Below are 58050 nucleotides of genomic sequence, written 5' to 3'. Positions count from 1 at the left end.
ATGATTTCAGGCACAGGATGGGATTTCTGGAGCTGTCCTGTCCAGTTGCACTTGATCATCCTTTTGGGTTTGCATGGCCAGGTTTTGGTAGCTGGGTGGCCACAGGGATGGCTTCTGTGAGGAGCTGCCAGAAGTTTCTTCCATGTCCAGCAGAGCCAACACCAGCTGGCTCCAGGGTGGGACCTGTCCCTGTGCAGTGCCAGCCAGTCAGTGATGGCAGTAACATCTCTGTGATGACATATTTAAGAAGGAATAAAAAGTTATTGCACAGAGATAATTGCACTCAGAGAAGAGAGGAGTCAGAACATGTGAGATAAACAAGCCTGCAGACAGCAGGGTCAGCGGGGAAGGAGGGGGAGGATGCACTCCAGGCATCAGGGTGGGGTTCCCCTGCAGCCTGTGGTGCAGAGCAGGGTGAAGCAGCTGTGTCCCTGCAGCCCATGGAGGCTCCTGTGGGTGCACATCCACATGCAGGAGGTTCCTGTGGGTGCAGATCCACCAGCCCATGGAGGCTCCTGTGGGTGCAGATCCACCTGCAGGAGGTTCATGTGAGTGCACATCCACCTGCAGGAGGTTCCTGTGGGTGCACATCCACATGCAGGAGGTTCCTGTGGGTGCAGATCCACCAGCCCATGGAGGCTCCTGTGGGTGCAGATCCACCTGCAGGAGGTTCATGTGGGTGCACATCCACCTGCAGGAGGTTCCTGTGGGTGCAGATCCACCAGCCCATGGAGGTTCCTGTGGGTGCACATCCACCTGCAGGAGGTTCCTGTGGGTGCAGATCCACCAGCCCATGGAGGTTCCTGTGGGTGCACATCCACATGCAGGAGTTTCCTGTGGGTGCAGATCTACCTGCAGGAGGTTCCTGTGGGTGCAGATCCACCTGCAGGAGGTTCCTGTGGGTGCAGATCCACCTGCAGCTCCTGCAGGAGCCCACGCTGGAGCAGGGGATGCCTGAAAGAGGCTGTGGACTTGTGGGAAGGCTGAGCTGGAGCAGGGTCCTGGCAGGAGAGGAGCCCCTGGGGTGACCTTGCGGGGGATCCACTCTAGAGCAGCCTGTTTGTAAAATGTTTGAGTGCCCAGGCAGAGATGCTGGACCTGCATCCAGTGCCTGTATTCTTTCTGTAGGTGTCCAGCAGCAGTGCTGTCTTGGATGGCCCCTCCATTCTCAGGCTGTTCCATAACAAAAGTCTGTCCTTGCCAGCCAGCCAGCTCCTCCTGTGGCCTTTTGTGGCAAATGGTTTCTTCCAGAGGGTGGATTATCCTTGTTTGTACATGGATATACTGCACCCAGGAGTGATCTCCATCGTGCATGACAGTTTGGTGATATTTGTACTGCCAAGCCTGTGATGATGTCCCTGCTCACCTTTCTGCAACAAGAAATGAGGCAGAGAGCCTCAGAATGGTGTGAGCTTTATCCTGCTCTCTGCACTCACAGGGGCTCACTCAGCTGAGGAAAAGTGGTTGTTGCAATGTCTTTGGGGACACAGACATGCAGACCCTTGGGGTTGGGATCTAGGGGTCCAGAACTCAACCACCATGTTGAGTTTGAGGCGAGGTAGTGTGAGAAATGGATTTGAAAAGAATTCTCAAAATCTGACAGAAAGCTCACACAGTCTTGTACATCTGTATGCAGACACTGAGATAAGGTGTTCTGACTTAGGAGGGCCATGGAATAGAGATTGTTGAGGGAGAGATTGAACTAGAAATAAGTTTTAATAAGTTTCAAAATATGGCTTTGCAAAAAGACCAGGTATTTTAGAGGATTAGAACTGTGAAAGATGCACTGTAGCAGGACCATGTGGGGGAAAAATAGAGGTGATTGGTGTTAGAAGTAACAGCAGCATTGTGGGGCAAAAGCTAATGGGATGAAAAACATTTCTAAGGTATTGTAAGCAGGAAATAGGTTGGCTTCTGATGGAATGACACTGAGTTTTACATCTCTTATGTCTCAGCCTTCATTAAGACTGACAATGGAATAAAATCATTTAAAACACCTTTCAGTTGCCCCATCTCTGTAAAAGCTGGGAAAACCAACAAGGAAGGAGAGCATGTGATGATGGGAATGGCAGGGCTCTGTCCCAGCAACCTTGGGGTCATCAGCAGGTGGAGTTATCCAAGAGCCCTTGTACAAACCCTCTACCAGAGGAGAGGAGATCTTTTTCTTTCTTTGTGAGCACAAAACAGAACAAAATTATCCATTATGTACCTACTTGTGGAGAAAAAGTTGGCTGGGGTGCTGAGTGTCCACAGTCACTTACCACGGTTATTTACAGTCACATTTAGGTGCAGGTAGGAAGGGATGGTGTAAGGGTGATCTCTTCTCTTCTCTCTTCTCTTCTCTTCTCTTCTCTTCTCTTCTCTTCTCTTCTCTTCTCTTCTCTTCTCTTCTCTTCTCTCCTCCAGGTATAAATTCCAGCTGCAGCGTTGAAACAAAATTTGATCACCTTGGCTCTGTTCTGAGTCAAACCAGGTTAATAAAACTGGTGACCAAGTGTCTGCAGGCATGGGTGTGTCTCAGTTTGGCCTGCAGGCAGCCCTGGCAGTGTTGGTGCATGGATAAATGGATCCATGGATCCATTTATAATAAATGGATAAATGGAACTGCAGGCTTCTGGTTTACTTGAATCTGTAAGGCCAGATCTAATCAAATTCTGATATTAACAGAAGCACAAAGCTGGCTTGAATACAGTATTGTACAGGCAACAGTAAACAACTCAAGAAAGTGGCCTTCTAGGAAAACTGACCTTCAATTCAGCTGCAATCCCCAGACAAGGAATTGTTTCACAGGATAACACAAAACCCAAAGACTCACCACGTGACAGGACAGGAAGTTTTTATTCCTGGTTAGATGAGATAGCAAACCACGTGAAATTTCACAAATAAGATGCCACCTATTTATCCTCAAAGAGGAAGAGGCAAATGTGCATTTTGTAGATGTCAGGTAAAACCAATTCTGAAATCAAATTGTATATGAATTTCTATCCTTCAAACAGGGCAGTTATTTTAATGTGTTTGTGGGGTACTTGACATGTCAACGTGTTTTTAATAGATTGGTCTCCTGAACAGTGATAAAATGTTTTGACTGTGGCAAAATAAATAATCAAACTTTGACTTGTGGGGTTCTGAAGCCTGGGGGCTTCAGCCATCAGGGCTCCAAGGATGTTGTGGTGGAGCCATGGAAGATAAAAGCTGACAGAGAAAGCTGAAAGCAAAAATATACTTGTGTAGTTTTGGGCAGAAGTGTTGGCACCATCCTGATTAAATTCTGATGTGATTAACTGCCTTTACTGCTCTGTCTCCTTTCTATTTATTTCAGAGATCTTCAGTCTGGAGAAGTGTGGGGTGCTGTAGGATGGCTCCTCATCTTCCTGGCAGCCAAGAGTGCTTGGGGTACTTGACATATCAACGTGTTATTAATAGATTGGTCTCCTGAACAATGGTGAGATGTTTTGACTGTGGCAAAATAAATAACCAACTTTGACTTGCAGGCTGCTGGAGCCTGGAGGCTTCAGCCATCAGGGCTCCAAGGATGTTGTGGTGGGGCCATGGAAGATAAAAGCTGACAGATAAAGCTGAAAGCGAAAAGATATTCGTGTAGTTTTGGGCAGAACTGTTGACACCATCCTGGTTAAATTCTGATGTGATTAACTGCCTCTACTGCTCTGTCTCCTTTCTATTTATTTCAGAGATCTTCTGTCTGGGGTGCTGTAGGGTGGCTCCTCATCCTCCTGCTAGCCAGCATTGACTTTGAACATCAGCTGAAGGACCCACAGTAAGGTAATTTGCAAATGCTTTAGGGTAGATTACACAAAGTTTGTCAACCCAAGGGCTTGTTATTTCTCAGTGATTCTCAGAGCACTTTACCATATGGTTTCACAGACAGCACACACAGTTAAACAACCAGCAAAATAACTTTTCATAGTTCTCATGTTAATACAGAGCAATGTGTCTTCTTGCTCTTGGTTGTTTTATGCATTTAAGATGTTATTTTAGTTAACTGATCTTGTTTTTACTTATGGTTACAATACCAGGGGGTGAATATGAACTTAGATACTGAGCAAGCTTCCATGTGGGGTGGAGCAAAGGGGATCAGCAGAGTCTGATGCAGTGGTGGAGATTGCTTAGGGAGAGGGAGGGAACTGAAGGATAGACAGGACCCAGCTGACCTCTGCTTGGAAGCATGGGGTTGGTAATTTTGGAGATTAACACAAGGGCTGGACAGCACTCACATTTGCCACGGTGTGTAAACAGCACAGTTTCTGTTGTAGGCCTGATCATTCTCAGTTGGTAACTGCAAATGGAGACCCAAGGCTTGAGGTGCAAGCTGCAGAGCTGGGCAAAGCCCCACTCACTGTGTCCTGCAGACTTCTCTGTGGCAGGTTTTGGAAGCACAGCTCATGGAGGAGATGATGAATGTCACTGCACATCATCAGTGAAACAGGCTGGCTCATCCTCTTGGCTGGGACTGCCACAGAAGTGTCCTTCCTGGAATCTCTGAGACAAACCTGGATGGAACAGATACTAAAGAGCTCCAAGGAATCAGGAGAGAATGTGTGGCCCTTCCATAGTGCTGCTCTCCTGCCCAGCAATTCCTTTGCCTGGGCATTTCCAAGGAGGACGTTGGTAGGTGCTGTGTATCTGCCATGGCAAAGGTTTCCCTTTTCTCCATGGCTAACAAAAGGCTCTGTCAAGTTAACAGGAGAAGGATGGAGAGAAGCAGCACCAGGTATGTATCTAAATAAAGCAGGAGAAGAGCTGTTACAGAGGAGACAATACACAAAAAGGAGAGAAGGGAAGAGAAGCATCTGATTTTCAGCAGCTCCTCACAGGACCCTGTGGTTGTCCCACTCCTGCAGCTAAAAATGGGACTGCACTTCTCTGATCTTCTCTGATTTCACTCTCCAGTCAGTCAGGAGCAGAGAGGAAAGCACTATGAGGCCACATTTTCCCAAGTGTAAGACAGGAACAGGATGATTTATACCACTCAAGAAGCAGGCTTATGTCTTGCATTCCCTGCAGCACTTTTCACCCCAAAGGATGCCAAATGGCACATTTGTCCTGCCAGAGATGTCAAGAGCAATGGTTTCTGATGTTAAGGCAGTGGGAAGAGTATGGGAAAGACCTTTACCAAGAAATATTTCACTTCTGGCCCTAAAATTAGTGGATCCCCACAGAGATGTGATTCTGTAATTCATTTCTCTGCAGGGCCTGAGTTTTGCTGCCAGATGTGACGTGCTGAGATAATATGCCTGCAATTTTTTTTTGCCAGGGGTATGGAGAGGAATTTGGGCTTTGTGATTCTTGTGTTTCTTTCTCTGGAGCAGTGGAGAGTCCTTGAATGCTCCTATTCCTGGCAGCTGTCAGGGACAGGAGCTGGAGAAGCTGCTTTTCTGATGGGAGGCCAACCAGCCATGAGTTTCATAAATTACCTCTTCACCTGTCTGCAGTGCTGCCCTGCTCCTTGGAGGACCAGCTCTCTGAGAGATTCCCAGTCAAGGAACAGAATTTTTTTCTTCATTTCCATCAAATTTTAAAAGGGGGGGGGGGGGAAATTCCACATCTTAGCCCAGAAATGGTGTCAGTCTGTCTCTCTGTCTGTCAGCTCTGGGGTGATGTTCTAGGCTTCCTGCTGGGGTGGTACAGACAAAAGGCTGCTGAGGGAGGCATTTGGATAAAGGATCCCTGGTTCTTTCCAGCCTGTGTAACTCCAGATGATGTTTCCAGCCATTGTTGCTGGGAGTGTATTTGTCTGTGTTTTTTGAAAATTCTCACAAATGAAGAGGCTCATCAGTGTTCTCAGCATTGTGTGAGGAAGGAATGCTGGGAGCAGAGCATTTCAGTGGGATGGGATGAATGTGAAGAGCTTGAGGAGCAGAAAAGGCAGTGTGATGGCAGACTTGGTCTGCTCCTCTCTGTTCAGGGAGGTTAATTATCACCCAGAGCTGTGGCCAGAGGGAACAACTCAAAGCCAAGTCCTCACTATGCTTACAGGAAGAACTAAACCAGGTTCCAGCATCCAGAGCCTGTAACAGGGCCAGATTCAGAGCACCTTGCCCTCACCTCCCAGTGATTGCTCCAGTCAAGGATGTTCCATGGGGTGTGGGCACTGCTGGAGGAACCTGCCCATGGTCCCATTACCAACTGGGAAAGGGGGAAATAATCTGGTTTGGACCCATGTCATCTACTGGCCCTGCACAGATCCAAGGCAGTTTCTTTATAGGGGCCTGAGCTGGCTGGCCTGGACACCAAGCACACAAATCAGCACTAATGGAAAGCTGACAGGGTTTGCAATCTCTGTGGGCACTGAGCAGCCACTTGCTCATTCCACCATCAAAACCACTGTGTCTTTCCCTCCTGGAGCATTTCACCCCATGGAGAGAATAGACCAGTTGGCTCACAAAGCTGCTCCCTCACTCCTGGCACACTTCACTGGGGCTTTGCTCTGTGACAGAACTCTGGGCATTCTTGAAAGTGCCATTGTATCAGATGTGGGGGCTTTGCTTCAACAAACACTGTTGTCTCTGGCTGCTTGTTTAGTTTTTGAGAGAAGGTTTGGTGCAGAAGGGAAGGAACTGGCTGGAAAATGGCCAGTGAGTGTGGAATTATGGCAAGCTTGGGAGTTTCTGGGCCATCAGTTTCATTTGGTAAAAACAAGACAAACAGCTGTTCAAAGTTTTCCCTTGTAATTTCTTCCCCTCCAGATTCCCAGCCTGAATGCATTTGTTTCTGAAGATGACTGCTGAACAGGGAGGGAAAAACAAGAACCTAAGGTTGCCAAGCCTTTGCTAGCCCCAAGGCATGACCACTGAGCAGCTGCATGCTGCAATGTCATTCTTTTTCTCCCCCACTTATAACTCAGTTCTTACATCATCAAATAATACTGTGAACGTATCCAAACACCCCCAGCTTCTTTAGCAGCTTTATTCCATTGATTTCCAATCAAACATTGGTTTTGGTAGGTTGTAGGCATCACTGAAAGACAAGTTTATCCTGCAGCTAAGATTCATTGATCTGTAGAACAGTTCTGTTCCTGAGCACATCCTGTGATGTTCTGTTCTGTGGAGCAGAGACATGGGAGAGTGGAAAGCACACAAGGCACAGGCAAGCAAACAAGATTTGGTGCACAGCCCGGTGAAGAACGTGCACACAGAAAAGTTTATGGCACAGTTCAAATGCCAACTTGCCAGCTACCACCCTCAACACACATAGTATAGGATTTAATGACAATCAAATTTGTTTATGAATTTAAAAAAAAAACAGCAAAAAAACTCCAAACACCACTCTAGACAAATCTGCCTTTTATATGTCCAGGATGTAATTAAGGATGAGTGAAGTGCCTTTTATATGTCCAGGATGTAATTAAGGATGAGTGAAGTGCACGTGGAATTAAATGGATGTTGGAGATCAAAAGGGCTGGCAGAAAACCATCTTCACTCAATGATCCCAGGTGGAGTTTGTTTAAATAAAAGAGTCATCTTGTTTTTACAGTACTGAAGGATGGAAGAACTTCTGCTGTGGGCATTGATGCTGAGACTGGACACACCAGCAGTGCTGGGCTTGGAGTCTCCACACCATAAATGAAGCAGCATCTCCTGAGATTGCAGGTGGGACTGCAGAGAAACAAGCATTTGGAAAAGGATGCTGTGGCCCTTGAGAGGCCAGGCCCTCTGCATTTGCACTCTTTGCTTTGTACCTTCCTGCCCATGGGCTGGGAGCCCTGTGATCCCAAGAATCTCATTTCTTACAGAGCTGTTGAAGAGACCAGCTCTGCTCTTGACCTCAGTTTTCACCAGGTCATCCCTGGAGAGTTCCTGTACATCCCCATTTCCCACTCTGACCTCATGTTTGAGCAAACCAGCCTGGTGCCTCAGTTCTGACACTGATGTCAGCAGTGGGGTGAGGAAATGATGCTCCAAGGAAGTGAAACTCTGTACTCTGACAAGGGGGGGCTTAGGTTTCCTTTTCTCACACCAAGAAGGTGAAAAGCCCTATTTTGCAAATAGCAAGGCTGCTTTTGGCTAATGTGCTTGTCAGAGATTTGGATATTCCCCCAAGTACAATCACAATCCCTCCTGAACAGACAGTGCTACAGACAAATTCTCCACAATCACCAGTGCAGATCCTTAAAAGCAAAGAAATCTGTATTTTTCTGCTTGTTGGAATTTTTCTATCCCTTGTGGCTCTTGCTTTTGCAGTAATGTTACATGGAGGAGATTGAAGGAAAATGATTCCTGCCTCCAGAATTTCCCTTTGGGACCCCTGTTAACAAAAAAAGTCTTGTAGTTGTGAACCCTGTTGACTGGCTTTGCTGTGATATAAAACAGGCACCTTCAGTTCTCTGGGTATTCAGTAACACTGTGAGTGCTTCTAAGATTTGAGATACTGTCAGCAAAAGCTTTTTTTATATCTGAGCTTCATTTTTTATAAGAGCTTGCAAAAGCAGCCTATGCATAAGAAGCAATATGGCTATCGCCCCTTGAAATTTCAGGGTTAATGTTTAACAACTTAAAAAAGTTAAAATAGTTGTAAACCTACATCCCTGGTAGAAGTAAACATTTATCTGGGTGTGGTGTTCATCTTTCCAAATCTTTCCCTCTGCTGGTGGGGTGATGTACCCTGGACTGCCAAAGATTGATTTCACACTGACTGGAGATTTTCATAACACAAACTCCTCTTTTCTGTGGTGGATTTGCACCAAGTCTTACTTTGATTTGTTGAGTTGCCTCCCAACCACAAGGTAAAATGGATGTGTATCTAGCCATCAGCATTTGTGGGGCAAGGATTGCTCCTGGATTGGGGCTGCAAGCAATTACTGCATGAAGAATATTTGTTTATGGTCATGTGTAAAACCTTGGGCATATGGTGCTCTGAAAGCTTCCTGGATTGTAACAATGGTCACTTCCACACTTTGCATGCATTCCCAGTGATGCCTTTTCCAGGTTAGAGATAAAAGGTTTCTTTTTTAGGGCAGAACAATGTCATTAAGAAAAACACAAGAAACTTCCACTGTTTGCAGTAAAAGGCTTTCCTTTCCCCGCTCTTTGTAAATAAGCTTCTGGTGATAAATAGGAACAGCACAAAACTGATGCCTTCCTGAGAAACTGGATCTGTGTGCAGTGACTGGGAATGCTGGGAGACAGGGTGTGCACTTTATTGTGGGAAATCCAGATGGAAAACCAGTCCAGTCCTTCCACACCCCTTGGTGAGGCAGTGCCTGCGAGCCCTCTGCCGCTCACGGGTTCCTCACCATGCACTGCTCCAGGGTAAAGCTCCCAAAAATTGCCAAAGCCCTGATTTGCCTCGTTGTTGTATTACAGTTCTGCCTCTTCCTTGGCAATTCCAGCTCCTTGTTTGACTTGGCAAAGACAAAGATTGTCAGGTAAGGGACCTGTTCCTTTGTGGCGTGCACTGCCTGGTGTGGGTGCTTGTGCTCCCTTTCTGTCTGTCTGTCTTTTTCACCCTGAAATTTGTACTTCTGATCTGAGTTAGGTGACCATGTTACTTTAGCAGAGCATGGTGTTGGAAGATCCACAGTCAAAAACCTGCCTCTGTTGGCTCACTATTTTCCAGGGCTTCCTTTTGTAGCTGTCTAAAGCAGCTTTTGCTTCACTAGTGCTACGTGTTTTCATACTTTGGCACTACATAGTATTTGCTTTTCCTGTTGGCTCCCAGAAGGGCTTTATTCAGCCCTAATCCAGATTACATTGGTGGACAGTGAATTTGGTGGGATGGCTTTGAATGTATGGCAAATTCAGCAGCTGATTCCTAACACAAAATATGCTGCATACTGGCACACCAATGTCATGTGGACATGATATCTTGATATCTATTTTATATAATTTTATATAATAATGTATATAATATAATTTTATCTCTTTTACATAAATGGTCAAGTAAATCCTACAGGGATAGGTGTGGAGGGAATTGCAGTGAAATGTCTCCAGCATCACTGGCAGGGAGCACTGCTCCTTGCATGAGCCCTTGCAGGCGCCTGAGCCTTTCCCAGTACAGCTATGGCTTGTGGATGTGTTGAGCCTCCCCAGCCTCCCCACCACCCTCAGCTGGTCCCAGCTCTCCCAGTAAGCTCAAATGGCTTGGCTGGGCTGGGCTGGTTCTCAGCTGAATGTCTGGGCTGCTGCTATGGGGGCAGGCAGGAGGAGTGAAGCTGGGAACATCTGCAGCTCTTCTGGAGGTGACTTGAGTTCAGCTCAGCTCTAGCAGCTCGAGACCCCGCTTTGAGGACAGCTGTCAGATTTGGAGAGGTTGGAACCTGCACAAAGGAGGTGGGAGGGAAAGGAGAGAAGGAGGAGGCGTAGAGAAGTGACTTCTCCTTGATCCCAGAGCCCATCAGTGGCAGAGCTGGAACAAGAAGTGGCTCTCCATATTTAGCTGCTTGAAGCCATTTCCTTCTGCTGTAGTTTCAGAGAATGGAAATGCCTGTATTTATACAACTTAAGTAAAACACAACAAGATATGAGCTGTGTGTGGTTGTCTGTGTGGCAGTTCTATTTCTGTACCCTGCATGTCACGCAGAATACACAAAGCAGCATTTTCATGGCTTTATCCTCTATTTGTCCTTGGGCTTTGTAAAAGGGAAGGAAAATGACAGCAAATGTCATTGAGCTTCTGCAGTTGTTTGCCAGCTGGACTCTAGAGCCTGAAATCCACCGTGCTGCTTTGACAATTTGTCTGGGTTTAAAATGCTGGTCAGGAGAGCAGGGTCCTGTGTGAGCACCAGTGCCTGGCCATGTGGGCCTGGCTGCAGGGAGCAAGCTTTGGGATGGGAAGAGTCCTTGATTTTACATTTTGGTCTCTGGCACAGGATTTGAAGTGTAACAGACTGAGGTGGAATCTGCCCTGCAAGACAGTAACAGGGAAAGCCTGGAATGGGGGATGGTTTCTCATATTGAAACTCCTTTTCGTTTGTTTTCTGCGCTTTATTTCAAAGTTTTAAACATCATCTTAAAAATACACCGGAAATTCACCAAGGGATTTAAGATCTGCCTGAGCTATCTTACCAAATTTCTCTTTATTTAGAGTGCCCATAAAAAATCTTTCCTCCTATTGGGCAGTAAGCAGTGACAGTAAGTTTATACATGAAAGCCTGTGACAGAAAGCACATGCTGCACACTGGGTTGAAGCTGGCTAATGATTATGGGAGAGGCAGAGCTGATAGGCCATGTGCTACAAGCTCTCTTTTCTAGCCTTGTAAAGGTTCACATATTTATCTGATAAAAAACGATTTTAAAAGTCTCCTTAGCTGATCATTTCCTGAGCACTTTCAGAGTGGTACAACACCCATCAAATTTCAGCAGTGACTGAGCTGCTATCTGCAGCCTGTTATCTGCAGGAGTGCTTTTTGTCCCATTTTTCACTTCGGAAGCAATCCACAGCATTCCCAAACGAGTGTGTCATGCAAAGGCTGAACAGGGGGGTGGGACCAGAGTGCCACAGCCATGGTTTATCCTCAACAGCTTTGCTGCACACAAAAGCTCAGCTGTGGATATTGTTCACCTTCCTTTTTCCTGTTCTACCCTCCAGCCATGCACCAGAAGGGGGAATGTTTAGGACACAACTCCACCACTTCTGCCTTGATTTTTTTCCCCTGGGTTTCAGCACAGTCTTGTTGCAGGTGGCTCTTCTGCTGTCAGCAGATTTATCCTCCTGTGACAACCTTGTACCTGCCTGTGCCTCTGAATCAGGCAACAGGGCCACTGCAATAATAGAGGCAAGTGCTAAAAATGTAGAAATTTTGCATTTTAACAGCTTCACAGTGTCTGCCTTCAGACACATGTGCCTGGTGAGTGCTGTGTGATGCCCTTGCAATACCTGACCAAGGCAGAGGAGAGAAAGAAGTGTCCTGTGGCCTCAAAAGCTCAAGAGGTGATGAAGGGTAAAGAAGTGAGTTTCACTGTGGCAATCGCATTCTATAAACATGATTCCTGCACCCAGGGTTTCTCTCCTGGGAAGCTGAAAGGCAGAGAGAGGCCTCAGAGAAAAGGAAAACAATTCTTATCTCATTTGCTTCTCCTGTGTTGTGCTCATGTGGAATGTGTCTGGAGATTGTTTACCCACAGGTGATTGTTTCATTGGATTCTGCTGTGAGCTGTTTTCACTCTTTGGCCAATCAGGGCCAAGCTGTGTCAGGACTCTGGAGAGGGTCACGAGTTTTCATTATTATCTTTTTATTATATCTTATACTAAAAAGATATACTATATGTTTATACTTATAAAAGTATCTTTTCTGTATTCTTTAGTATAGTGTATAGTGTTTACTTGGAATGTGTTTGGAGATTTTTTTACCCATAGGTGATTGTTTCATTGGATTCTGGTGTGAGTTGTTTTGACTCATTGGCCAATCATGGCCAAGCTGTGTCAGGACTATGGAAAGAGTCACAAGTTTTCATTATTGTCCTTTTAGCATTCAGTAAGCATCCTTTCTCTATTCTTTAGTATAGTTTAGTATTATCTAATATAATATAGCATAATAAAGTAATAAATTATCCTTCTGATATCAATGGAGTCAGATGCGTCATCTCTCCCCTCATTGGGGTTGCCTGAATTTACAATATTTAATTTTTTCTCAGACTTTCCTTCCTGAATTCTGGAAGCTCTTCCTGCTCTGCTGCTGAAGCACAGGACTCTGCTGGCAGAGGGGAGAGGCAGATGGCTGCCTCCATGGTGGGGCCATGTCCTGAGCCCAGGATCTCCAAACCATCCCTGCAGTGCTCTGGGGACAGTGCCAGGGGACCTGCCCGGTGCCCAGTGCCCTGTACTGGTTGGCTGCTACTGCCAGAGTGAATGTTTCATGTGCCAAGAGCTGAGGAAAGAATGTGTGCCTCTGGGATTTGCCCAGTGGGGAGATAAGCAATATTCAGGCTAGAATGGTGCAGGAAGTTGAATAACATTTTGGCAAAGCTTAAAATGAAATTACTGTAAAGCACAGAGAGAGGCTCAGAGTCAAGAGCACTAGAAATGAGCTGAAGGGTGTTCAGTGTTAAGTGTGTGTGATGTATCTGCTTTTCCTTTGATTGCATTCAGGAAATTGAACATTTTCCAGCATGCCCCAGAGACACAACAAGTGGACCCCCAAGAGCAACAGGGTTTGAACTGTTCTGATAATGGGAACTGCAGGAGCATTTTAAAGGTGACTTTGGGAGGAGACATCACAAGACTCAATGATGTGATGGCGAAGACGCCAAGAAAAGGAAAGGAGGAGCAGAAGGAAACAATGAAACCAGTTATGAGTGTTAAGGAAGAAAAGGGGAACACAGCTGTGAAACCAACACCCCAGTTGGAGGGAATCAAGGAGACAACAGTGAAAACAACCCCTGTGGTGCAGGAAAACAAGGGGGAAACAACAGTGAGGCCAGCTCCATGGGTGGAAGAAGCCAAGGAAAAGACAACAGTGGAACCACTTCCCTTGGAGAAGGGTGGCAAGGAGAAGGCAACAGTGAAACCATCCTCTGGGGTGAAGGGAGCACATGAGAACAGCACATCCTCAGACCAAGCAAAACCCAAAACTCCTCCTGCATCAATGAAAACTGTACCACCTACTCCTCAGGCTGCTGCTGTGACACAGAAGAGGAAACTGAGCTCTGTTAACTTCACATCTGAGCCACAGTGGGATTTTGAGGACGAGTACCTGCTGGATAGCTCATCCCCAGCCTCGGTAGGTGGGATGGTGCAGTTGGTCACCAAGAATGGCCTCCCCACTGAGCTCCTTGTCTGCTGCCCCTGGGGGTGTGGGCCCCTTGCAGTGGGTGTGACGGTGTTCACAGGGGTCTGAGGATGAGGGAAGAGACGAGGATCTGACTCCGTGTTTCAGAAGGCTTGATTTATTATTTTATGATATATATTACATTAAAACTGTACTAAAAGAATAGAAGAAAGGATTTCATCAGAAGGCTGGCTAAGAATAGAAACAGAAGGAATAATAACAAAGGCTTGTGGCTCGGACAGAGAGTCTGAGCCAGCTGGGCTGTGATTGGCCATTAATTACAAACAACCAACATGGGCCAGTCACAGATGCACCTGTTGCATTCCACAGCAGCAGATAACCACTGTTTACATTTTGTTCTTGAGGCTTCTCAGCTTCTCAGGAGGAAAAATCCTTAAGAAATGATTTTTCATAAAAGATGTCTGTGACAGGGGATCACAAGGGAAATGGTAGCACTGGAGTTTCTGTGTTTCCCTTTGGTCCTACCACAGACAGGCACACAAGCACTGGCACTCAGGTTTATCACCTCTGCTCATCATTACTGCTTCCTTTTTGTTTTTCAAGACCTGCTCTGAATCAGTGAGGGCCAGGGCTGCCAAGTCTGCCTGGCTGAGGGATCTTTTCCTGCCCAACATCACACTCTTCATGGACAGGAGACACTTCAGTGACAGTGAATGGAACCGCCTGGAGCATTTTATACCCCCCTATGGCTTCATGGACCTCAATCATTCACGTGAGTCCCTCAGGGCTTGTCAGGATGGGACTTTCAGACTCCCAACAGGAACCTGCAGGTTTGCAGCATCTCCCCATCCAAAGCACCAGTCTAGGAGGATCTCATGGTGGAAATTCTGGTGGTTTCACTGTGTCCATCCCAAAGGCTGTTGATAACTCACCGCTGTGTTTGCTTCACAGTGGTGAAGGAGGTCATATCCCTGCTGCCCCCAAAGCCCCACCAGCAGCTGCTCCTGGCCAGCCATGACAGCAGCATGCCCACGTGCATCAGCTGTGCTGTCGTGGGGAATGGAGGAATTCTGAATAACTCTGGAATGGGCCAGGAGATTGACTCCCATGACTATGTCTTCAGGTAAGGCTGCCTTCCTTCTCAGAAGAGGCACAGATAGCTCACTGTGGGTAGCCCCTGACTGGGGCTGGATCACTTCATCTCTTCTAGTATTCCACTCATTCCCAAGTGCCAAAATGATGGATGGCAGGAGATAAAAAGTCCAAAAATAATTGGAGAGTTACTCAATATCCAAAGCCATCCAAAGTCACAAATGAGCCATAAAGAGCCATCTCCACAGCAGGGGCTGTCCTGCAGATCAGGGTGCCAATCAGAATGGGGCTAGTCTGCCCTTCCTCCGGGCTAACACTGTCTTTTCCTGTCAGGAATGTGCATGGGAGGGGTTTCAGTGGTCACCTAACCCTGCTCTTCTGTTTCATTTCCTTTGCCAGGCTGAGCGGGGCTCTAATCAAGGGTTATGAAAAAGATGTGGGAACAAAAACTTCCTTTTATGGATTCACAGCCTACTCCCTGGTTTCCTCTCTTCAGATCTTGGGACACAGAGGGTTCAGGAACATCCCACGGGACAAAGTGAGTGTACACTGCTGTGTGCATGCACAGCTTTAACAGGATGCTGTTCGTCTGTGTGCCTCAGTTTTGCTCCTTCCACGAGGAGCAGAGGGGCTGAGGCAGCCCTTTAGCATTACCCTCAGGGAGGGAACCTGCTCTGCCCTGGCTCAGAGTGAGTGTTTGTAGGGCAAGTTGTGTCAATGCCACCCCAGCCTTGTGTCCCCTTTGAGTCAAGAACAGTAGTGAAGGAAACATATTAATTCTCTTCAGCAGGCTAATTCGAGTTTATTAGAAACCCATTCTTTTTATACGCTGTTCTGATACTTGATTGGTCACTTAATTAACACCCCTTCATACCATTGGCTAATTAAGCAGACACCCTTTGGTAAAAATCTTATGAGAAAACAACTGTTCAAAGCACCAGTTGCAAGATTGTTTTAATTTTTTCTCTCAGCCCTCTCAAAACTCCCCAGAACAATTCCTGGGAAAGCTTATTTGGCTTTCTCTCTGTCACATCCACAGCCTTGTGGCATGCAGAAGGAGCTGCACATCAGATGTTTTCTCCATTCTGCTACTGTGGGCTGGTTGAGAGCTACAGACTGGAGATGTGTGCCCAAGAAACCCAGTGAGCCAAGATGTTTGCTTGCATTGTTTTGGAGGTTCTGTTCACTAATGCTCACTTGTTTTCTTCTTAGCATGTCAGATACATTCACTTCCTGGAGGGAGCAAGAGACTATGAGTGGCTGGAGGCTCTGCTGTTCAACAAGGACATCAGGAAAGGATTCCTGAACCTCAGCGGGTAAAGCCAACTCCAGCCCCCTCTGCCCCTCAGTGATGAGCTCTCTGTGGGGCTCTTTGCCTCTCCCAGGGCTCAGCCCTGTGAGGACCAGGCCAGGGTAAAGCCTCCCTCCCCTGGCAGACTTGCAGAAAGAAATCTCTCATTTCCTGCACAGCTCTGAGCACTGCTGTAGCCACTACACCTCCTTCAGAGGTAGCTGGTAGGGGCACTGCGGGGTGGGAAGGACAGAGACGAGAGATTTTTGAATCTAGGTTGTGGAACTTGTGGTTTATTGCAAAGGGCCTGAGTGCAGGGCCCTGCTGGGAGCTGCCAGCCACAGCTCAGAGCAGGCCCGAGAGAAGAGAGGGGGAGAGAGGGTGAGAGGGTAGAAGGGGTAAGACAGCAAAGTTCCCATTACAATACCATAAATCTTCTTCTGTGTTGAATATTCTGATTCTCACTAACCAATCTAGCACAACATACAAATCCTACAGCATTTACATACAGCCTATAAGAATCACTACATTACCATACTGGGTTACATTTTAAACCCTAAAAACTCCTCTTTGGGCCCCTTCTGCCAAGCTGTAGGGTCTGCTCTGACCCTTGGGTCTGTCTGTAAGCAGAGGGTGTTGTTCCATCAAAAGGGGATCACCTTCAGCTGGCCACACCATTGTTTTCCAGTTGTTCAGTAATTGAGGGATCTCAAAGCTTGCTTTCATTTTAATCTCGCTTATAGTTTCCATATGCTCAAAATCTTTTGCCAGGCAATCATACTTGTAAGGCTTTCCTGTTTCATCTTCCCCAACATCAGCTGATTTCAATGATGTGTGGCCAGAGCTTAGGGAAAGCTTTGTCACGTTTGGGGATGAACACTTGCTGCTGGCTGGTCTGGTGTGGCCTGCTCATGGATGAAGGCCTGGTTTCACTAATTTTTGCCTATACAAACACATGCTTTCAATATTCCTATCTCCTTTTGTTGCCTCTCCTTCCTGATCTCTTCCTCTGCAATGCACACAGGCTATGGAGGCTTTATCATAATGTGGGAAATGCTACAGAATATCTTCACAGTGTTTGTGGTTTTTTACCACCAAGTGCATCAGGGCTGACCCTTTCCAGCTGTGATGAGGTGTAGGAGCTTGCTTGTCTTGAGTCTCCCCATTCCTATCCTTAGGCAGAAGCCCCGGCAGAAATTTGATGAAGATTTCACAATGGACAAATACCTGGTGACTCACCCTGATTTCCTCAGATACATGAAAAACAGGTGAGCTGCAGGTAGTGTGCTCTAACCGGCTCCTTTTTCCTGGCCAGCACCATCTCTCTTTGTCTCTGGCCTCTCCTCTCAGCTCCCTCCCTGTAACCTCAGCTCAGCCACACCAGCAGCCTGAGCTCTGCTGATGTTGTAGTGTGCTTTTTAGTTGTATTAATATGCTTGCTGTTTAATTTGTAATTTTGACATTTCATTATGCTGTCCTTTTCCCTGCCTTTAGAGTAGCACAGGTTGCCCATTTTGTATTTTATGTTTTAAACTAGACTTGTTCCTTTATTGTTATTTACAGAATCACAGAATCACAGAAATTCTAGGTTGGAAGAGACCTTTAAGATCATCGAGTCCAACCCATGTTCTAACACCTCAACTAGATCAACTAGATTTAGTTTAGTTACGTGTTGGTTTTTTGTTACCTAGCTGTTCCCTGCCAAGTTCTACACCCCTCCTATCCATACCCCTTCCCCAGAAATTTCTTTACTCCTCTTTCACGAAATGCCAACCTCTCAAGCTGAAACTCTCTGTGGTGCTGCAGTGGGATGCTTATGGTGGGTGAACACCCAGAACCTGTGAGCTGGAGAAGCAACAGCCATCAGACTGTTTGGTTTTCTGCATCCAGAAGAGACCCAGGGCCAGCTGCAACTTTAGGTGTAAGAAGAAAGTTGCTGAAGTGCCAGAACAGTTGATCTATAGTTCAGGACCAGCCTTGCATGTTCCCCATTGCCTGGCACCTTGGAGGAAAGCTCTGTGACAGATTTTCTCTCCAGAGATTCCTTCTAGACTCAGGAGGTTCCTTGTGCCCTCAAGCATGACAGGCTCTTCTTCAGCATCTCCTTCGCCTGGCCTGGCTGCTGCTCTTCTGTGCCTCTCCAACCCTTTCCACAGCCTGCTGGCCACTGCCACCATGAGATCTGTGCTGGCCACTGCCACCATGAGATCTGCCCATCCTGGGCCACACATGGCTGAAAGAAGGAGGCACTGGAGCTCCTGTAGAGCCCTGCTTTGGCTGTCTGTGCCCTTCAGTGTCCTTGGGAGCTCCTGCCTTCCCTGGAGCAGATGGCCAGCCCTCCCGGCCTGCTCTGCCTTGGGCCCCCTCTGACTTGGGGCCTTTCCAGCACCAAGAACACTCCATGCTATTTTTTCCCAGTGTTTACTCCTGCTTTCCTAACAACTCCTGGCATGACACAGTGCAGCTCCTGGCAGGGTTTGTGACTCCTCTGCACCTTCCCTGTGTCTCCTTTCACTCCTAGATGTGGGTGGGGAGCAGGATATACCAGGGAGCCCCAAAGCCACCTCTGCACTGCAGAGCAAAGGGCAGATTTAAGAGAAGGGGGCTTCAACCTATGAGATCCTTTACCCCCACTACCTCAAGACCCACCACTTCAACAAAGCTGGGGCAGAGCTGGGCTGAGGTTGCAGTGAAGGTGGTGGAGAGTTCTGAGCACATTTGTGGCTTCTCTGAAATGCCTCAAGAGGCCCCAGGCTGCTGCAAGGAGGGGAGATGCCACATCAGCCACATGAGCCACAAGGTGTGCCCTGCTTGAAACACCACAGCCAGCAACCCCTCAGTGCTTTCCTCTCTCCTGCTGCAGGTTTTTAAAGTCTAAAAATTTGCAAAAGCACTACTGGAGGCTGTACAGACCCACAACAGGGGCCTTCCTGCTGTTGACTGCCCTCCACCTCTGTGACCAGGTAAGGGCACAGTGATTCTTGCACCCAGAGCAGGTCTGGAAGTGGGAACAGGGGACAGAGGAGAGCAGGGCTGGCTGCTGTGTGCCTAGAGAGTGTATGGGCTCATGTCAGCTGTGGAGGAGCTGAAGATGAGAAGCCCCAAAATAGCTCCCATAGAGGTGGTGATGCCTGCTGTGACCTGGAGCACATCATCTCCTGGGGAGGCAGTGAGGGCATAGCAGGATCTCTGGAGCCAGTGCTCACAGCAGGATCTCTGGAGCCAGTGCTCACACTCTGGTCCTTCTGGACCCCCAGAGAAGTCCCAGCTGGCATCTCTGTCCTGTATTTCCCCCTGCTCCCTCCATCCCATGCCCAGTGAGCCCTGCATCTTCCCCAGGTCAGTGCCTATGGCTACATCACAGAGGGGTATGAGAAGTACTCAGATCACTACTATGACAAGGACTGGAAAAAGCTGATTTTCTACATTAACCATGACTTCAACCTGGAGAAGCAGCTGTGGAAAAGGCTTCATGATGAGAATATAATGAAACTTTACCTGAGAACCTGACTGCAGCCTGGGAAATCTCAACAACACCTCACAGGGAACAGAAGAGGATCACCAGAGCCAAGGTCAGCTCTGCACTGCCAGGCACATTTCATCCCCACAAAGACATTTCCCTCCTTCAGCAGCTCTGTAATTTCACAACACTTCAACAAATGTGTGAATGCTGCAGACCCAAAGACCAACAGGAAATGCAGCCTGCAAATAAATCCCACCTGGCTGTGCTGCAGGGCTCTTGCTGGTTGTTGTAGGCATGGGCATTATGAGAGCAGAATCCAGGATGGATATGGTCCTGTGTGTAATTTCTCTCTCTTCAAGGAGATGCTCCTCAGGCTGGGGCCACTTCTCTTCTGGGTGGATCCTCTCCATTTGCAATGCCCATTTTGGAGCTGGATGTTGTCTAAACAACTCCCTGAGGAGCTGGAATGGATGGAGGTGGAAACACAGATTCTGCTTCAGGTTGACTTTATTTCTTGGGAGGAGGGGGCTGCACTCACTCTGCTCCCTGGAGATAAAAAGGATGGACTGGACACATCCAGGTGACCAATTTGGGAGAGAATGAATTTCACTTCTGCTACCTAGAATGGCCTTGATCTGACACTTCAGAGGAGCACTGCCATCAACTCCAGGGCAGGCTGCTGCTCTCCATGGTGCAGCACACCTCCTGTACCTGCTGCCTCTTGCCCCAGGGCTCCCCTGGCTGCACAAAATGTGAATTTTGTGGCATGGACCTGATGTGCCAAGTCCTTGCACAGCTGGACTTGGTCATGCCTGGCTCCCAGCTGTGTTTGTCCTGTTGGGAGGAGAGGTGGAAGCTCTCCAAGTCCAGGGATGGGTGCCATGTGTCATTGCTGCTGGCTGAAGGGCCTGTCCCCCACGGTGCTGAGAGGGGCCCAGCTGCAGCCAGCACACCTGGGGTGTGTTGGCCTCCTGGAAGGGGTTTTGTAAGCAAAATAAATGGCACTGCTTTGGCCAGGCTGATCTTTCAGCAGCCCTGTGGCTTGTGGTTATTTAATGTACCCAGAATTGGTGCTTTAAAGGCTGAGATACAGCAGATGGCAAAGCCAGGGAAGTACAGCACTGAGGGACAATGAGATTACCTGGAGAAGTTCTGCAGCTTATGTGGACACACCTGAGCATCCCTGTGAAAAACGCCAATTGCTTGTTTTTAAAATTTTAAAAGTTTAATAGTAACAAAATGGTTATAAAAATAGTAATACAATTAGAGTAATAATAATTTGGACAAATTGAATTAGGACAATATGAGACAATAAAGACAAAGATGTCCGGGTACCTTTTTCTGGGCAGCACGAGCTCGAAAAAGGACCCACATTAACAGAGGATTAACCCTTAAAAGCAATAGCCTGTTGCATGTTCATACATCTCATACACGAGATTGCATAAATTCCATTCAAACACAGGATTCTGTCTGATTGTCAGCTTCTTCCTCTGAATCCTAACAGCGTCTTTGAGGCAGGAAGAAGTTTGTTTCTTCTGATAAGAGGGCAATAAATTCTTTTTCTCTGAAACATTTAGGTGTCCTGTGGCTGCAATCTCACTGCAAGTCCTTTCCTTAAAAAAAAATACCCTACAGAGCATCGTTTCTATTTTAACATTTTTTTATAACCTAAAACTATATTTAACACACTGCTTAAGAGAATTAATACAGCATTCCTTTCTAACACAACACATATAATATTCATTTTAATATTTGTGAAAAGCCTATCATAAAATACATGCATTTTTCACACTCCCCCACCTGTTCACCTTGCAGGGCAGGGATCAGCACCAGCCCAGCACCTCCCCGAGGAAGTGGGTGAACACCTGGTGAGTCTGCCCTTGTCCCAGCAGTTGCTCTCCAGGTGTGTCAGATATTCAAGAAAAATGCAGGAAGGGCTGGATGTTTCCCCCATGACACTGTACAGGCAAAAAAGCCACGTCCAGTGTCCCACAGGTCCAGAGCATGTCCCTGGGTTAACCAGCTGCACACTCACCAGACCTGCTGGTTGGGAGTGTTTTTCCATTTCTGCAGCATTTTTGTTGGGGGCAGCAGTGTCTCCAGGGACTCCCTGGGCTCCAAGGAAGGAATTTCAGCTGGAATTGTCAGCAGGGTTGGTCAGGCTTGATTTCCTTTTCCCCATTTTCCTTGTGCTGCAGAGAGGCCGGGCAGTTTCTCATGTCTCACTGAGCTTGTTTGTGAAGGACAACCACCCACACTGAGGATCCAAGTGCAGAATTCAGCTTCCCTGGAGAGGGTGTAGCTGTGCCTGGCTGCCGTGGCCATAGGAGCCCATGGTGTCTGTTGGAGCAGGGAGCTGTCCCCAATGCCTGTGGGAGCAGGGAATTGTCCCCAACGTCTGTGGGAGCAGGGAATTGTCCCCAATGCCTGTGGGAGCAGGAGCTGCCCCAAATGCCTGTGGGAGCAGGAGCTGTCCCCAAATGCCTGTGGGAGCAGGGGCTGTTCCCAAATGCCTGTGGGAGCAGGAGCTGTCCCCAAATGCCTGTGGGAGCAGGGGCTGTTCCCAATGTCTATGGGAACAGGGAGCTGTCCCCAATGCCTGTGGGAGCAGGAGCTGTCCCCAATGTCTGTGGGAGCAAAACCTGTCCCCAATGTCTGTGGGAGCAGGGAGCCGTTCCCAATGTCTGTGGGAGCAGGGAGCCGTTCCCAATGTCTATGGGAACAGGGAGCTGTCCCCAATGTCTGTGGGAGCAAAACCTGTCCCCAATGCCTGTGGGAGCAAAACCTGTCCCCAATGTCTGTGGGAGCAGGGAGCCGTTCCCAATGTCTGTGGGAGCAGGGAGCCGTTCCCAATGCCTGTGGGAGCAGGGAATTGTCCCAAATGCCTGTGGGAGCAGGGAGCTGTCCCCAATGTCTGTGGGAGCAGGGAGCTGCCCCAAATGCCTCTCTTGGGAATGGTGCGGCCCTGTGGGAATGACGGGCCCAGAGGGAGCCACTGGCTTTGCAGCAGGCCAGAAACCCTTCCTGAGCAGCAAACAGGGAAGCCTGAGTGAGGCTGGGCCCCATCCAGAGCTGCACCCAGGAGCTCTGGGCCTGCTGGGTGCCTCAGCCCCTCATGGTGGCTCTGCACTGTGGCCCTGGTGGTGTCCCCTGTCCCCAGGCCCTGCAGGCTGCCCCTGATGGCTGTGGGTGGGCAGTGAGGCAGTTCTGTTCCTTGCCTGTCCCTCAGGCCATACCACATTGCTGAGGGTTGCTTAGTGACCAGCTCCACCGGGCATTCTTCCTGCCTGAATAGGGCTTTTCTCTTCCCGACAACTTGGAAGAACTTTCTCTCAGACCTTTCCCTTCCCCCTCCTCCTCTTTTGTTCCTCTCTCCTTTAGAAAGCAGGAAGGGGCTGAGTCCCACTGAGCAAGGGTTCCCCAGTGGCTGAGGGGGCTTTGGGGTGGGCTCACAGCCCCCAGCCCACGCTTTTCCCTGGTGTTGAGGCTTCCCAGAGGCAAAGGAAGCAAACTTCCCAGGAGGCTTTCCCTGTTCCCTCCAGGCTTTTCTCTCAGCACAGCTGAGTTTGATGTTATCAGGGACAATCTTGGTGTGGCCTGAAGTTTCCCAAAGAGCTCAAAGCCACATCTTTCCTGATCCCAGAAAAGTGACTCTGACCTGATGGTCCCCCCCACCTCCTCACTCTGCTCCTGTCCCCCTGCACAAAGGCATCCTGTCCTGTCACAGACATCTTTTATGAAAAATCCTTTCCTTAGGATTTTTTCTCCTGAGAGGCCTCAGGAACAAAATATAAACAATGATTATCTGCTGCTGTGGAATGCAACAGGTGCATCTGTGATTGGTCTCATGTGGTTGTTTCTAATTAATGGCCAATCACAGTCAGCTGGCTCAGACAGAGAGTCCGGGCCACAAACCTTTGTTATCATTCTTTTTTATTCTATTCTTATCTAGCCTTCTGAGAAAACCTTTTCTTCTATTCTTTTAGTATAGTTTTAATGTAATATATATAATAAAATAATAAACCAAGCCTTCTGAAACATGGAGTCAAATCCTCATCTCTTCCCTCAACCTGAGACCCCTCCTGAACACGGTCACACTGTCCCACTGTGTGTGGCACACATCCCCTGGGGCACAAGTCCAGCTGTGCCACACCAGAACCACCTGATCTTGTGGTCCATCGTGGCCACAGGAAGCTGAGCAGGGTTGGAGGTGGCATTTCCCTGGCACAAACACACGGAACAAAGCCTGTGGAGAGCAGCTACAGCTGGAGCACCTTTGGCAAGAGCCAGGATTGAGGACTGGGCAAGCTCCCAGCAGGGTGAGTGTCCCAGGGTGAAAGCAGCACTGCTGGAGCAGCCCCAGCCAGTGCCACGGTGCAGGGACACCCCAAAACCCAGGTCTCCGTGGTTGGCACGACACCAAGATTGTCCCTGTGCCAGCAGGTGGCAGCTCCTGTTCAGGGATCTGTCCTTGTGCCGGGGCTGGCACATCCTGGAGTGCCACCGTGTCGGGGCTGGGCACAGCCCTGCAGCGCCCTGGGCTCTGAGGGGACACACAGAGCACAGCTTTGGTACCTTTGGTACCTCCTCTGCTCCTGCAGCACGGCAGGGAGCTGGTGTGGGATCAGCTCTGACATCCCCTGGGATGCTCAGGTACAGCCACTCCTGTAACACACAGGAGTTACACACTGAAATATGGACTGGAACTTGGGGTTTCTTAGCTCTGCATTACTGTGCAGATTGCTGCATCACTTTTGATTTCTAGTATATCTTCTGATGAAGCATATCTGAGTTAATGCAGTCACTGTTTAAGATGGATATTTAGAGTATTTCATCAGCCATGGTTGAAAATGACCCATGTAGAACATCAACAAAGTGTTATTCAAGGAGAACAACAGAAGTGAGCTGTAAATTCAGTCTTCGAATTGGTGGTTGATTTTCTACTTAGATGCACAACAGAATAGTTTCTTGAACCAAGGTTTAAACATTTTAATTTTTAAGAGAGCTGAAATTTTTAAACTTTTCATTAGAGGACAAAGACGTCTTTTGTAATTATTAGTGTTTACAATGTCATTATTTGGACACAATACCCAGTGCCAGCAACCAGTAGATTCCCTATTGCCAGCCAGGAGGTCTGGGGGCTGCAGGATTTAAACAGAGACATTTAATTTGGGGGATAAATAAACCATGTGCCTCAGCATGTCCAGAAGTTGCTGTTTTGTCAGCCCTGCTTTTTTCAAAAGCTCTTGGTGAGTACCATGAACTTCATTACAGCTGTGCCAGACTCCTCCTGGGGTTCCTCAAGAGTTAACAGCATTTAAATATTCCCCACCAGATTGTAGAAACCAAAACCAGTTGTCCTCCAGAAGCTCTCATGGTGTCACCTTCCTGGCAGGGCTTCAAATTTACTGCTACATTTCCACCTCTTCCCTCTTTCAGTGTAGAGCAGGAGCAGAGCTCACCCTGTCCTGCTGAGTGTTCACAGCTCTTTGACTGTGGATTGTTGTATTCATATTGCTGCTATCATATTTCTAAAGTCCTGTACCTTCTGGGTGGTTTTCTCACACGCAGCTCTTCACACCTGTGTTGCTCCTGCTTCTTCATCAGAGCTCCTCCAAGACTCTCCCTGACTGGCCAGCCCACCCCCTTTTATCCCAGTTATCTTCATTAGCTACAGCTGTCACCCAATTAAGGACATCACAGCTGCAGCCCATTTAGAACAACTAGGATTGGGGCAAGGCCACTTATACAATATATATATTTTATTAGGACTCCTACTATAGTGGATGAAGCAGGAGGAAGTAGACATGGGCTTGCTGGGGGACAGGGATGCATTTTGGGGACAAGTGAGTGATGCAAAGCCCATCAGGTCCCTGCTCCTGTCAGTGCAGTCCTGCTCTCTGGGTCCTCTCTGGGTTTGGCCTTGCCAGGAGCAGGGACAAGGTGGGCTCTGGGGTTTGAGGTACCTTCTGAAGGTGGCAGCCAACCCCAGACCAAACCAGGTGCTGGAGGGAGCCACTGTGAGTGCCACACACAGCTCCAAGGCAGCCTCGCGCCATGCTGGCACATCCACATTGTCACTCCTGTCTCAGGGAGGGAACAGAGCAGCCAGAGCTGGATAGCAGCACCCAACACTCCAGCATTGCTGCCTCTGGATGTGTCACTCTGCAGCCTCTGTAGCTGCTGGATGCTGTGGGAGTGTGGCAGAGCTGTGTGCCTGCTCCACCTGCACAAAAAAGCTCTGTGCAGGTGCTGTTAATGCTCCTCAGTTTGGGGCAGGCCTGGGGCAGAGGGTGGGAGGTTTCCCCTCCTCTCCTCCTCTGTGTGGACCTTCTCCCTTTCTTGGGGATGTGGTAGCAGGTAAATCCAGTTGGACCAGAAAAACTATTGATAATAGGGGAGGGAGAACAAGATAAAGGAGCAGCCCATGGCTTTGTTGTGCAAAAAGCACCGGCTGACCTGCCAGGAGCCCTCACCTCCCGGTGCTGGAGCAGGGCCCTGCAGGTAAACAGCTCCAGGGGGTGCAGCAGGGCTCCTCTGCCAGGCTGAGCAACAGCACCTTGGGTGCTGCAGGGCTCTCCCAGCTTGGCCTGGCCAGCCCTTGGGGTGGTAAATTCTAGAAAGACACTTCCTGAGTGCTGGGGACATCCCAAGGTTCCCTCCATCCCTCAGTGTCAGATGGGACCACACAGGTGGGTGGGCAAGGGCTGTCCCACAGGGTGTCCCCTCTCCCCAGCTTTGGGGACAGAGCCTGGCCTGACCCCAGGGATGTGTGGCTTTGAGCAGACCTCAAACCTTTGGTTGCTCTGCTAAGAGCTGATATCAGCTGATATCTGCTCTGCTTGGTCCACAGATGACATCTTGGTCCAAGATGTCTCCTTGATCCCCCAGGAAGGGGGAAGGCAGTGGTTTGTATCATCACCGTAATTTCTCAGAGGTGTTTCCCAGCTCTGCACCCCTCCTGGCACAGCTCAGAGCCTCCAGGTTGCCCCATGCCACTGGAGAGGTGTCACAGACACATTTTATGAAAAATCCTTTCCTTAGGATTTTTCCTCCTGAGAAGCTGAGAAGCCTCAAGAACAAAATGTAAACAATGATTATCTGCTGCTGTGGAATGCAACAGGTGCATCTGTGATTGGTCTCATGTGGTTGTTTCTAATTAATGGCCAATCACACTCAGCTTTGTTATCAAGCCTTTGTTATCATTCTTTCTTTTTCTATTTTTAGCCAGCCTTCTGATGAAATCTTGTCTTCTATTCTTTTAGTGTAGTTTTAATATAATATATATCATAAAATAATAAATCAAGCCTTCTGAAACATGGAGTCAGATCTTCATCTCTTCCCTCATCCTTGGACCCCTGTGAACACGGTCACAGACCTATACCCTCCTGTCAGGGCCTTGTACAGAGGGATAGAGCCTCCTCTTCTCCAGGCTAAACAACTCCAGCTCCCTCAGCTTCTCCTCACAGCATTTATGTTCCTTTACCAGCTTTGTTGCCCTTCTCTGAGCAGTTTTACTGCACCCCTGAACCCCTTTCCCCACCCCTGCAGCCTGGGAGTGTGGGCAGGAGGGCAGAGCCCAGCCCTGAGCATCTCTGGTCCTGCAGACCAGCAAGGAATAAAGAAAGAGGGTTTCCCCCCCTCCTTAATGATATACCTCAACCAAACCCCAGCCCCTGATTTTTTATCACGCTCACTTCATGATTCACTTTCTCTTTCATTATCCAACCCGAACTTCTGTCATTCATATCAATAAATTCCCCCTCTAGCAAACCACCCATTGCTCCAAGCACTACCCCCTGAACCTGACCATGAACTTAAACTTCTTTGACCAATTTTCAAGCCCATCCCTCCTAGGAATCCCACTAATCCTCATCTCAATGACATTCCCAGCTCTCCTACTGCCATTCCTAGATGATGGATTAATTACTAAACAACTCTCAACCCTCCAACTATGGTTTATCAACCTAGTTACAAAACAACTAATAATGCCCCTAGACAAAAAAGGACACAAATGAGCCCTAATTTTAACATCCCTCATAACATGCCTCTGCCAAGCACAGACAGTGCCCTGCTGTCACCCTGCTGCCACCCTGCTGCCACCCTGCTGTCACTCCATCTCCAGGCACCCTCTGTGCAGTCACTTCTCCTGCCTTTGGTTGTAGGAACACCTACAAATCCACCCCAAAGCTGAGCAGGGAGTGTCAGGGAGCTGTGCCTGACCCCATTTCTCCCCAGGGCAGGGGGAGCTGTGGCCGAGCAGCTCCTGTGCCCTCCCTGCCCTGCAGGCAGGGGCCGGGTGTCACCTCCAGGGGCATCTGTTGGTCACCTCCAGGGACATCTGCTGATGAATTTTTCATGCTGCCACTCCACAGCAGCCATATGGCCCCTGTTCTTGGGGGGGACACAGCTCTGCCTTTCAGGGAGCTGCTCTGTGAGCAGGTTTTTGGCACTTTCTTCAATGTACTTCTGACCCGTGCTGAATGAATTTGGATGTATAAATCCTCCAGGAGATTTTTGGAGATCTCATTCTCCCACCTGCACAGTTCATCATGGCAAAGACCATGAGATTTTCCTCCACCAGCCTGTGGCTGGAAGCCAGCTGGTGCAAAATATGTTTATTCTCCTCTTGTGCTCTCTAGCCACGGGGAGGGATTGGGTTCTGTTTCCAAGAAGTAATCACTGGAATAAAAAGCCCAAGCTAAAAATGATACTTGCTGGTTTCCATTGTAATTTCTTTTATGTTCTTTTCCTAATCTTTATTTGGCAACTACCACCCTAAAAGGTTTTTCACACTTATTTAACTTCTAAATTAAGCGCCACTTAATTTTGGGGCATAGTCCAAAATGCATTGTAGCACAAAACAAGTAGAGCAGATGAAGAACTGTGCATCTCATTTTCACCCCGCTGAAAATAAAACCAACAGTAGAAAACCATCTATCATGGAAACAGTGAGATGTGAAGAAACCAGCTCCTCCAGCCCTTGAAGCTGCCACTCCACCAGCATTTGCATGATTGGGCCATAAATGTTTCCAAATGGTAAATTCCTGACTTTCCCCGGGTCATTTCCCCTGGACCACTGGTCATCCATCTGGAGCCAAGCCTTGCTGTGTCCCTTGTGACTGACTCGAGCAGTTGGTAATAATTAGCTGTGGTTAACGAAGGGCCAGAGTCAAGAGCACGTGAGCCAAAGCACCGGATAGCAGGGAGCACATCCAGTGATGTGCAAGGCAGAGCAAGGCAGACCTGGGCCACACAGGGTGGGGACAGCTCTGGGGGACCCTGAGCAGGACCCCAGACTCAACCATGCTCCGCTGGCTCTGAATTTTCAACAAAATGCCTGTACCCTGAAGGCTGGGAGCAGCTTTTAGTGATAGAGGGAAAAAGCATCAACCCCTCCATCAATGCACCCCCATTTCCCTGATGGTATATGTGACCCCCTCTTTCTGCCTGTTCTTCCTCAGCTCTAGCTCCAGCTGAGCTTTAAGCTCCATCTCATCCCTGTGTGTCCAAGTGGTCATGGTCTGTCCTGTCCTTCCAGCTGTTCTCTCCTTCCCTGAGACAATTCCTGCCCAGCCAGCCTTCCTACCACAGCAGCAGGGAGGGTTCCCTGCAAGTTTGCTTTAAAATCAGCCTGGCCACCATCCCTTTGTGGTGTCCCTGGTCCAGTGTCCTCTCTCCCAGTGGGACAAGGCCAGCAGTGACAGCACTGAGCTGCTCCTGTGTTCACACCACAGCCTTGGCATTTCATGGATGCCAACACGGTGCCATCCCCACACAGCCAAAATTCCCAGAGGAACAGGGCTGGCAATGGAGGGATCTGTAGTAATGGAAGCAAGTGGAGATTGAAGCCAACTCCTGTTAAAATGTGCTTTGCTTTTATCTTCCTTTGAACCTGTCTGGGCAGGCTGGAAAGGAAGTGGGGAGTGGTTGGATCTGAGGGGGAAATGCAGGCACAGTGGGACTCAGGGACAGGGACAGGGGTTGGGCCCAGCTTTTGGGGCTGAATAATGCAAGAGGGTATTTGTGGAAGGGCTGGAGGTGTGTGAGAGCCTGGAACAACACACGAGTGCTCAGGGAGCCATAGGGAAAGGGTTTGGATGGAGCAGGGCTCACCAAGTGCTCCTCCCCAAGTCTGGTGATTTCCTAAAAATCCAACCCCCCAAAATCCCTACAGCTCAACTGAAAAGGCTTGTTTGCCTGCTGAGTCCCTTCCCCCACTGCCACAAACATTTTGGTATGCATATCCTTCAGTTCACAGGCTGGTTCTTTCAGAGTTGAACTAAAATAACACCAAGATATTCTTTCAAAAAAGAAACTGGAGCACATCCTCTCCGAAAATACCAAAATAATTCATGCAAAATTTTCCCCAAACCCATTCCTCCTTTCCTCCAACCCAAACTCTTTGTCGAGCTTCCCACAAAGCCCTGAAAGGTTTTGTTTGCTGCAAATGCAGGCAATCCATTCAGCCAGAACGTGGCCGGGGACTGGGGGGCACACCCGGACTGTGTACCCTCCTCTTTAGTGCCAAAAACCCATCAGTTTGGGGTTTTTTTTTTTTTTGCCACCCCCTCTTTTCTCTCACATTTGTGGGGTTCCCCCACATCCTGGCAGGTTTAGGGGGTGGCTGTGACAGGATGTTGCTATCGGGGTGCCAACTTCAGAGCCGGCAGTTTCAGAGCACAAAATAAAAATAATAAAACTACAATAAAACTACAATAAAATACAATAAAATATAATAAAAATAAAAATAAAAATATAAATATAAATATAAATATAAATATAAATATAAATATAAATATAAATATAAATATAAATATAAATGATGATGATGATGATGTTGTTCGGGGGTAGCACCGCGGGGCCGCCCGGTGTCCGTGCGGTGCAGCCCAAACACGCACGTGTTTGAGTCGAAAAGGAAAGTTACAAAACGGGGAAACCCGGCTTATGAGCCGTGGGTAGGTGACATTAAGAGGTGAAAAAAAAAAAAAAAAAAAGAAAAAAAATTTTTCTCAGTTCCCTTCTGGTCTGGGTAAATGTTTAATCCCCAGCTCGCAGAAAATGCAGCTCAAAAATGCTTTTTTTCTCAGCAAGTCTGAACCAGTCAGCCTGGTGCCTCCTCCCTCCGGCTTTCACCCTCCCTCCCACCGCTCCGGAGGAATATCCCAGCCTGCTCCCAAGTGCGGCCGGGCTCCCGGGGCAGAGCGAGCAGCGGGGCCGGCAAGTTCCTGTGCCCGGGGCTGGCTGCCGCTCCCGCCGCCCTGCACGGCCCTAGGATGGGGTCCCCGCACTGGAAAAGGCTCTGCCTTCTGCTCCTGGCGGGTTTAACATCCTCCCTGCTCCTCTACAGTCACTACCGCGCTACGGTGGAGGCGCCCGGCAGCCCCAGGATCATGGCCAGGTAAGAGGCACGGCGATGGGAGAGGGCAGGCAGCTGTGGATCTGTTCTGAATCGGGGTGCCGGTGTGGGCTCCTTAGGGCTGGTGATCCCAGCTCTGCCCCCGGCCGGTTCGGAGAATGGGCTGGCAGCGGGCTCTAAGGGGTCCTGGGTGCTGCCCGCGGCCCCCAGCGCTGCCCAGAGCGGCACCCCAAAGCCATGGAGGCTCCCCGAGGGTCCCCACGCTGGGCTGAGCCCCTCCGAGGGTTCGGCACATCGCGGTGCAGAGCAGCCCCTGCTGAGAGCCGGCACGGCCGAGCGCGGGGATCCCGCCGCTCCCGGAGCCGCCGCGTGTTCCCGCCGGGCTGGGCGGGACCGGAGCCCGCCGATTGTCCCGGGCGAGCAGCACAATCCCAAGGAAGAACATTGCCATGGCCCCCGGAGAGCTGCACCCACCCGCCTGCAGAGGCAGGGCACGGCTGCCCCGCTCTGGGATCCCCCGCACCGCTCGCGAACTCGGGGCTGCAGCGCTCCCCAAACTCCAGCGATTTGCAGCTCCCCCTTTGTCTGCCTCCCCTGCATCCTCCAAACCTCCCGGAGCCGTTCAGAGCCTCCCCGGGCCCCGCCATGGGGGTGCCGGGGAGCCCCGGTGGGTGCGGGGGAAGGAGCCCGCACAGCTCTCGGGATGCGGGACCCGCTGCCCTGTCCCCTGCCAGCCTCAGGTGCTGGGCCAGGAGGGCGCTGTGGGTGTCCCCCACCTCCCCCTGGGTGCTTTGGGTGCCATCGGTGTGACAGAGCCCAGCCGGAACGGGGGATGCTGTGGGACCGGAGCCGGTTCTGCGCAGGGTGAGATTTGCTGAGGGTGCAGCAGGATGAGCTGTCCTGGGCTTCAGACCTTCTCTCTTCCCCAGCTGGGAGCTCTCCATGCCCGATGCCACCGTGCCAAAGGCAGAGGTCCCCTCTCCTGCCGGGCTGGTGGGTCAGGAGTACCTGCAGCAGCCCGGGCTGGCTCTTGGCTCTTTGCACCCTCACAGTGCCAGCGTTATCAAAACCTGCCCAGGGCAGTCACAGCTGGAGTGTGAGCAGCTCCCCACAAATAGCTTGATGTCCGCAAAAGGGGAAACTGAGGCCCATGAGGGCAGCAGAACGTGCCCATGGCCCACGCTGGAGCTGGGAATGGAAACCAGCCCTGACACAGGGTCTGTGGGTGTGGAGAAAGCCCGTGGGATGGAAGCAGGGAGCAGGATCCCCCCACCACATGCCAGGTTAACCTGCCTGGAGCTGCCACAGCCCCAGGTCACCTTCCTTGGAAAGTCAGTCCAGCCCCAGCCCTGACTGATGGGACCAAGGGTCAGCTTGTCCAGGGGGGAGGTAACACAGAGCTGACCTGTGCTCCAGAGCCCTCCTGGACTCTCCTCTTGGCTTTAATTCAACCCCTAAAGCTAAACCCAAACCAGAGTGCTGCCTGTTTGCTTCAGCTCCCTGTCTCTGGGAAACATGGCACTGCATGGGTGCTGCTCATCCCAGCAGAGCTGTGTCCCTGCAGGAGCTGGTGCTGCCCTGCTGGCCGAGCCCAGAGCTGGGACTGGGCTGGCCACTTCACAAGGCTGAGGTGCCCTCCCAGAGCACTCATTCCTGCTCTGCCAGCAGGGACAGGAGGCTCAGAGTCCTCACCTGGGGGTGCAGGTGACTCGGTTTCAGCAGGTTTGTGTGAGCAGCGTTGCTACGCAGAGGTACAGGGGGATGAAGGGCATCAGGAGGGAGATGATCTCTGATGGACGGCGGCTGCTGCCAGCACCAGCTCACCCCAGGACCCCCACAGCAATGCCAAGTCCCCCTGCAGTTCTGCACAAAGCTGGTGGCCCCATGCAAGTGGGCAAATGCCCTGTTCCCTGCAGAGCTGGGATGGAGAGAGCCAAATCCCCTGGGGTTTGTCCCACTCCCTGCCCATCCATCTCTCCCAAACCCGCTGGGGAGCTGCTGGCTGCACTTGTGGATTTATTCTTAGGGCAGATGGGACGAGCACAGAGCTCTGCCCAGCCTGGCTGTGCCACTCCTGCTCTGCACCAGGCAGAGATGGTGCTGGAGCTCAGCCCTTCGTGGGGAGATGGAGCAAGAGCAGGTTCTTGTTGCTGTTTTGGCTCCCTCCAATGTTTCTGTGGGGCCCTGGGAGTATTTGCTGAAGGTAAGGCTGGAGTGTGTGCTCACAACACTCACACACAGCGTTATCTTCCGGAAATGAGGGATGGCCCTGGACCAGAAATGTCACATTTGTGAATGTCACAGTGGTGAGGGAGCACCCAGTCCTGGCTGGCTCTGCTGCCACCACCGGTGCCTGGGCAGTCACAGCCACTCCTTCTCACAGCCCCATTGTCCATCTGTCGGTCCTGGGCAGGATTGTCATCTTCTGAGTCAACCAAGCAGCACGAGGTGCTTCACCACATCCTGCAGGTGACGTCAAAGCGCCGGGCTCCCCGTCACAGCGCCGCGATGCTGTGTGCTGGGGGGCCTCCCCAGCAGGGTTTGGGCAGCAGCAATGCTGGGGAGCTGGCTCCAGCACCCACAGCTGGCAAGCAAGCACAGGGAGGTGCTGGCACTGAGTTATCAGCTCAGCACAAAGCCTGGAAGAAACGATGAGCAGGTGCCACCCACTGTGTCCGGCCATGGGTGGGGCTGGGGCACAGCTCCCGTGGAAGGTCGGCAGGAGCCAAGGTGCCAGGCTGCCTGTGCCCACCTCCCTCCATCCTGGGCACAGCCAGGCTGAGCCCCTTGGGGCGCCCACGGATCCCTGGCAGCTCAGAAGGTAGTGCAGCACCCTCACACAGCCACTGCCCAGGGCTCTGCCTTGGCTGCCAGGGAAGGGAAAGGGAAGAAACAGGAGCAGGAGAGCTGGGGAGGGGCTGGGTGGGCAGAGGTGTGCAGCTGGGGCTTGTGAGCCTGGTGGGAAGGGCTGGGAGAAGCTGCTTGAGTGCAGCTCAAGCCTGGACATGGTGGGTGAGGGTTACAGCCTCAGTGTTTGATGGGGGCTGCCCCTCTGTGGCCAGAAAATGGGTGAGTGGCAAACCCAGGGGCTTTGCACACAGGGGCTTCAGTGCTTCACAGGAGCCAGCTCGGGGTTGGAGCAGGGAGGTTTCCCCAGTCCTGGTCCATCTGTTGGGTGGTGGAGGTGTTGATAAGCGCTGCTGCTGAGCACATGGGCTGGGGATCACCTGCGCTGGGAGATAAAAGGCAGCAAGTGGGGCTGGGCAGCTCCTGCACCCCAGGGCAGTTCCCTGCACCCGAGGGCAGCTCTCAGGGCTGAGCCCACTCAGGGTGCAGAGCTGTGGGACACTTGTGTGTAGAGCTTTGCTCTGGGGAATGTGCTGTCAGTGCCAGGGCTGAAAAAGCAGCTCCCAGTGTCACCAGCAGCTCTGGTACAGCCTCTGGTGGCCTTGTCCTTGCTGTGAGCAGACCCTGCACTGCCCCCTGCAAGCCAAGGGGACGTTTGCTCAGGCTGGGATGAGTTGGATGATGCAGGATAGCACCACAAAGGCCCTGCAGAAAGCTGCAGCTCTGCATCTCTCTGGGGTGGCTCAGTCCCACCTTGCTGGACCCTCTTGAGCATTTCCCCTCCCTCCTCTCTCTGCCTGCTCAGCTGGTCTCAGGATGAGCCTCAGGGTGAGCTGGTGGGGTCCCATTGTGCTGCCCCCTGGGCTGTTTGGGGACGTGGGGCCTTTGCAGGGCTCTGCTCCTGCTGGGATCCTGACTTCCCATCAGGCACCAAGGCAAGACACACAGGCTTGATTTCAAAGCTGCCCTGCTCCACTGTTGGGGCTCAGCACCCCCAGCATGCCCTGCCCTGAGCTGGCAGCACTGGGAGGGTGCCAGGAAGGCGCTGGGAACAAAACCTGCTTGGTGCTGCCCTTCCATCCACGCCCGGGGAGATGCTGCAGCCCCGGTTCCAGAGCCCAGGCAGGGTGCTGGGCTGTCCCCCCACGTCAGGCCATGCCCCCAGAGTGGCACAGAGCAGGGTTTGGGTGGCAGACGGGTTTGGATCTGCTCCTGGGCAGGGCTGTGGGTGCTGCTGGTGTTGACAGGGGCCGTGGCAGGGACAGAAACCCAACGCCTGCAGTGCCCCTGTGCCAGGACACGCCGTGCCAGCAGGGCTGGGGGGGTGAGCTCCGCTCCCCACCTGCCCTTACCTGTCCCCAGGCTCCAGCAGAGATCCTGTAACAAGGAGCCCTTGTCTGCTCCACAATAGCCCCCTTCTGGCTGCAGCACCTGCTGCTGGGGGCTCTGAAGGGCCTTTCTGTGTGGGGATCAATGGGAGCCTGTTCCCCTCCGGTGGGCTCCCACCTCCTGCCCCCCTGCCCACCCCAGTGCCCCAGGGGCTGGGGCAGCTCAGCCTGGCCCCGTGGGGCTCAGGGCACCCCAAGCTGCTCAACCCCTGCTGCTAATGAAGGATCAGGGCATGCCCCAGCTGCTCCCACGGCAGAGGGTGTCCCATGCACCCCGAGAACCTCCAGAGCCCAGGTGCTGTGGTAGAACAACTGAATGTGTCCTGCTGACCTGTCCAGTTTATTCCAGCCCGCTCCTCTTGGACTTGAGAATGGTGGGATGGTGAGAAGAGACAGAGAGGTCTCAGCAGGATTCCCCCAAGGCTGCAGGCCGGGCTTGATGTGGTTTTTGCTTTATGGGAGTCCAGGAGATGTTGGCTGCACAAACCCTGTATTTTGCAAATCCTCATCTCTCCACCTGCAGAGGGGAGTGGGTGGGCACAGCAGTGGTGAGGAGGAGATAAATGGAGGGGTCGTGGTGCTGCCCTGCGGCTCTCACAGGGGAGGATGTCAGGGTGCTCAGTGTCACCTCCTCAGCTGAGCCCTCCCTTGTCTTCTCCCAGCTTGCTGCAGCCAGGGCCGCTGGTCCTGGCTCCCTCAGGGACACCACAGGGAGCTGGCAGCCACAGGTGGGCTCCTGGAGGCAGCTTGGAGAGGTAAGGAGGGGAGATGCTCAGCCATCCTGGCAGGAACTGGGAGGCCCTGCCCACTGTGGGCTTCCCCAGTGCCCAAGCAATGGATTTTTAACTCTGCCATATGTTTCCCCCATCCCAGTGGGAATTCCTTCAAGCCCTCTGCCGAGCTGGAGGAGCCGGAGCCCAGCAGGAAGCAGGTAATCATCAGCACAGTATTGTCCATGGTGCCCCTCCAGCTGGGTTTTGTTGCTTGAAGGGCTGTGTGGGGAGGCTGAGGAGGAGCAGCATCCTCTGGAACGGATTTAGAGAGGAGCAACCTTGTCCATCCACACAATGATTGTCCCCAGGCCTCCCTGCTGCCATTGCCCAGTGTGGAGGCTGCAGCAGCATCACCACCCCCTCCAGCCCCGTGACTCCTGGGCCAGCAGCCCAAGCTGCGGACTCGTGGGGATGGACCCAGGCCCTGAGGGGAGCTGTTCCTGTTCTGTTCTCACAGAGCAGAGCCCTTTAACCTGTTGCCCACACCTGAAGGTGCTGAATCTTTCACACCCTCAGGTGACTCTGTAAGCCCCAATTCTGCCAGCCCCACTGAGCTGGCTGCCAGAGGCAGTTTTGCAGCACAAAATCAAGGCAGGAGGCAATGCCCTGCCTGGGTGACCCAGCAGAACATGTGATGGACAAGGAGCATTTCTGTCCCTGGGTTTGTCCTCACCTTGCTAAGGGGTGGAGGTGTCACAGGGAAGGCAGACCCAGGCTGGAGATTGAGCAGGGATCCTCCTTCCTCCCTCCCAGCCCAGCCCCTGCCTCCACTCTGTGATGACCAGAGCAAAGGCAGACCCCAAGTTTCGGGAGATCTTCCACTTCAACACCCCCGTGCTGATGTGGGACCAGCACTTCACCCTGGAGACCTGGAACAGGCTGAAGACACAACACGTCCCCTATGGCTGGCAGGGCTTGTCCCTCGCAGGTACAGACCCAGCTGGGGTGTGGGGCAGCTTGAGGGGACTGGGGAGCCCAGAAGAAGGGACTGGAGATGTGGGACAGGCAAGGAGCCCTGCAGAGGAGCCAGGAACGTTGATCTCTTCCCACCCCACCTCCCGGGGCACAGGGTGCGGCTCTTGCTGCATCTTGTGACATTTTCCCTGAATAAAAGCTCCAGTGTTGTCCTTGATTATTAACTGGGGCCGGAGGAGCTCAGACAACCAGCTCCATTGTTGTGCATGGAGATTGTTTCCCTTCCCACCCCAAACCCACTCTCTGTTTGCTCCTGGCAGCTGTCAGCTTCAATCCCTGGGCTGGGAAGTGCTGGGAACAGCGAGCAGGAGAGAACCAGTGGCATTTGCAGAGACATTGTCAGGAGGGGATGTGGCCAGCACAGGCAGCAACATCTGCAGGGCTGGGGCAGGAGATACTTGGATGCATCCCTGCGCTTTGCACAGCCTTGGGTGGGTGGCCGCCGTTTGTAGCAGGGTGAGGAGCATGGGGAGATAAGAGATGCGAGGAGGTGACACCAAGCTGGGAGAGGAGGATCTATCTGGTGCCTCATCTCCCACCAGCAGACCTCTCCAGCATGGGGCGGTGTGAGTTTCCTTATATGCTGCTCTTGGCTGTGCCGTGCCAGCTCCTGCACGTGCTCCCATGGGTTGGCACACGCCTTTTCCCTGCTGACTGCTCCCATCCTGCTCCATTCCAGTGGTCGGCAGCACCCTGCAGCTCCTCAACGCCTCGGCCAACCGGCAGCTCTTCGACAGGGCCGCCTTCCCCGGGGGCTGCGTCCGCTGTGCCGTGGTGGGCAACGGTGGCATCCTCAACGGCTCGCGGCAGGGCAAGGCCATCGACAGCCACCACCTGGTCTTCAGGTGAGGGGGAATGCCATGGGAGAAACAAACACGGGCAGGAGACCTTTCTCCTTTTTAGTGCCTTTATTAAAAGTGATCAGCTCGGGCGGGGAGAAGCGACAGGTCCGTGCTCACACCGCTGCGGCCCCAGGAGTGGCTTGGAGGTAGAGGAAGAGTTTTTCCTTTGGTCTGTGGGCAGAGCTGGGAATTCCATCCTCACATGAGCACCAGGAGATTCCCTTAATTTTCTGGTTTAACATTTGAGGTCATTTGTCTAGCTGACATCCTTTAACGTTAGGGTGAGGGGTGAAAGGGTCCTAGCAGATACTAGATTCTGTTCCTCACATCTAGGCATCACATCTATTTCATGTTAGCTCATTGTTTTTAGGGGTTTTTGGCTAGGTTTGGTGAGGGACTTCTCCTGTTGCAGGCTGGTTCTGAGGTCATTTGCATGCTAACTCCAAGGTCTCCTCCTCTTCACCATCCTGGTGCCATCCTCCAGGAAGCAGTAGGGTGCCACTTGACAAAAGGGGGAATTCTTAACTATCAATGACAGGTAGTTAACGAAAATGACAGGTGATTGCAATAACAGTCAGAACTCCACCCTGGCAGCAACTAGCCCAACCTGTGAACTCTGCACCCTGTAAAAAAATGGACAACTTTTGCTATTCATAACAATGGATGAGTGCCCATTGTGAGATGCCAGCCCTGGACATGTGTTCTCTGCTTTTACTGCAGGCTCAATGGTGCCGTGATCAAGGGCTTTGAGGAGGATGTGGGCACCAAGGTCTCCTTCTACGGCTTCACGGTGAACACCATGAAGAACTCCCTCATCTCCTACGAGGAGTATGGCTTCACCCAGGTCCCCCAGGGCAAGGTGAGACCCTGAGGGCTTGTTGGGGACTTGAATCAAGTTGTCCCTTCAGGTTGGGCTTGCTTCCTGAGACCTTCTGTCTTGGATTGGAAAGACAGGTGTCTGCTAAGGAAGGCAGGAGCATCCCCTGAAATGGAGAAAATGAACCCCCCCTCCTCTGAATTGCTATAAATTTGAAATTAAGGGACTCTCAGGCAACAAAAATTATGGGAGCAGGAAATAACAGTTCTTTAATAGGGAAGAAAATAAAAGGATAAAATAAACAATGCAGTACACTAGAACAACACTGACAGAGTCAGAACCCAACCTGACACCCTGTGGGTCAGGGTGTTGGCAGCAGTCCCATTGGAATTGTGGCTCAGCCCTCCTGCAGTGTCAGGGGTGGTTCTGCTGGAGCAGGGATCCTGTAGAGAAGGATGTATTCTTCCTCTGAAGATCCAGGGGAAGAAGAGGCAGCTGCTGTTCCTCTGGGGAATCCAGTGCAGAAGCTGTGCTGGTGTTCCAGAATCTCCAGATTATACCCAGGTAGGAATGCTTGGCTCCTCCCTCTGGGCTCACATCTCCCAATGGGATGCTGTAGTTCTTATCAGCCATGCAGGGACATTCAATAGCTGTTATCAGCAATGTCCCCTCCCAAGGGAGGAGTGATTGTGGTCACTCAGAGAGATAAGGCAAACTGCCCACTTGGCAAAAGACAACTGCCATACAGATGGTAATGGAAAACGTCTTACCTTGCAATCTGAAACACCTTCCCCCCATCTTGGGAGCCCTCAAGCATGGGCCGTGTCCCTAACCCCCCCTCCAAGTGCCCTGTGTGTGTCTCTGCTGCAGGACCTGAAGTACATCTTCATCCCCTCGGATATCCGGGACTACATCATGCTGAAATCGGCCATCCAGGGCAGCCCAGTGCCCGAGGGCTCGGACAAGGGGGACGAGTGAGTACCTCCCAAAGATCCCCCCAGCACCCCCAGTGATGCAGGCATGACTTGCCTGTCCTCTCCCCACATCTGTCCCTCCTGGGATAAACCCCAAGGAGCTCCTGGACTCCCATGACAAAGTTCTGCCCTTCTCCTTGCCTTGCTGCAGCCCACAGAAGTATTTTGGACCGGAGGCATCTGCAGAGAAGTTCAAGCTGCTGCATCCTGATTTCCTGCAGTACCTGACAGCAAGGTGAGGGTGATGAGCACTGTGGCTGCTGTCTGGCTCTGCTCTGGGCTGGGCTCAGACCATCTGCTTCCCCCTCTGCTCATTCCAGTACAGACCAGTAGCTGCCCAGCACCAGAGTGCAGTCCCAGTCTCCCCCAGACACTGGAACCACCCTGCCCTGCTGTTTGCACACAGGGCAGAGGAGTCTCCTGCCATTCCTGTTCACTGCAGCACAGCTCACATCTCCTCCTACACCTCCCCATGCACACCTTGGTCTGTTTCCCCAAAACAAATTACATTTTGTCCCAGTCTAACAGGAGCAAAGGTAGGGCTCAACAGGATGGTCTCTTCCTGCCTTTCATGAAAGCAGATGCCCAGATTGGGGTGGCTCCAAACAGCAGAGAGGTGCCTTTTACCAACCTCTGAGCAAATGAGAGCAGCCATCAGAGAGCCTACCTGAGTCCTTGTTCATTGCTCCTGCCTCACTGGGCACTGGTGTCACTGGAGAGGGCTGGCTGGCTGTGGGGGCTGCAGGGCTGTGCCATCCCCACAGCCACCGTGTCCCCCTGTGCCAGGTTCCTGCGCTCAGAGCTGCTCAACAGCCAGTACAGCTCCCTGTACATGCCCAGCACCGGCGCCCTCATGCTCCTCACCGCGCTCCACACCTGCGACCAGGTAAGGGGCCACAGGGCCACTGTTCCCCTGGGGAGAGGGGAATCCCCCCCTTGGCTGCTGTGATGGCTGTCCTACAAGTCCCCTGTGCCTGAAGGAAGTGCTGGTGGTGATGGACGACCCGAGGTGAAGCCTTGATCCTTCCTGTGTTTGCCCCACCTCCTTCCCCACAGGTCAGTGCCTATGGGTTCATCACAGCCAACTACGAGCAGTTCTCAGACCACTACTACGAGGTGGAGAAGAAACCTCTGGTGTTTTATGCCAACCATGACATGATGCTGGAGGCAGCGCTCTGGAGGAGCCTGCACCGTGCAGGGATCATCACCCTCTACCAGCGCTGAGGCCAGGAGTTGCCCACAGGGCCAGGTCCAAGGACTCTTGTGGCTCTTCTCCTTTCTCTTGAGGGTCACCTTCTCCCTCCTGAGGGCTCTCCCCAGCTGGCCAGCCAGCCCACAGAGCAGGCTTGCTGCACCACAGCCAGCAGTGATGTGAGGATAACGGGGAAGCTGGTGCTGGTGGAGGAATGTTGCATCTCCTCGGGGATCAGTGTGATGGAACGTGGCCTTTGGAGCAGCCAGAAGCACCACAGCACGTGGCTGTGCCCTGCCAGCCCCATGAACGTGGCTTTGGGGCAGCAGTGGCCCCTGTGGAGCACAGGAGGGGCAGGGTGATGCTGAAGAGGATGCTGGAAAATGCCCTTCACCTTAAATGCTCATCACCATGGTGGGACTGCAGCAGGCAGAAATCCTTGCACTGGAGCTCAGCTGACAAGAGGTGACATGTCTGGGGAACACCTCTCTCCAGAAAGACTGCAAAGTCCCAGCTGTGTGTGGATGTGTGCCACGTTCCAGAAGGATCTGTCTGCCTCCCTGGTCAGTGGCACAGAGAGCAGGACGGACACAGAGGGCCCTGTCACTGTCCCCTTCTTGAGGTCTGGTGTTTTCAGACAAGGAAGGGGCTCAAAAGCCATCAGCTCCAAGGAGGGTCACAGCAGCTCAGCCAGGACACCAGGATCACGTCCAGGCTCTGAGCAGCCCAGAGGTGACACTGGCCTGGGCCATGTGTGTGTGGCACTGGCTTTGTCACCTTTTCTTGCACAGGGACTGCGTGGTGCCTCTGAGAGGCAGCCCCACACCAGGTGGGTCAAAGTGATGGTCACTCTTAATTTCCTTCCCCAAACCCCAAGGGAAGGGAGGGTCCTGAACCCTTCAGCTGTCCCTCAAACACCAGCACTGCTCAGGGAGACCCACCTGGGGAGGCTTCTCCAGCTGGTGGGGGCTGGAGACAGAGCAGTGTAACCCAAGACACTTTCCCACTTTGTGTAATTACATAAATGTTGAATGATTGTTTTCCCTAACCCCTGTTTTTGTTGCTTTGATGAACTGAGTGGGGTGAGACCCCCTCCTTTACCTCCCACAGCAGAGGAGCAGTAACAGGGAGTAGAGACTTCAACTCATTCAAAGGCAGATAGGGATGGAAACCAGTTTAAATCATGAAGACTCAAGACTTTTAGCTCTTAGCACAGCCCTTTTCCACTTGGAATGCTATTTACTGTACAAGGTTGGTGCAGTAAATGGCAAAAGATGGCAAAAGAGAGATGGCAAAAGATAGCCTGGCCCTGAGCCAGGGAACCTCCAAACCCCCTGAAGCTCCAGCAGGCTGCTTCCAGCTGGTTCACAGACTCAGATTAGAGTCCAAGCCTGTTCCAGATGTAATCTGTAGCCTGGGGCCCATCTTGTGTTCCCACGTCTCAAATTAACCTTTGTTCCCATCAGAGCCACCCTGCACTGGTACCACAGCAGCCTGTCAGGCCTGTTCTGTGTTCCCAAACACTCAGCAAAACCTTTCATGACAGGAATGAGCCTGATCCTCACATCTCCTGGCCAAGACACCCTGAAACCTCCTCAAACCAGCCCTGGCCAGGCCTCAGGTGACATCAGCAGCACGGTGACACTCCAGGACGGTGCTGTCGCGGTGCTGCAGTCCTGCCTGGAATCATCCAGCTCACAGGCACACCAGGAACCAAACACTGGGAACCACAATGAGCACTTTCCTTTCCTCTCTCAAAAAGGGACATTCCCAGGCAAGGGTGGAGCTGGAGTTAACTCCATTTTAAGGACTTGTTCATGGCTGTATTCCCAAGCACACCACAAGAACCATTTGGAACCAGACCTTGGCCATAGGTTAGTTTTGTCACACTGGTCCCATGAACACTTCTGGGACAGAATCTGCAGACACTGAAGTCTGAGTTATCAGGTTTGCTATGAAAGGTAAACTCACAACTGCCATTTCAGGAAGGGTTTTCATCCAAAATCCTTCATACCTGCATAAAACCATTTCTGTCCAAGAAGAATCAGAATCATTACAGTTAGAAAACACCTTTAAGAGCATGGACTCCAACCTTTACAGAAATAACCAAATAAAACCCAACTTTTACTCGTAAGATTTTCCACAACTTATTTTATTCTGGAACAGAAGAAAGCAGGGAACTACTTTTTCCTCCAGCCAACTGTAGATCAGGTCCTGGTGAAAAAAAAACCAAGAAACATTATCAGAGCAGCTGAAAAGTTCCTGATTTGCACTATTTAATCTGGAGTACAGGTCTCAGGAGACAAAACTTTGCTCCTAGCCAGGCCAATGGCATCAGTACCCAAATCCTTTTTGGTTTTAGTGGTCCCTTACCCATGGTGTGGCTGCAGCAACCACTGAGCAGTTGGGAGGAGCCTGTGGCTACACACAAGTGGCCATTTCACGACATATCAGCAGTCATTTGTGACATCCAGTCCAGAACAGTCTGCCTTCTAGATCTGTAAGAAACCACAAACCAAGGCTGTAACTGTTTTCCTAAAAAAGTCCATTCTGAAACAATCCCTGCCCTTCTGATCTCAAAGCACTGAGTAGCTTTTACTTGTCCCATTTATCCTCAGGCTGCCTCTCCACTTTCTTTTCCTTTGGAAGTCAAAAGCTCCAGGTGCTTGTCCCAGTGCCTGATGCTGTCTGGGAGCCAGCTGTGCTGTCAGAGCACCCCAATGCCTGATTTGTGGTGCCATTCCCTCCCTTTTCACAGTCCCAATGACATCCCTGTCACCAGCCCTGCCGGCCTGTCAGAAGCTGTTATTGACCTTCTGCAAACAAAACCAAATTCTGCTCAATAAAGCATAAAATCATTTAGCAGAAGGCAGCTGTCAGCTGCCCAAGACAAAGTGCTGTTCCAGCCTGTGTGTTCAGTGACTGTACAGCAGGGGAGATAAAAAATGCCTTTCTTATCTGCCCTTCAACTTCTCAATGTTTGCACAAGGAACTTGAAAGCTTTTCGCAGCTCTAAACTGTGCCATGACAACAGCAGCTCTGCAGCTGTGCCTGGGACTGCACCTGGAGCTGCCACACGGCCCAGGGTGGCAGGACAGGGGACAAACTGTGTCACTCTGGTGCCACACACCTACAGGGGACAGACTGTGCCACTCTGGTGCCACTCACACCTACAGGGGACAGATTGTGTCACTCTGGTGCCACTCACACCTATAGGGGACACTGTGTCACACTGGTACCACTCACACCTACAAGGGACAGATTGTGTCACACTGGTACCACACACATTGACAGGGGACAAACTGTGTCACTATGGTGCCACTCACACCTACAGGGGACAGACTGTGTCACTCTGGTGCCACTCACACCTACAGGGGACAGATTGTGTCACACTGGTGCCACTCACACCTACAGGGGGACAGACTGTGTCACACTGGTGCCACTCACACCTACAGGGGACAGATTGTGTCACACTGGTACCACACACACTGACAGGGGACAAACTGTGTCACTATGGTGCCACTCTCACACCTACAGGGGACAGACTGTGTCACTCTGGTGCCACTCACACCTACAGGGGACAGACTGTGTCACACTGGTGCCACTCACACCTGTGGACTCTTTGCAAGGGACAGGGCACCCACTAAGGGAAGCATGTGAGCCTCAGTGGACATTTTCCTCCTCAAGCTGAGTGTCAGACAGGGATAACAGCACATCACAGGCTCAGTGTCTGTCCCAGCCCTGGCTGCACAAACCCCTCATGTTCCCCAAAACCACACACACACTGCAGATACACAGCTGTTCTCCCTGGGATTTTTTCTTCAGAGATTAGGCTCTGCAGGCCTGGCATGTAATTAATGAATTAAAAATAAACAACACACAACACTGAAGAATTCAATTCTCTTACCAGCCTGAAGCCAAACACAGCAGCTGCCCTCTGACCAAAGCTGTCCTTGGGCAACAGCAGCCCCAGGATTCTGCAGGACCATTTCCTCCTACATACAAGTTGCAATGAACACTGTCAGCAAAAGTAATTTAAATAAAGTCAGTTTTCTTTTCCTCACCTTTCCTGAGTAAAAAAACCCCAGCACTGGATCACAGAGCAAGAATTAGACAGAAATTTTCCATTCAAAGACAGGAAACTTTTGTGTCACAAACTTAGCAGAGCAGAAACCTGTCCCTCAAGACACAGAGGAGGATGTTTGCCAGGGGGCTGTCTCCTTCACAGACAAGAAGCTTTGGGAGGTGGATGCTGTTTAAATCCTTGCTTAGGGAAGCTCCGAGACGTTGGTGGTTTGGAACTTTTTAAGCTGTTTCAACCTGACAGTCTCCTCATCTTCCAGAAACTTCCCAGCCCAACTTGTTCCCTGCACACAAGAATAACCCATCCATCCATGGTGTAATTGGTCTATGGGTTTATCTCCAGAAATGCATTAATCAGACCTAGGACAGGCACTTCCCCCCAGGTGAAAGCTTCCTCAGGGTGTGTCCTTCACAGGGTGACCCTTTGGGGCAGGTGAGCTGCCCCTCCCCAGCCCCAGCAACCTGATGCAAGTTTGAAACTGTCCCAGAGCACCTCCAGGCAGGCAAACAGAGCAATTATTCTGTCACTAGGTCTATTTTTGTGACAGATACAGTTATGAGATGAGCTGTGTCAAGTGTCTCCATAATGGGCTGTCACCCAATCCCTCCTACCTCTCATCCTTCTACTCTGGCTCATCTCTGACCATGCTGACAAGCAGGTGCTCTGCTGGGCAGCAACACCAGTAAAATTCCCATTCAATCCATGCTGCTTTTCAGCTTGTGCTCTGTGCCAGCAAAGGGCAGCACACTCAGGTGGCAGCTGTGACAAAGCTACAGCCTTTATTGGCTTAATTACATTCATCAAGCTGTTGGGCTTTTATATCCCCTCCCAGGAGCCCCAGGAATTCAGGAGGGTATAATTTGAGACAGCAGAGAGAGTCTTTCTTCCATCACCCCCCTAGAGGAGAAAAAGAAAACCAGCCTATGCCAAGACAGATGCTGCTGTTTCTCACCATTGTGAAGGTGCACTGTGGGTAAATCAGCTCCCCAGCCAGGGAAGAGTTTTCACCCCTTCTTGACACGGTGTCATGCTCTGAAACTGAGAAAGGGGACAGAGTTAGTTCAGGTACCAAATCACTCCTTTAGCTTTGTGTCTCCAACACTGAGCCTCAGAGTTTACACTTCCACAGAGGAAAGATCAAATTCAGACAGGGATAACTTTTATCATCATCACTAGCTCAGCTTCCAGCACAGCTAAAGAATAGAGGGCCATCCCAAATCGCAGATCTGCTCTTGCCCTCGTGGCTGTCACGCTCCCCAGCCGGGCAGCACCGATGCCCGCGGTACAGGCGGCTCCCCGGCCCGCTGAACCCGCCTCGGGGTGCCGGGACACAGCCCCGGCTGAGCCGAACCCGCTGCCCATAAAACGCTGAGCATGGCTCGGCCAGCCCGCGGCTCCTGGCGCAGCCCCGTCACGGCAGGGCCGGAGCCCCCTGGCCTTGCTCTCTCCGTCCACCATGGCGGGGAGAGGGGCCGCTATCCCGCCTCCCCATGCAGCCCTCGAGCCCTCGCCTCAACCGTACGGGCGGTTCCGACAGCGTGCGGGAGTTCCCCGCACACCATCCGGCCGCCCCCGCGCCCCTCGAGGTCGCCGTGCCCGCGGATGGCGGCCGATGGCGGCCGGGCCCACTCACCACACGCAGTTTCGCCGCCATGTTGGCTCAGGGATCGCGGGGAGAGGGGCGGCCGCGGGGGCTCATGGGAGATGTAGTCCTGGTCCGTGAAGGCGCATGGGAACTGTAGTCCGGCCCCCTGATGAGCGCGGGGGCTGACGGGAAGTGTAGTCCCGTCCCTCAGGAGTAAAGCGCGCTCCTGCCCCCCCTCATCCCACTCCTTAATGGGATTTACTAATTATTTATTAATTCATGTCTCCTGTTCATTAGGGACACACGTGCAATTGTTCTTAGTCGGCCAAATGCTTCAAAACACTGAACATGCATCAGCTCATGGAGGAAGGGGCTAATTAGCTGGAAATCAGGGATTAGTCAGAGATTAGTTAGTAAATGTATGTGCCACACTTTGAATGTGCAATGATTCCAGGATGTTCTTTGATTGCCCTTTGCTGTTAAAACCTCATGTGCAATCCACAGGATCCTATTTCGCTTATACATGAAACTATAAATAAAATTATAAAATATATGAAACTATGGATGACTCTATTTAGCTCGTATATGAAGTCAGTGTGAACATGAACAAAGTACAAACAGAACCAAGGAGAAGAAGCATAAGAACTGCTAATATCTACATTCTGCCCCAAAGGTTTATCCATCCTTGTGATAAAGGGCTCATGTGAATGGGAATGGAGAGACAACAAACCAGAATCTGAAAACAGCAAAGTGTGAGCACAGATGCCAACCCCAGTGCCACCCCTGAAACGTCTGGGAAGTGCAGGATTCCTGGTCCCCTGGGGGGTTTAGATCAGAGGTGTGCTCACCCAAATTCCCACATTGCCTTTGCCCTCCTGAATGGCCCATGCTGTTTCTTAAAGTTTATTTCAAAAAGTCAACTATTGTAAATCAAAGGTGACTCCGACGAAGGGGAGAGAATGATACATCTGATTCTATTGATATCAGAAAGCGAATTAATTACTTTATTATACTATACTATTTATATTTCATCTAAACTAAATCTGCCAAGCACGCACTCCGCACACATCTGCTCACGCTGCACTGAATCTTGTGATTCTCACCCAACAATACACACACACACACTCCTGGCCCTGACAGGCCAAGGAAACAAAACATCCTCACTTTGGATAAACAATCTCCATATTGCATTCTGCTTTGGCACAACTCAGGCACAGCAAGTGATAAGAATTGTGTTTTTCCCTTTCTCTGAGGTTCAGAGAATGGGAATCTCAGAAATCCTTGAGAAGAATTGTGCTTTGCTTTTATCTGTGAAGAGAAATGTGGCAACAGTCAACAGGTTGCAGGAGGCTTAAAAAAAAAAATTGCAAGAACTGTAGGGAGATACCAACATGCTGTTATAAATAAATAAGCTGCTCCCAGCACCAGCAGCTGGCTGTGGTGTTCCCCAAAAAATGAAACCCCAAATGCTGTCCTGGCTGGGAAGAGCAGCCTGCAGAGAGCCCTGGGCTCTGATATGAGCACGCAGGACTCTCCCTGCCCCACAGGAGCTGTGGATTGAGTGTTTGGCCTGGCAGGAAGGCAGATGATGGTAGAGATCAGCAGTAATTAACACAGCCTTCGTTGAAGCAGCCTTTGCTCCGTGAAGATTTGGCTGGCAACCTGCCTGGCTGCCTTCAGCTTCCTAAAAAAGCAAATATAACCCATCTAATTCAATGAGAATTAGCCCTTCAAGGCCCCAAGGGAGGCAAGTTTTAAAAAATAAAACTAAAATCCCCCTTAAGCAGAGTTCAGATCCCAGAAGGAGAGGAGATGTAACGTGGATGTGCTGAGGGATTTGCCACTATCTTGATTTTTGGGTGGAAGCTGCTCAGCCCACAGAGCCCATGTGTGCCTATAAAAGGATAAGCTCTGCCAGGTACCAAATAATGAATGGACTCAACAATTAAAACTCAGGAGAACAGCGTAAGCTAAGTGAGCATTGGATTTGATGTAATAATTCATGTTTGCAGTGCACGGATAATGTTTCCAAGGATATCTTGGAGTCAGAACAAAGACTCTGGGTGAAGAGGGATGGCCCTTGCCTCGCCCATGCCCACGCTTTCCTAATTCTCCGCAGCTTTGCCTGGGTGGGAATTAATGGAATTTTCTCAACTCTTCCCTTTAGAGGGCGACCATGACCCACAGATCTCCGGCACGGAGCCTTCACCGGGAGCTGCAGGGTAAGGCAGAGCCTCCCCGAGGTCACCAGGATGTGGTGGCTTCTCTGAGGCTCTGAGAACCTTCTGAGATGTGGAGGAAGTTACAGCCTGGCCTGAGGGTGGTGTTTGAACACACGGTCCTTCCTCAGGCAGCTGCAGGGCTGCTCCCCAGGGCAGCTTGGACATAATTTGGATGGATTTCCTTTCCAATCTCCATCAGTTATGGTATTTTCTTGCTCCAGTCTCTGAAAGGCTGAACAAGTAAGGAAAGCTATGAAAAGGGCATGTAGATCTACACATGAACTTCTAGGGGCTGCTCTCAATTTCCCTGCAGAGGATTTGGAGGGGATTGCTTCCTCCCATGAATCATGTGAGAGATCAGTATCTGACAGAGGAGGGAAGGATGGAAAAACAAATGGAAATCAATGACAGAGCCACTCCATCTTTGGTTGGGCTTTGATCCCATGCTCAGATTGAAGGACAAGGTCATCTCTCAGTTTTCCACCCGTTTCTTCTCTTAGCTGCCTGTAAATCCCTCAAGGGAGAAGCTCTCCATGCTTATTGACAGTAATTTGATTTCCTCCTGATTTCTCCTCTGCCTGCCCTGGTCCCACCCTGCAGACAGGGCTCCACAAAGCCTGGAGAAACAAAACATCTGGGGCTTCAGAGATGCTTTGCTGTGGTTATCTTTGACGTATGGCCAGGGTGTTTGAACCCATTAAAGGCAGACCCCAGCCCCCTGCCAGGCTGCAGTGCACAGAGCACGAGGAGATGCTGAGTGCAAGGATTGATGCTTGTTTCTGTCCGGAATGCTGGGTTCCCAACAAAAAGCAGTCCCTTTGGGTAAGGCTGGAGATTGCTTGCTGGTATTTCAGGTGCCAGATTTCCAAGAGAAAAGACATATACTATTTAAAAAGGAAAAAAAAAATCTGCCACAAGGTCTTAAATCTTGGTGTCAGTTGCTTCAAATCAGCCCCCTGAAATGGCAGAAAGGCTCTTTGGAGCTCAGCAGCAGACAAGCAATGTCTTCCCACACAGGACAAGGCACACTGCAAACAAAACATCCTTCCCTGCTCCTGGCAGCAAAGCTCTTAAGCCTTCATTTAATATTAAATACACGTTTAAACCTAAGCCCATTTCTCAGCATGTCTCGTGTGCTTATGTAGAACTTCAGCAGGCTCAGGAAGGCTCTGCTGTAACTGGAGGCCTGTGCACTGAATAACAAGAGCTTTATGCTTCCAGAATATCTGTGCAAACAAGGGATGGCTTCTCTGGGATGGATTCTGCAGGTTGAGAAGAGAAAATGTTCCCCTTTCTCCTGATGGTGCAGAAGAAATTGCAGCTCTGGCCACTCAGCTGTTCCTCCTGCTTCTCCCCCTGTTTCTCACCTGAGTTTTGGGCACAGTGCAATAAAGCCAATCTCAAGGCACTGTTTTTTGAGTGCAACACAGAATGGATCTTGAGGAGGTTGTGTCAGCGGGGTGGAGTCAAGCTGATCAACACTTTTGATCCTTCAGGTCTGTGTCCCAGCCAGGCAAAGTGGGAGCCAGCCAGATTCTGTTCCCAGCCCCTTGGAGGAGCAACCAGAGCAGAGAACACACACAAAATGTTCCAATGGCAATGCATGCACAGATAAATCCTGGGGCCAGACTGATGCATCTGTTGAACAGTAGCAGCAGGAATCCAGCTTCTTCATGGATGAGCATGTTTAATTGAAATATACACCCTCTGAGCATACCCAGACAGTGTACAGCTACACAAATGCTCCCAAAGGTAGCAGGAAAACTTTAACATTGTAAAGCTGCTGAGACCAGGAGAGAGATTTCCTTTTAGGCCGAGTTAGATGAGCAAGGAAAGGAGAGTTGTCCTTGCTTTGGGCAAAGGGATGGATCCTCTCTCTATTTTCTGTGTCAGCCTGAGCAATTACTGCTTAGTAAGCAGAAAGGGAGTGAGTTGGTATAAAAATACCCAGGTAATATTAATGGGAAACTTATCAGGCCCTCTTTTATCAGTGTTTCTGTTTGCTTGGATTACTTGGCCATTGGTTCAGCGCTCCCCATCTGCACTGCGCTGTAAGCAATATTTCATCTATCAGGCTCAGATACCAGAAATATGCTGGGCACACATGGAGCAGACAACATTTTCTTGCAAGTAATTAGCATAAGCTGCACTGAGGTCAAGCAGTTGTGTCAGAGCACAATGCAAATCAACATTTCTTCCCGCTGCAGATGGAAAATGGAGAATTGCAAATGCCATATCTCCAGCTCACCTCTTGCTTCCCACCATTTATTCCAGAGGAAGGAGATAATTGTCTTGAGGTACTTTTGAGAATAGCATCTCTGCTGCTTTCATTGCTTAATGGGAAAAAACATGTTTAAATTATGAAAGGTCACATCATTTCGGACCTTTTAGTTAATTTTTCTTGCCCTTGTGCAGGGAAAGCAGGCCAAATGCCTAATTTGACCAAGTCTGAAGGTAAGCTGAGGATTTTCAAGATGACAGAGGACAGTTGGTTAAAGGACAGTGGTTATCCCTCCTGCTGCCTGTAAAAAGGTTTCTTGAGAACAGTTTCCCTGTGACATCTGCTTGAAGGAGCCCTGCTGCAGGGCATCTGACCAAGGGCCACCCAGACTCATGTCATTTTCCCAAGAGATGTCCAAAACGAATGCCTGGGGAATGCAGGAGCAGTGATTACTCACAGTACATCTCCCAGCACCTCTGCAGCCACCAGCCACTTGAGGGGTGCAGATTCTGAGAGCTGGAGGTCAGCTGAAGAGTCTGCTCTGGAACAGGGATTTCACTAACTTTGATCAGTGAATCTGGAGCAACCATTCCCTCCTGTGGGGAGGAGAGGGACCAGCTTCCTTTTGTTTGCTCCACGTCTGGCTCCTGGTGGTTTTGTTTGGTGGCCCCAAGTTCTGTACAGGCAGAGACCATAAATGGCCTTTGCCGTCAGCCCTCACTGAAAGGGCAGAACTCATGGATCTACTTATCCTAGCTCTGTCTCCAGGCTCACAAGTGTGATTTCTTCAGAGTAGATCAAAGAGGGTAGTGTTGTTTTAAACCATTGTTTTCCTCCAGAATGTGATCCATCCACTTGCAGATGGCTTTTATGGTCTCTAAAGCCTCCCATGGATTAGCCTGAGTTTGACTGTATGTAAACATTTCTCCATCCCACATCCTGCTTCCACAGCATGTCTCACATTCACTTCTCTGTCCTTTCACTCAATCCAAACATCCTGCAGAAAGCCTCCAGCCCTGCTGGACAGCCTCCCTCGCTCCCTTTCCCCACAGGTCGCAAATAAAGCTCAGCGAGCCCAGCACAGCCCCCAGACTCCTGGAGCCCTGCCTGCAGGGGAGAGAGGGTCTCTGACCGAGCTGCCACCACCCTGCCGCCGTGCTGTCGCTGCAAGGTCGGTGTGTCTTTGGCCGTCTCCCCCTGCACTTCTCGAGTGCTCTGCTCTCTCTGCTCAGCTGTCATCTCCTCGCTGCTGAAGGAGGTGGGCGGGCGAGCACGCTCCGCGGGAGACGCTAATCTTCCATAGCGCCCGATGGGAGCGCTCAGCTGCTCCGGCATCCTCCTCCTCCTCCTCCTCCTCCTCTCCTCCCAAGGTCAGCCCCACCGTGGCTGCCTGGGAAGCGCTGCTGGGGGGGCTTGGGGGGTGTGGGGAGCTGGACGTGCACCCCTTTATCCCACAGCACGCTGAAACTCTCAGGGTAATCCTTTCTTCTGGTTTAGGGGGGTCGCGGGGGTCCCTTCTGCTGGGGCAGGCAAGGGGAGGCAGGACAGCGTGGGTGGCGCTGTCACAAACCACAGCACCTGGCTGTCCAGGAGTTGCATGTGAAGCGCTGCTGACTCGGAGCAGCTGGCAAAAAACCTGGAAACAGCCCCCTTCCACCCCAATCATTATTTAAACAGTCTAAAGGTCTCTGTAAATGTTTAAAGCAACGTGGTTGTGAGGGGAAGGAGGAAAGACAAACAAGTTTGCTGTTTCAGCTTTGCAGAAACAGATCTTAATTCTTGGCAGGGTTTTATTCATCCAGAAGATCCAGCTGCTAGCCCGCTTTGGGAGACTGCAAATTCACAATCACTTCTCAAATATCTTCTTTCCAGAGGCTGCAGTTTGGCATGGGCACCACCTTTGATGCCTGTGTTTGGTCAGGGCCTCATGCCAAAGGATCCCAGTTCATGGCCAGGGCACCTCAGCCAGGAGTCAGTGGCTGTGAGTACTCACTCCCAGTGATGTTTTGCTTTCCCAGACCAAAGATTTATGGTGGCCAAAGCTCAGCAGCAGCCAGGGAGCTCAAAGCAGCAAGGTGCTATGGGCTGGCTGACTGCTGGGATACCTTTGCACGTCTGAGCAGGGCAGGAATCAGGATCTCCCCCTGTTCCCTGACCTCTCCCAGGTCCAGCTCACTGCCCTTCCTTCCTCATCTGCCTTAGCACCACTGCCAGCACCTGCTGCATTATCACAGCAGAATCCCTATGTAATTCCTGTTTAAATACACAGCTGGCACCATGACTTCAACTAATTCAGCTTTTTGCTGTTGAAGAGCTGGAGCTGCATCCTGGTTTGGCTCCAGGCTGAGAGGGAATTGATCTGAAGCACTGGGCATTGTGGGCTGCTGGAGATCCATGGCTGCTCTGCAGCCTCCCTGCAGATCTGATGCTCTGGGTCCCAGATCCCAAACCCTGGAGCATTGGTGCTGGAGCAGGATCATCATCTGTGCTCTCAGGGAAAGGAGGGCATCCTGCTCAGCATGAGGGAGACTTTGGACTGGGAAAAAAGAGGGTTCATCCATGAGGAAGACATATGAGAAACAGGTCTCTGGGGAGCAGAGGAGGACTGTGCTCCCCACCAACTTGCCTGAGGGTCTCAGCTTGTCCCCAGCACCCAGTCAGGGCTTGCTTCTGCCCAGTCCTACCTGCTCTGCTCCTGTCCAACCAGGGAAGGACTTTGTGCTCCTGGTCAGCCTTGTGTTGCCCTGGTGTCCTTGTGGCCCAGTCCTGCTCAGCCCGTGCCCAGCTGTGGGTGTAGATCCCCTCAGCACCCAGGGCTGGGGGGCTGCTCTCTGCTCTGAGTTGCTTTGTCCAGTGTGTGCAAGCTGCAGTGCTACAGAAATGTGCTCTGCTCTCCTGTATTTGCTCTACAGCCTCTAGAATGACACTCCTGCCTCAGCTGTTCATTCTGACAATGGTGCTGGGCTGTGATCTGAAGATGCTGTTTCCAGAGAAGCTCGAGTACCTGTTGGGTGGCTAAAAAAGCCTTGCTGCTGCTGAGGTGTGGGTGGCTGCTCCTCTGTAGATACGGGAGGAGGATGTAAATGATGGTTCCTCATACAGCCAGTCCCAGCCTGGCTCTTGCTGCTTCTGTTTCTGGAGTGACCTGATCCAAAACAGAAAGACTGAGCTCAGCTGTGCTGGCTTAGCTCTTGAGCAGGGCTGCTCCTGTTGCCTGGGACTTCATGGAGTTTGGGGGGAAAAACTCTGATGCTATTTTCAACCAAAGCCTGAAGAGTGATGTGATGGACCAGCTGCTTGTGTGCTGTCCTGCCTCCCTGGAGTCCTCTTCTACTCAAATCAGTAACTGCCCACAGACAGCACCAGGAAAAGCTGTTGCTGGGGTCTCCTTTGCTTTTCTAACTTCAGCCAGCTCCTGTGCAGAGCCTACACTGAGATAAAAGAGACTGACACAGTGTGAAACCTTCCTCCTCTTCAGCAGATGGTGTTTGTGACAGTGGACTTTGCTTGTGTTGTTGTAGCAGAACGGCCTGGGCTAGCCAAGAAACAGAAAGAGAAGCTGCAGTCTAGGCTTGCTGGAACTGGCTTGTTGTGTAAACCTGGCCTGAAAGCCTGGATCACAAAGGAATTCTTGATTTTTCACTGATTTGGTTTCTCTGTCATCTCCAGCTTACGGGCTAAAGCACTGTCTTGACTTGCCTGCAGTCAGCAGCTCCAGTCTCTCTGAAGCACTCCTGGCAATCTCGGGGGAATCTCAGTGAGCAGGGAGGTGATGCGTGTTGCAATGTGAACTTCATGTTACCTTCACAGAAAACCTTAATGCATCTAAAGTGGGGCTAACCTGGTGTTGCTGCCTTAGGCTTTAGCAGATCAGCACTGCCCCTGTCCTAGCTGTGAACTCTACATGCTTCATGCCTAAAAATCCTCATGGTCAGAGAAACTGCCCTGACTTGAGTGAACCAGAGGTGTTGCTGACAGCCTGTTCCTGCATATCCTGCTAAAATCATCACTGAGAAGGTGAAGCTGAACCTCCATCAGACCCATTTCTGTCAGACTGAGACTGCTGAGCACTAACTGCAGTGGATGATTTCAAGATAAGCCTCAATCTCAATCAGGATTAACAAGAAAAACATATTGCCTTCATATTGTCTGAAGGCTGCCTTCTGCACCATGACTGAGGGTGGAACTCAGGAGCAGGTGTCAGCTGGCATAAGCCCTCCAAGAAACTGGCTTGCCAATATGTCTGTCCTTATTCCATCTATCACATTCAACATGTGAGTGAACACAGAGCAAGTGTTGTTCCTTCAGCTGAAAGGGGCAAGAAGCCATGTGCTTTGAGGCTGCTTGTGTGTCTCAGCAGGCTCCAGGCCTCCAGAAACACTTCTCAATTTTCTTCTGGCTATCTCTAACCATCTCCCTGCTAAACCACAGCAATCTATGAAGAAATTGGTGAGCAGGGCAGGGAGACTATTGTAGGCTCCATCCCAGATCTGGTTAATACCTGGGAGAGACACTAACCTTCATGGAGAAAGGGTTATGTTCATCTGGGAGCTCTGCTATTCGAGCACACAGAAATCCCATGGACACAGATACCTCTCCATGCAATCCACACTCACCCCATGCAACCCCTTGTGTGCTTCCCTCCTCACCAGTCTGACACTGATAGCACCAGATTTCCTCACAGCACTTGGGGACAAACTTCTCTTAGCCCTGACAAGCCTCAAAAACTCTTTCACAGCAAGCCAGGTGTGAACTTCATGTGCTCCATATCAGCACCACCTACCTGCCTCTACCCTGCCCAGTTACAATAGTGACAGCAGGCCTGGGCAGGTAGGAGGACACTGGACACAGCTGGAATTGAATGCTGGGGGGGTTCAGCCAGAGTGCACTGCTCCCCACAGCACTGCTTTCAGCTAAAGATCAGAACTCTCTTCACCTCCTCTTTGACTCAAAGTGATGCCGTATGGATGTGATCACAATGTCCATTAGTCTCTGTCTGAACCCCCTCATGCTGCAAAATCCCTGGAGGGGATGGGCTGGAGTGGGATGAGGTTTGCTGTGGCTGAGATCTGGTGGTTTTTTTCCCCTGGGGTTTCAAGAAGTTTTGTTCCACCCATGAGAAGTGCCAGGCGTCAGGGGAAGATTTGTTTATTGGCAGCTGTTCCCGTTTTGCTCCAGAAAACCGATGCTGTGCTAGGAATGCACCGTGACTAAGATGCCTCTGGGCTGCTCAGGTCAAATAGCTGCAACAGGGGAAACGGGGGACAGGAGAGCAGTTCTGCTCAGCAGAAAGCAAACAGGAGGGCTGAGCCCTTTCATTCCCCTTTCATCCTTCCCTGAGCCAAATACATCAGGAGCTGAGTAGCTGGAGGGAGAGGAGGAAGCTGGGGTTAGCAGGCTGCTTCCTCCCACCTCTGGCAGCCCCAGAGCACAGGCATGCACGCTTGGCTCTGCCTGTTGCTGCTCTGGGAAGCTTTGACACTGTCAGTCTCATTGCTTTTGAGGTGGTGTCTGATCCCTGTGGAGAGCAGACCATGCTCTCTCCATTTGTTTTGCTGAGGGCTCAGGAAAGCTTTCAAGATCAGAGGTTTAAACAAGGGGTGTGACAAGCAGCGACAGTTTGGGAAAAACACAAGCAGCAAAAGGTTTTGGTACTGTCAGAGAACATGACAGGCAAGTTCACAGCCCCTGCAGGCCTTTGCCTTCCTGTTTTCTTTTGCCAAACAGAGAAAGCAATCCTGCGTGGTGACCTTGTGGCAGGCAGGGCAGAGCTGGAGATGCTGAGAGCAAAGCAGAAAGCCTAGGCAGGGTCAGGGATGGGGAGATGTTCTGCAAGGGCTAGAGAGGATGCTGTGAGGCATGTGGAAACTCAGCTCCTCCAGCATGCTCAGTTCTGTCCTCTGCATCCTGGATGCTGAAATTGCTCTCAGGGCATCTCTTCCTGCTGCTCAGAGGCTGCCAGGGTTGGTAGGGACCTCTGGGGCTGGAGAGTGAGGGGTGAGAGGAGCACAAAACTTATCTCCTTGCCTTCCAGCAGCTGAAGATGCCAGGACTGGTAATGGGGCCAGTGAGCCCTGCGTGGGTGCAGTGTGGGGCACAGCCCTGGTGCTCCAGCCCCTCAGCGCCACTGCAAAATGGTCGTCCCATCAAAACACATCTTGCCTTGTTCCCAGACTAAAAGAAGGGGTTTTGTGATAAAAAGCTGCAGCTGGTCTTTCTAATCTTCCACCAGCATCTGCATTAACTGTCAAGACAGTGATTTCCTTGATGCTGAGCAATTTTTTTCTGTGCACGCATCCAGCTAATCAATTAAGTTTCTCAGCAGCTTCCTCCAGCATTCAGGCTTGGAGGGTGGAAGGAATTTGTTATTCTAGGCACTGTTGGAGAGGCATGAACTGTACTAAAAGCAAATTGGTTGCGCTTTCCAAGCACTGACACTCTTCACTCACAGCTTGTCTTGCTGATCCTCCTCCCTCTGCTCTCCTGAGCAGCTCTGGGTGCAGCCCTGCTCCCACCAGCTCACACGGGGCTGGCCTGGGGCACATCTGCTCAGCACAAGCTGTGCCCAGCTGTGATGGGGATGGGTTTTTGAGACTCTCAGTGTCCCAGGCAGAGGTATGGGTGTCTCCCTTGGGGCAAGGTCTTCCTACAGCAGGTCAGTTTGGCTGTCCAAGGGCTGAACAGTGGTGGTTTGTCCCTCACCTGCTTTCCCAGCTGCAGCTGGTACAAGGTGGCAAGGCTGGGTACCACAGCACTGTCATGGGGATGTGCCAGGGTAGGTCAGTTTGTCCCTCAGCTAAAAAAATATTCTCTCTTGATGCTTTTTTCTTTTTGCCTTCTTGTTTTCCTCTTTCTTTTGTTGCTGCTTGCCCTGCCTAGGTGTGGCCCTCAGCATATGGGATGCAGATGCCATGGGATATATTCACATCCCTCCCAGGAACCTTGGGCTTCACCAAGCTGAAGCACGGGGCTGAGAAAGGGAAGTGCAAGGATCCAGCAGAGTGGGTGGAGGCACCAGAAAATATGGGAAATTTGGGGTGACCTTGGGAAGATTTATGGATGGTTGAGAAGAATCTCCTGCCAGATCGGATACACCCTGGCTCCCTTCTGGTGGGAATGGGGATGTTTTTTATGAGTGTTTAGCAATGCAATGGCTCAAACATGGGAGTGGTAGGGTTGCTGGGGTCAGGAGGGCTGCAAAGGTCTGTTAGGAGCACAGCCAGTTGTGTGAAACTCCTCAC

At 51.0% G+C, this 58050-nt stretch overlaps 2 protein-coding genes and 1 long non-coding RNA gene across 3 annotated transcripts; 2 read left to right on the top strand and 1 right to left on the bottom strand.

Annotated features, from left to right (window-relative positions):
• The first annotated feature begins 8674 nt into the window (after window positions 1-8674).
• On the top strand, window positions 8675-19578 carry ST6GALNAC1 (ST6 N-acetylgalactosaminide alpha-2,6-sialyltransferase 1). The gene is made up of 9 exons (XM_054278808.1): window positions 8675-9382; window positions 13045-13675; window positions 14288-14456; window positions 14636-14807; window positions 15176-15314; window positions 15989-16092; window positions 17246-17335; window positions 18931-19030; window positions 19407-19578. Exons 1-9 carry the CDS (start codon window positions 9252-9254, stop codon window positions 19575-19577), a joined length of 1707 nt encoding a protein of 568 aa, XP_054134783.1. The 5' UTR covers window positions 8675-9251; the 3' UTR covers window position 19578.
• Window positions 19579-30806: 11228 nt separating this feature from the next.
• ST6GALNAC2 (ST6 N-acetylgalactosaminide alpha-2,6-sialyltransferase 2) lies at window positions 30807-41918 on the top strand. The gene is made up of 10 exons (XM_054278841.1): window positions 30807-30931; window positions 35787-35879; window positions 35998-36055; window positions 36651-36825; window positions 37552-37717; window positions 38435-38573; window positions 39402-39505; window positions 39657-39740; window positions 40292-40391; window positions 40562-41918. The coding sequence occupies exons 1-10, from the start codon at window positions 30807-30809 to the stop codon at window positions 40727-40729; spliced, it is 1212 nt and encodes a 403-aa protein (XP_054134816.1). The 3' UTR covers window positions 40730-41918.
• Window positions 41919-42828: 910 nt separating this feature from the next.
• On the bottom strand, window positions 42829-46383 carry LOC128938535 (uncharacterized). Its single transcript, XR_008483148.1, has 5 exons — window positions 46304-46383; window positions 45734-45819; window positions 44605-44692; window positions 43071-43195; window positions 42829-42911 (listed from the first exon to the last, which is right to left on the bottom strand). It is a non-coding gene; the product is annotated as an uncharacterized LOC128938535 (long non-coding RNA).
• Window positions 46384-58050: the final 11667 nt, after the last annotated feature.

This window comes from Melozone crissalis, unplaced genomic scaffold, assembly GCF_028551555.1.
Source record: "Melozone crissalis strain CALT ecotype California unplaced genomic scaffold, PUWL_Pcris_2 ptg000026l_1, whole genome shotgun sequence".
Classification (NCBI taxonomy): Eukaryota; Metazoa; Chordata; class Aves; order Passeriformes; family Passerellidae; genus Melozone; species Melozone crissalis.
This window is presented reverse-complemented; position numbering and strand designations above follow the sequence as displayed.

Bases quoted from the DNA above. Each gene is read 5' to 3' on its own strand.
- ST6GALNAC1 (XM_054278808.1), top strand. From the start codon at position 9,252: ATGCACTGCTCCAGGGTAAAGCTCCCAAAAATTGCCAAAGCCCTGATT. The intron at 9,383-13,044 runs GTAAGGGACCTG...GATTGCATTCAG, and splicing joins GCAAAGACAAAGATTGTCAG to GAAATTGAACATTTTCCAGC. The intron at 17,336-18,930 runs GTGAGCTGCAGG...CTCCTGCTGCAG, and splicing joins CTCAGATACATGAAAAACAG to GTTTTTAAAGTCTAAAAATT.
- ST6GALNAC2 (XM_054278841.1), top strand. From the start codon at position 30,807: ATGGGGTCCCCGCACTGGAAAAGGCTCTGCCTTCTGCTCCTGGCGGGT. The intron at 36,826-37,551 runs GTACAGACCCAG...GCTCCATTCCAG, and splicing joins GCAGGGCTTGTCCCTCGCAG to TGGTCGGCAGCACCCTGCAG. The intron at 38,574-39,401 runs GTGAGACCCTGA...TCTCTGCTGCAG, and splicing joins CCCAGGTCCCCCAGGGCAAG to GACCTGAAGTACATCTTCAT.